The 60,948-nt window shown below is 39.1% G+C and overlaps 1 protein-coding gene and 1 pseudogene across 3 annotated transcripts; one reads left to right on the forward strand and one right to left on the reverse strand.

Annotated features, from left to right (window-relative positions):
* Nucleotides 1-4,523: 4,523 nt before the first annotated feature.
* On the reverse strand, nucleotides 4,524-50,633 carry ANKRD46 (ankyrin repeat domain 46). 3 transcript variants are annotated; one of them, XM_036264445.1, is made up of 5 exons: nucleotides 50,542-50,633; nucleotides 14,859-14,954; nucleotides 10,775-11,105; nucleotides 8,876-9,034; nucleotides 4,524-5,117 (listed from the first exon to the last, which is right to left on the reverse strand). In XM_036264445.1, the coding sequence occupies exons 3-5, from the start codon at nucleotides 11,083-11,085 to the stop codon at nucleotides 4,901-4,903; spliced, it is 687 nt and encodes a 228-aa protein (XP_036120338.1). In that variant the 5' UTR covers nucleotides 11,086-11,105; nucleotides 14,859-14,954; nucleotides 50,542-50,633; the 3' UTR covers nucleotides 4,524-4,900. The 3 variants fall into 3 exon arrangements, with proteins under 3 accessions (XP_036120338.1, XP_036120339.1, XP_036120340.1); XM_036264446.1 differs by lacking the exon at nucleotides 50,542-50,633 and adding an exon at nucleotides 25,802-25,877; XM_036264447.1 differs by lacking the exon at nucleotides 50,542-50,633 and adding an exon at nucleotides 19,788-19,881.
* LOC118631930 lies at nucleotides 12,275-12,366 on the forward strand (annotated as a pseudogene).
* Nucleotides 50,634-60,948: the final 10,315 nt, after the last annotated feature.

Raw genomic sequence — 60,948 nt, forward strand, 5'->3', positions numbered from 1 at the left:
AAAGCCCAAGGTAGATTTTTGAACACTGCTGTCCAAAAGCACTTTCTACAGAAATGAAAATGTTGTATATCTGTGCTGTTGAACACTAGAAATGTGGCTAGTTTTGTTTTAGAATGTAAAATGGAGTTGGGTTTCAGGCTCAGATAACTGTGCTAATGAAGAACTAAATTTCTAATATGATTAACTTAAATAGCTACAAGTGACAAGTGGCTACCACACTGGACAGCCCAATGGAAAAATTTTCCATCGTTGTAGGAAGTTTGATTGGACAGTGCTGATCTAAAACATCTTCCAAGGAACACTCTAAATACTGTTATCAGGTAAACTTCTGATGAACATCAGAAGTTTAGGCAACAAGGAACTCCAGACTATATTCCTTGACTGAGTGTGGCCAAACCTATCTCTGGGTGAGTGGAGACCCACATACCTTGGGCTGTGGAGCTGTCCATTGTGATGTGCAAAGTTCAAGGATGAGTGACTGAACAGAATGCTGACCTTTCCTGTGCTTTGAAGGGTGACAATGAGGGGCCCATGGCAGGGCCAAGATCCTCTTTTAAAAAATGGTTTTGAATCTACCTCAGAGCACTAGGCAATGGGCTTGATTCCAAAGTCCTACTTCATCTAGCACAGCCGGAACTGTTTTGGCCTGAACAATTTTGTAGGGTGGTTTAACCAGATGCTGGTCTCTCTCCCCCGGTTCACACTGAGAAGTGCTACTTCCAGGTATCTCCCAAGGTAAACTATTTGGAAAGGTACAACAAGATGACTCAATATGAGTTCCAGACAAAAGTAACAACTGCTGAAATCGGTAAAATAATTTCATATAAATCATATAATATAAAGGCAAATAAAGGGGATGTGATTGGTAATAAAATGTGTACTACAGTCTGTTAATGCTCAGACAGCCACACTAGAAGAAACAATGATGTCATCATAGAATTATGTAGGTTACCATATTATTAATAATACTCAGCTGTCATCAGTAGCACTCTGTCAATAACAAGATTTTTTGAAACAGGTACAATTTCTGGTCAAGTTTTGAACAAATTAAAGTGGAATCTTCCCTCAATTATCTCATGGTTGTACTGTTGGAAAATTCAGTGTATATTAGAACTGTAAAAAAACACTTTGTTTTAAAATGTAAAATAAAGTTGGGTTTTAGGTTTAATAAGTTTTTTTTAAACCCATATGAATGTTTAGCAGAACATTCAAGAATGATGTAGAATGTGGAAGAATTCTTTGTTGTGCTTTGTTGTACTGTCCCACATGCTGTGACATACAACATCTATGGCTGCTGCCCACTGTCAGCCTCCCATCATTTCTAAACCGCTGGTCCAAGCCAATCATATTGACCCTATCAACCCCACTGCCAACAACTGGTGGATCAATCCAGGCCTAATCAACCAGTGCACGACGTGGGCTGGTTTGAGAACAGGTACACAATGTAATGTTGGCCAAGGAAAGAGAAAGGAAGTCTGCTGGGAGCTCTGGAGGAAAGTTTCCTAGGAGAGACCCACAGAAAAGATGGTCTCTTCTCCACGTGGTTACAAATGGAAGTGTGGCCTGATAATCCTGAACTCATCTCAAAACCAGCTGAAGGATGAAGCCAACAAAACAGGAGGGAAGAGCCGAAAGCACAGGGAACCGAGCTGCACTGGCATTATGTCACCCGCGGGGTCTACTCCCCCTTTGGACTTCCAGCGACATAAATCAATAAACTTCCTATGGTTTAAGCCACTTTGAATTTGGATCTGGGTTTCTTGCAGCTGAGAGCACTTTGATACACACATACTTTCACAAGTCAAAGACTGAGGCCTGGCTAAAACAACAACAACAGGGGAATACTGTTCCCGGACTTCTGTGCTAAGTGGTGAAAAAGGCAGTGTGCTGGTCTAAAGCCTCGTGCTCTCATGTAAAGGAGCTACACAGCACAAGACTATGTATCTCTTCAATCAAGTGGCAGGCATATTGTGGAAGAACGACGAGCACAGTTCACACATGCAGCATGCTGAAGGAAACATGTGAAAGGTAAAAGCTATTTAATCTGAGAAGAAAAAAATAAAGCTGCAGGTGACAAAGCAATGGACTTGAGCATGAGAAGGTCTATAGGATGCACTGTGGACAGGGTAGTAAAACTTGACCAAGTTCCTTTTCTCATGAACTTACAATTAAAGAGACAAATGAAAAACAAAATACATGCTTACTGAGGATGGTAAATGATAAGGAAATGGTAGGTAGAGAAGTGGGCAGTCAGATATGGTGAGGTATGGAAGCTTTTCTGATCATGCCAGGGGTTTGAGCTTGAATTTTAAAGGAAACACTGGTAGGATGTGGGAAAATGGTACCTTCATTATAGAAAGAGGAAAATATAAGTATTTAGGAACAGTAGTGGAAATTTTAGTAACATGCTGCTGAGACAGCAGCAGGCAAGGTTCTAGATGGTTCCACCACCAGATTCGTAACAGGCAGTGGGGGGATAAGAAAAAGAAAACTTATAGTTGGAAACAGAGCCTCAATCTGGAAAACCTGTTCCACCACATGTCCAGCTTTGACCTTGGACAAGCTACTTATCCCTCCCTGTATCAGTTCCCTTATCTTATAAAAAGGAGGAACACAGTGGGGTATGGGAACATAAGGATGAAACAAAATGAGGCATGTTCAGTGACCTGTATAATTGGGAGGTGGTCAATCATTGCAGTTATCACATTTCATTTGTTTGTTTATCCTCACCAGGGGATATTTTTCCATTGATTTTTTTTAGATAGAGTGAGTGGAATGGGGGCGGGGGAAACATCAATGTGAGAGAGACAATAATTGTCGGGCCGGGCCGGGAATAGAACCTGCAAACCAGGTGCGTGCCCCGGACAGGAAATCAAACCCGCAACCTTTCAGTCCGTGGGTGACACTCTAACCACTGAGCCAAACTGGCCAGAGCAGTTATCACTTTTAAATCCACAAGCAATTCACCCAAATTAGTTTCAGGGCAATTATAAGGCAAACATATATAAACTTGATATACTTATTAAACCAGGTTAAAAAAAAACAGGCTGTTTTTTAAACAGCCAATTGCAATTCATCTTTTTAAACCTTAAATTAAAAGAAAAATTATGATACACTAAGAACATGGATTGTGATTAAGAGATTATAAATACATTTATTAGTGGTGTCACTGAATTCTGAATACAGAGAATAGAATACAAAGAAATCAAAACTTAAAAGAAAACATAAAAAAATGCAACATATGTACATATATATTTAACGAATTTTGCATATCTGTTTAGATTTACAAACAAATGTAAAGCTAATTCCACAGTGTACTCATTATGACTTCTAGTGTTCTCCATTCTAAAATCCACTGTTTTTACTGTATTTACATCAAATAAGATTTATTTTGTTATGTATCTAACCTAAAAGCAAGACTCTGTGAGCTGATACTGAAGCAGCCAGGTGAATCAAGAATTTTAAAACAGCTCTTTAAGAGAGGATAAAGCCACATGAACGAGAGGACAAAATCACCTCAACCCTAGATATGTAAATAAAAAAGAGAGAATAACAAGAAGCGCAGAAATACCAATTCTATTCTAAACTATAAGTTCTAATTCTAGATACAATTCAATTAGCAGTAGCTTACTTATTGTTCTAAAAAGTAAAACCATTAGTTCTTTCATTAGTTTTCAGACTATAGCCAATGAATAATTATCAAGTCTTCATATTCTTTTTTAATAATCCAAGAATGTGATTTATATGTAACAGAATCATTAACAAAAGAGGCCTTCAAATATGCTGCTGAATGCTGCAATATACTTTGGGAGCCAGATTTCAATTTACATAATATTACCATTCATAAAGCATTTATGACACCCAGTACAATCATGGTCAGAGATGTTAACTCAGAAATATCCCATCCATTCTTGCCATCAGAGAATTATTGACATGGATGAAATTGTTACAACAATTCTACAGGGCCTCTAAATAGGACTGCACTTAAAATGAAATAATTATGAATTATGATACAATTGTGACAACACAGCAAGCTTATAGAACTGAATTTTTCACTGTAATAACAGCACTGCAAAGCTACAGTAACCGTTAAATATCAGAATTATTTTTCCCTGCTACTGGCTAGAAAAAGTTTTCTCACTATATTTTTGATGAACAGACCATCTTTAAAATAAACACTAGGGAAAATTGAAAAGTGAACAAAATGAACTGAAGTTCACTTTTCACAGATATTAACAGAAGCAAAGTAGTTTACAAAAAAAATTATCCTAAGATCAAATAAATATAAGATGAAATCAATCATTTTTGAAGAAAATAGAACTTTCAAAAGTTCTATTTGGTTTGTGAGCAGACTTGAACGTATTAAAATAAACCAAACAGATTCCAACAATACTGACTTACTAGGCAGGATTTGAAAAAAGCACCTAAAGTTTTAAGCTGAATATTTCATTCTCTCTTTTATTCCTGGAGACTGTACATAAAGAGAGAAAAGAGGCTTTTGCAAAAATAAAAACAAAACAAAACCAACAACCAAAACGAATCATATAAGGAAGCCTTTTTCTTTTTAAACACTTCAGTTTAGTTGGTCCTATATCGAGGTAAGGTTTCTATAGCAAGGACTTCACTTACCTTTCTTTAGTCATTTTCATGTTTTTACCAAACAAGGCTGTGTGTTCCTAAGTTAGGTTGAATCAGAGGTAGCTTTAGGATGCAGTATACTTGACTACAGTATGTAGTTAGTTTAAATGAACATGTCATTCTAAAAGTATCACAATACATAAAAATGCACAAAGAAAAAAATGTACAGCCCTCACTGCCTTGCACTAAGAGAACAATTTTGAGAAACTGGGAAACACTAGAAGCCAGGAAACAGGCATGTGCCCATCTTCCAGGAGCTCCTTCAATGCACCAGTTCAGGCTGGTTTTCCACGAAGGGTAGCACCCCACTCACATAGTAAGCAATACCAAGAGACAGCAAAGCAATGACAAAGATCAAGAGCAAAACCCTCCAGAAGCCCAGATCCTCTACAAACTCCTGCCACGTGGTTCGGAAACTGGACAGGACTCCTTCACCTTGCTGTAAGTTGGGATTGAGGAGAGAATGGCTTTCCATGGCACTGTGAAAGACACAAGGAGAACATGAACGGGTATGAAACAACACATCTCACCCATTTCAAAAACATAAAACAACAGAAACTATTATTTAGAAAAGAGCAACTTTATGACACAAGTACTCACGAGAAGAAAACTGACATATGTGCATGTATATCTCACACACTTATGTACTGATTTATGTATCTGAACAAGCTACCTTACACTGTAAATTGCTAGCCATAATGATTATTATTCTTGGTTTTATATCTAGCAGAGTCAGTTAAAAAAAGTCCTTTTCTAATAAAAAAGTCTCAAGCAGGCATCTTAAAGTAGGTCAAATGAGATGTTTCCATCAGATACTAAATCAAAACACATCTGGTTATTTTAAATTTAGAAGACTTCAAAATGAAGATTCAACCTTCCCTGATGGTCTAGTGGTTAGGATTCGGTGATCTCTCTCTCAAAATGAACATTCATAATTTGAGAATTTGTGTTAATGAAAATAAAGACAGACAAATCTAAAAACTAATTTAATAAAGTATGTGAATCTTAAAAGGGGATTTTTAGTTTAATAATCTGAACAATGAAGGAATTCCTTCTTTTATCTGTAATTCTCTAATCATAAAAGTCTACTCCGCAGTCTTTTATACATTTGAACATGTCTACTTATTAGGAATTCTTTTTTTTTTTTTATCCTCACCAGAGGACATTTTTGCATTTATCTTCTGATAGAGCAGGAGGGAGAGAGGCGGGAAGAGAGAGAGAGAAACATTGATGTGAGAGAGACACATCGACTGGTTGCCACCCACACAACCCCAAGAGGGATCAGGGACAAACTGCAACCGAGGTATGTGCCCTGAGTGGGAACTGAACTGGGGACTCTCTGGTCCATGGGCTAAAGCTCTAACCACTGAGAAAAACCAGCCAGGGCAGAAATTCTTTTTAATAGTTTCCTCACACTGGGTTTAGTTCTAGTTTGTACAATAATACAGAGTATGTAGGAAAGGCTAATTTCTACACAGCTATGCCATAATGCCATGTACAAGCCAATTCCCTTAAGCTTTTTCTCACTTTTTAATTAAAATACAATTCTGATACCATAAAATTCATCTTCTTACTGTGCACAATTCAGTGGTTTTTAGTATATTCATAAAGTTGTACAACCATCTCCACCTAGTTCCAAAACATTTTTATCATTTCTGCAAGTAACTCCATACCCATTAGCAGTCACTACTTCCCACAGCTCCTGGCAACCACTTATCGCTTTCTACTAATCAATTCTAGACATTTCATATAAATGGTATCATATAATATATGACCTTTTGTGACTGACTTCTCTCATGTAGCAAGTTTTCAAGGTTTTTCCATGCTGTAGCTTGTATCAGCATTTCATTACTTTTTTTTTTTTTTTTTTTTTTTTTTTTTTTTTTTTTTATCCTCACCCGAGGACATTTTTCCATTTTTTGTTCAGATAGAGCGGGATGGAGAGAGAGGAAAAGAGAGAGAGAAACATCAATGTGAAGGGACACATCGAGTGGCTGCCACCCGCACGACCAACCAGGGCCGGGGACAAAGTGCAACTGAGGTACATGCCCTTAGCGGGAACCGAACCCGGGTCTCTCTGTACCGCAGGCCGACGCTCTAACCGCTGAGCCAAACCGGCCAGGGCAGCATTTCATTACTTTTTATGGTAGGATAATATTCCAATGATGGATAGATAACATCCTGTTATCTATTTATCAGTTAATGGACTTCTGGGTGGTTTCCACCTTTTAGCTGTTATGAATAATAGCTGCTATGAACATTAGTGCACAAGTTTTTGTGTGAACATGGTTTCAGTTTTTTTCAGTATGCACCTAGAAGTGAAACTGTTGGACTATATGGTAACACTGGGTAACTTTTTAATGAACTGCCAGACTGTTTTACATTCCTACCAGCAATGCATGAGGGTTCTAATTTCTCCACATCCTCACCAACAGTTGTTATTGACCATCTTTTTGCGTATAGCCATCCTACTAGGTATGAAGTGGTATTTCACTGTGGTTTTGATTTGCATTTCCCTAATGACCAATGATGTTGCCTTTAAACTTTTAAATTTAAGCTTCAACCACTGCATTTCTATCACGATGCTGAGGGGCAGAAATAAGACAGGACTACCAGGTACTAGAAATATTAATAATTCAATTTCTGAAGAGCTGGCTTTACACAATGCTGTAAATAAGACAGATTCTCATATGGAAATGACATGGAGGGTATATTAAAGAAGCAAAAATAAATATTTCGTACCGATCTGCTCAGGAGACAAATTACTTCTTAAATAATCACAACTAAGGCAAAACGAGTTAAAAATCAATTTCTGAAAGAGAGGTGCCAAGAAACTCGCTATTAACTAAATATACCAACCAAGGTCTCAAAAATATACTTAGCAAAAACAAAAGCACATTTTTAGAAATGTCTCATGGTAAAAAAACTTCAAATAATTTACTACTATTTTTTAGAAAGATGAAAATGAATTTCAGTTGTTTTGGAAGAACATAATCTATAACAAATAATAGATAACAATGTTATTAAGTTGCTTATGCCGTTCTGACAGTTGATCCAAAATACACAGGTGAGGTGAGAAAGAGGGCTTGCAAATGCATCTTTGGCCTCCTGCTTATTTTATCTACTTATCGGCTTTCGGTGATAACTCCTGAGAAGCATGCACTGTTCTAGAAGTAAAACTCTTAATTTCTTTGGACAGTAATATATATTTGAAAGTACTAAACAAAACAGTTCTAAGTTTGAGAGTGGAATTAATGGTCCCCAATGAATATATCAGCCAGCACATGAAAGAAGGTGGAAAGCAATTATGAGTACAAAGGAATTGCAGGGTGAACTATGGAAAATAGAAAGGATTTCATTTAGAACTAAAAAAAAACAACACAATCCTGATGGTCTAGATGGTCTACATGATCCTAAATCTAAATCTGATCAATCAGCTATTAGGTGAACAGCTGATGAGGGCCCTTGAAATATATTCCATTGAAAATTGTGGGGGGAGACTATAATAAACTCATGGGCCTTCTTACCTGGTATAATCCGGAAGGTTAAGCACCATGGCAGCCAATGAAACTACATGCTAGCACAACAAAGTCTGGCCAGGAGAAAAAATGGTTTGTCACCTTTTCTGAGCTCCCTGAACTGTGGTCTAACCTGCTTCTAGATGAGAAATGATGAATTTAAGACCTGGTCAGTCACTGCCTCTTAGCTTCAGTTATTTACAGAACAAATTTCATTTGTTCCAACTCATGACAAAGTCACTTTCACTTTCACATCACTGAACTGTGCATGTGTTCAATTTTGTCTTACTTTCTCTCCTCCCATTTTACTTTTCCTCAGCAGTCCGTTTCCTTACCCTTGAAACTACCTTTTTGGTCTTTTCTAATATTGTCCAAGTTCCTAGCCTTACTATCTTTTGACATTCCATTCCTTCTGTGACCTGCACTAAAATTCTCAAACTCCTGTCTCCTTCCCTCATATTCAGTTCTTAACCACCTCTTCTCCCTTGCACTGATAATGCAGCAGGTTTCTTGCACAGAGCATTATGTGAAAAGGGGTATGCAGTACTTTCCATTAATAGCTCTCAATTATAACCTAGAGCCAGAGGAACCTATATAAAGTTCAAAGAAAGTATCAAAGCCCTGTACTTGAAAGCAAATAAATATAAAACTCACAAAGTTGTCATAAAAAATCCAGGACTTAAAGTGACTTGCCCATTAAAAAATTATATCTTAAGTACCTTTCACTCTCAGCTGTCTGCATGGTCTCCAGTTTTGAGTGGGTTCCTCTGTTAAATCCTTTTACCTCCTGTTCTTCCAAAGATTCCAGCAATCGGATGACATCTTTATTCACTCCCCTGCGCTTTGCCAGGACTAAGGGTGTAGCACCTTGATGATTGCTAAAAAAACAAAGAGGTCATCATAATAGTTGTAGTACATTGTTAGTACCTACTTGTGTAGATAGTGAAGAAGGTCTAGGCCCTAATTAAGTCAAAATTAAAACCCAGAGCAGAACTGAAGGTCAAGCTGAAACCTGAATTTTGAGTTAATCTATTTTCTTTTCCTTATAGGGAAAAAGAAAAAGGAATGAATGTATAGACAAAAAAGTGAATGAGAATAAACAAAAAAAAAAGAGGGCATCCTCCCAGAAATTAACAGGAAAGTCTAATTCTAGATTCATTTTCATTTGATATTTTTATATTTTATGGGAAAAATGTCTATTTTTTTTTGAAGTCTAAGAATTAAAAAATAAAAAAAATTCCCAAAGCAACGAAATAAGCTGCTTTGGTTTACCTAGCTATGTTACACTAATAACAGGACAGAGCCCTAATAACATTGAATCCTGCAGTCAATTCCCACTACATACTGTCTGTATAGTAGCAGAACCACTTACTATCATATTCAGAGTTAGGAACATTAACACACCAATATATTAGGGCAACATGTAACTGTAGTTTAAAGGTCCAGCTCAACTTTAAAGGTGGCCTGACATCTTTCCCACTCAAGAGAGAAAGTATCTCTAAAACAAATACAGAAAACCACTTCTTCAAATTGTTCAGTATAAAAAGGACTCTGAGCCCTGGCCGGTTTGGCTCAGCAGTTAGAGCATCGGCCTGTGGTCCTGAGAGACCCAGGTTCGGTTCCCGCTAAGGGTGCGTACCTCAGTTGCAGTTTGTAATTTGTCGTCCCTGGCCCTGGTTGGTCATGCGGTGGCAGCCACTCGATGTGTCCCTTTCACGTCAATGTTTCTCTCTCTCTCTCTCTCCCCCCCCCCCCACTCTACCTGAACAAAAAATGGAAAAATGTCCTCAGGTGAGGATTAAAAAAAAAGGACTCTGAGCCCCAGAGATTATGAAGCTAGCATAGAATATTATATGATAGAAGGCAAAAAGCTTTGGAATCAGGTGGAACTAGGTTCAAATTCTGGCTGAGACCTTTGTTAAGTCATTTAACTCTTTTTATCTCAACTATTTATTTTTGTTGTTGTTAATTCTCACCAGAGGATATTTTTCCATTGATTTTTAGAGAGTGGAAGGAAGAAAGGGAGGGGAGGGGGGAGAGAGAGAGAGAGAGAGAGAGAGAGAGACACACTGATGTGAGAGCGACACATTGATTGGCTGCCTCCCACACAACCCTGACCAGGGCCAGGATCAAACCTTCAACCCAGGTACGTGCCTTCGACTGGAAATTTAACCCGCAACCCTTTGTTCCAAAGGTCGATGCTCTAACTGCTAAGCCAAATGGGCCAGGGCTTATCGCAACTATTTCATCTGTACAATGAAGATAACACCTACTGCAAGAGCTATCCATTCTGAGCTAACATAAGTAAACACAGTGCCCAACCCATAATAGATTTTCAACAAATTTTAGTTCTTCTTTTTCCCTCATCTTACAATATACAATTAGTAGCAGAATCTAGTCATTATTTTCATAGAACTTATACTGCTTTAGCAAAATCTAGAGGTCAGCCCCTTGTTTCCTCACTCCCCTACCAAGGTTCCACTGTTCTCAATGCCTTTCTGAATGTGTCACTACAGTTGATCAATGAGGAAGCAAAATCAATAGACTCTAAGATTAGCCCACTGGTTGGAGACTAATGGGAAGAAATGACTAGACTTTCAAAACCACAGAGAACTTACCAAATATCAATTTTAAGTCCATTGGAAACTAAGAACTGAATAGTATCCACATGACCACAGAGATGAAGAGCTGTGTTCCCTTGATAATCTGTGGCCAGAAGATCAGCACCAAATTTATGTAACAACTGGCAGATGTCTACATTCCCACGGGCTGCTGCAAGGTGAAGGCCTGTTCTGCCCCTGTTGTCGCGAATATTTGGGTCAAAGCCACTTTCCAAAAGCCGCTTGGAATAGTTAAAGTCTCCATCAATACAGGCTTGTAGCAAGGGCACATTAGTCTGAGAAGAATCATTTACAAAAACGTAGGACATTGCTCTGATGTGGTGGATGCCTGTAATGAAATACAAGGTGAGGGAAACTTAGTGAAGCCAAACTAAATCACGACAATGAAATCATTTAGAAAAGCACTCTTTGTTATCCTCCTTGGCCTCCTGATGCTAATAAATTACTTCACCAAACAGAAACAATAAAATTATCAATTACATTTTATTTTTCCATTAAAATGTCTTATTTCCTTTATATCTGCTGGATCAAAATTGCAATTAAATTACTATAAAGCTCTATTTTGCTTTTCTTCATGTAAAAAATTAAGATATTTTTAAAGTTAAATAAGATATAACTGCTTAGATTTAAGTTTTTTGCACTGTCAGAAAACATAAATACATAAATCTTGGACTTCAAAGAACTACATACCTACACACGTGCGCACGCGCGCACACACACACACACTGCTGATATTCTTATTTAAAACAATGTAATTCCCCTCATATATTTTTCCTTCTTATTGTATTTAAAATATTCTATATGGTAAATAGAACTATCCGCTCAAAAGTTAAATCAGCATAAAAACAGCAAAATCAACCCTCAATAACTAGAACAAACTTCAATTTTAATAGAAAGAGAAAACTAAGGAAAGCAACAAACTCAATTTAAAAATTAGAAATATCATTAATCATTCAGATTGTCCATCTTTTTCACAGTATTGATCCTTTTCTCCTCTGTTCTATGGTTAACTGAGTATCTATCTGACTTTAGCCCTGGACGGTGTGGCTCAGTTGGCTGGGTATCATCCCAAGCACTGAAAAGTAGCTGGTTTGATTCCCAATCAGGGTACATGATGAAGTTGCAGGTTTGATCACTGGTAAGGGGTGTGCAGAAGGCAGCTGATAGATGTTTTGCTCTCATGTTGATGTCTCTGTCTCTCTCTTTCTCTCTCACCCTTCCTCTTCCCCTCTCTTTCTAAATATCAAAATAAAAATCTTTTTTTAAAATTTCTTTTCTTTATTGATCTTTTTTAGAGAGAGAGGAAGGCAAAGGGAGAGAAAGAGAAACATCAATGCGAGAGAACATCCATCAGCTGCCTCCTGCATGCTCCCCACTGAGGACCTGGGTATGTGCCCTGACTGGGAATTGAACTGGCAACCTCTTGGTGCATGGGTAGACGTTCAACTGCTGTGCCACACCAGCCGGACTAAAAAATCTTTAAAAATTTTGATAAATATCGCTTCTTGGCCTTTTGGCTAAGATCAAGTGTAGTATCTGTTCTTATCAGTTTAAAAACTTGATAAATATCTGACTTTACCAAACTCCCATTGTCTGAAGACTGAGAAATGAGGAAAACCAGGTCTGTCTAGGCATAGAGAGGTGGGACAAAGGCAGAAATCCCAGGTGTCCACTCTAGTTATTTCCTCTACCTGAGTAACGTAGTTTTACCAGTTAATTTGTCTATACCTCTGATACTTCCCTGCCCCAGTGGTCTCTCTGTCTCTGTCTCTGTCTCTCTCTCTCAGTGTCTCTCTCTATATCTCCCTCTCTCTCTTAGGGTCTCTCTCTCTTTCTTGGTGTCTCTCTCTCCCTTAGTGCCTCTTAGTGTCTCTCTCTGTGTCTCCCTCTCTCTCTTAGTGTCTCTCTGTTGTCTGTCTCTCTCTGTCTTTCTCTGTTACTCCCATCTTGGATTATGTAAGAATAAGTTAAAGCCTGACAAATCTAAGAAACTGAAAAGAAAACAAGAAATCACAAAGGTAGAGACTGATGTGTTTATTATAGAGATGATGCCCACTCTAAGATTACAAAAGCTTAGTCAGAGATGAGCCTGGCTTGTCAGCCAAAGTCTTTTTTTCTGGACCACTAATGGAATTGGATGCAAGACCAATCCATTCTTGTGCCTAACCTCAGGGTGTCAGGAAAGCATGGCTGTGGAGCTTGATGAGATTCTTGGCCTCTACTCCTTTTAGCCTGGTTTCCCAGCACAGCCACTCTCCCCTAGTCCTGGCTTCCTTACACTGGAGCTCTGCTGCTGCCGTGGGTTCTCTGTGCAAAGGGAAAGCATTAACAGACACTGAAGGCCCGTGCTGAGCCAGGCACTGCACTGGAGCTTCTTACTGAATTTTATGTAATCTTCCTAACAGCTCCGTGATATGGTTTATTGTACCTGAATTTTAGTGGAGTCATTGAAGGATGTTAAGCCAAAAAAATGGCATAGTTTCATTACATTAGTTTTTCAGAAAGATTACTTTGTTGGCAATATGGAGAGGTTACATTGGAGGGTGTCAAGATTGGAGACAGGGAGATCAATCAGTAGGTCATTGTAGAAATTCAAGCAAGAAATAATGACAGCCTGATCCAAGGCAATAGCAGAGACAATGGGGCATAGGAAAGGAATACATAAGGTACAATTAGCACAATTTAATGACCCATTAGATATAAAGAGTGTGAAGGAGATGTTAAGGATAATTCCAAATAAGGGAAAAATCTGCTTATGATTAAGAATTACAGAGATCAGCCTGACTCGTGAGGCTCAGTAGTTGAGCATCGACCCATGCACCAGGTCACCGGTTTGATTCCCAGTCAGGGCACATGCACAAGTGGGGGCCTGATCCCCAGTGGGGGCATGCAGGAGGTGGCCAATTGATGCTTCTCTCTCATCAATGTTTCTATCCCTCTCTCCATCTTCCCTCCTATCTAAAATCAATAAAGAAAAAATATATATATTTTTTTAATCCTCACCCGAGGATATTTTTCCATTTTTTGTACAGAGAATGGGAGGGAGAGAGAGGAAGGGAGAGAGAGAGAAACATCGACGTGAAAGGGACACATCGAGTGGCTGCCACCCACACGACCGACCAGGGCCGGGGACAAACTGCAACCGAAGTACGTGCCCTTAGCGGGAACCTAACCCGGGTCTCTCCGGACCACAGGCCGACGCTCCGACGCTCTCACCGCTGAGCCAAACTGGCCAGGGCAAGAAAAAATATTTTTTAAAAAGGAATTACAGCCCTGGCCGGTTTGGCTCAGTGGTTAGAGCGTCGGCCTGCGGTCCTGAGAGACCCGGGTTCGGTTCCCGCTAAGGGCGCGTACTTCGGTTGCAGTTTGTCCCCAGTCCTGGTTGGGTCGTGCAGGTGGCAGCCACTTGATGTGTCCCTTTCACGTCGATGTTTCTCTCTCTCTCTGTTCCTCTCTCTCCCTCCCACTCTACCTGAACAAAAAATGGAAAGGTGTCCTTGGGTGAGGATAAGAAAAAAAAAAAAAAAGGAATTACAGAGAACAAGATAAAATAAACAAATAAACTTCAGATTATGACATTATATAATGCTTTTAAAAGAAATTAGCCTAAATGAGAAAAAACATTACTCAATAAAATTAAGAATTTTCTTTTGAGGGTGTAATCTCCCTATTTCCCCCTACAGCTTTCATTGAATTGGATCATTAAAAAGGACAATGCTATCAAATTTTTAGAAAAATAAAATACAGCCTAAGTGCTTTCCAAGATGCAATGTGTTTTGGTTGAACCGTGTATGAATAGATTCTGAAAAACAATTTACTTGGTGTTTTTGGTTCAAACACAGTAAGAATTCTTGTGGTTTGCAGACTGGGATTCTTTTGAGTCTGGCTCAGTTTTTTTTAAAAAGCCTTTCTTGTCTATTTTTTAAGAATAAGTGTGGTGTATTTTGTGAGTTCCTTTGTGCCCCTGAGAAACTGGTAACCTTACCCCCAAATTTAATAAGCTCAATGATAGATAACATTTTTCATTTTGATCTCAGAACTGAATCTGTCTTAAAGCAAGACCACAATAGAAAATACTCACGTAAGCCTTAAGATTAGATCTTTTTCAGTGGTCACCTGGCAGTTTCTTTGAATTCTTAAGGTTCAACAGGATATCCAGAAATGTACCGGCAAGGATCTACAGTAAATAGAAAATTCAGTTATACCAAAGGTGTGGTGTGAAAAAGGACTTGCTGTTCTATTAAACACAGACAAGCTAGCGCAGCCTGTGTATCTTCCCCAGAAAATGTATGGGTAAGGCTTCTACTTATGAGGCTAGTAAAGTAACTGACAAGTTAATAAAGTAGTGAAAAGGAAGACCAAAGGGGCTTAATAAAGTGTCTCTGTTGCCCACAAATAAGAAAGAATGGTCAGAAAGATAAAAGAGAAAGAATCAAATTATGTGTCATCAGCAGAGAAAAAACTGGGCTCTGAAAATTCACTCTAAGTCACTGGAATTCAGAATGCATACTTTTCATGTCAATGGTGGCTAGATCTCCTAAGATTGTCCCCTCTCCTTTCTTTTCAGTGTGAAAGAAAAACTGGCTCAAATCTAACAGCGATCTTTTCCACATGGCTGACCTCACTCCTCCTAAACTGGTGCTGCTCCACCTTCACGCTTTCGCTGGGACCCAGTCAGGTGTCCCCTCTGCGCACTGACAGATTTTGAGAGTACTCTCTCTCCCACTACGCTGGTCTCTTGAGGGACTATGGCAGAGGGGGTCGTGGACAGGCAGTATGGACCAACATTTACTGTGTGCCTGAAATGTGCCAATACATGCTAAGTGGTAGAGTATTAAGTCTAAATCTCACATTTACAGCTTTGGCTGAAATTCAGGATAACAGTTTGTTTAACTGTTCATGTTCATTGTTATCAAATCCCTTTAAATAAACTTATACAGAGAAATAACTAATGATACTTTACAGAGCTCCATTTACAATATGTGAGTCAGATTGTATCATAAGGGCTATCAGTGCTGGGTTGGAAGTGAAGACCAGGACTGACAGACTGTATGTGAGGTCCAGTCCAACCATAGTGTCAACAAATAACACACAAAACATCCGCCCTCCTCAACTGTTCCTACAGGGCTCTGCCATTTTCTTTTGATATGACAAGGCCCCATAAGAAAATAAACTTGATCAAATTACAGACTCATTTATGTGATTTCAAACAATATTATACAAATGCATTATATCTAATTCCTAGAAATCTGTTAAGAAAATGTCTAAGACCCCAATTAGATCTTAATCACTAGAAATCTGTTCATAGCTTCCTCAATAAGTTATGGAAGTGAATAAAAGTCAGGACACATATTAACTACTATCTAAGAGATGAAGAGGACTAAAGATTTTAAAAATTATTCTGAGATAGAGATTCACATGCAGTTGTAATACAAAGATCCTGTGTGCTTTTTACCCAGTTTCCCCCAACAGTATCATGCAAAACTATGTCACAACAATGTCACAACCAGGATATTGACATTGATATAGTCAATATACAGAACATTTCTACCACCATGAAGGTCTCGCATATTACCCTTTTATAGTCACACCTATTTCCCTCCTGCCTCCACCCCTTTTTATCCCCTGGAAACCACTACTCTGTGTTCCATTTTAATAATACTTTCCTTTCAAAAATATTACATAACTAGAACTATACAGTATGTAATTTTGGGGGGTTGCTTTTTATTTTGTCACGCGATATAATTCTCTTGAGATTCATCCAGGTTGTTCGTATCAATAATTTGTTTCTTTTTTACTGCTGAGTAGGTAGGTATTCCATGGTAAAGATGTACTCAGTTTAACTGTTCAGCTACTGAAGGACATCTGGTTGTCTCCAGTTTTTGGTAATGTTAAGCTTCTAAATATCCAGGTACATATTTTTATGTGTATGTAAGTCTTCATTTCTCTGGGACAAATAACCAGGACTGCAACTGCTGGGTTTATGGAAGCTTAAAGATTATGATAAAAAGACTGTTGAGTCTGAAGGTGCCTACATTGACCATACAAAAAAAGGAAGAATGTAAGATCTTCTTTGGGATCATATGTCTGGATGCCTCAGGGAACCAGGAGAGTGAAAGGTTATTTATGGACGAGTTCACAGGACCAAGCATTTGGAAAGGGCTCCGGCAGATGCCCTGGTATTTACCAAAGGAAGTAATAAAAACCATTCCACAAGCAGAGTTAGAGGCACCAATGTGTGAATGTGAATGATGAAGTAGTATCTTTCAAGATTCACAGATGGGATTCTGTTCCCCTGTGAGTCGATGTGAAAGCTAAGCACACAGAAGGTAGGGAATGCAAGAGGGAGAGAGACGTATACAATCTGACTCTCCTGAGAGGGGCTACTTTTAGGAGTGTATGTACAGTGCTCTATAAAGACTATTAAAAGAGTCTGAATGAATCTGGAGCTGGAGAGCCTGGGTTTGAAATCCACTTCAGCTACTTACTAATTGTTTGACTTAAGCACCCCAAAAATAACAATTACTACCCTCCCCAAACTGGACAAAGCTCTAGGGGACAAGTCCTCTACTGTACTGAAGTCAGTCTACACAGAACATTGATCCACTAATAACAGCAGCTTCCCTCTAGTGGGTAGTCAAGACCTCCAGGGAAGACAAAGAGAACAGGTTCCTGGCAGAGGAAAAACCACAGAACAGTCAATAATAGGAATCAGCAAGCCCCAGAAAGTCCTCTGCATGTTCATTATGGCCTGGTTCCTAAGGGACAGTGTCCACTGACTGTTTCAAAGGCCGACTCCCTGGGATTATTAAAAGTAGGACTTTGGTGGTCAGGTCTTGGAAGGCTGGCACAGCCCAGCATTTAAAACTCTAACCCCATGCTCTGTGGCACTGCCTAAGAAACTTCATGAGGATCAAGTCACTCATCCTTTGTGAGAGGCAGTCACTCAGGACTGTTACAAGAGCTCCTAACACTAAATAGTACTTGTCTCAATTCAAATAACAAAACAATAGGAGACTTTGATGGAAGCTTGTGAGTCACTGACTTGATGGAAAGTTCTTGTTAATATTCTTTTTCTTTTATGTTAACCTTAGGCCGATCTGTACAACTTTAAGATAGTATTCTTGATGGTTAAGAACTAATGGAGAAAACATGTTCTATTTTAACATATATTTATTATACTATCACTTTAAATTGGTCTTCTATATCCAATATCAGCAACCACATATCATGTATTGATTAATTTTTCATTTTGAAAGTCACTGGGAAAAGCAAGACTAAGCTCTACATTCCTGGTTCAAATGGACTAACTACGTTATGTCTACACAGCAACTTTAATCAGAGATCTGAACACCAGACACTTAGCAAAATGCAAGAAACATGGCGTATCTGGAGCGACACATTATCATACCTGTCCCCTACATTTTCTAATGTCAAAGAAAAGTACTAAAACTGAAAATGATATACAGTAAAAACGGAACCCCCAAATTTGGATACTCTATACTTCACTTGGTTAAGTCTTACCCTTTTATTTTTTTTTTAAATTTTATTCTTTTCATTCATTTTTTAAAATTAATTTATTTTTGTTACACACGTTTTTCCTTTTTTCCCCAATGACACCCTCCTCCTGTCTCCCGCCCCCAGCATTGTTGTCTATGTCCAGTGGTTATGCTTATATGCATAAGTTCTTTGGTTAGGGTTCAGATTGACAAGCTTCAGTGGAAGTGGTACGGGGGAGGGAAGAGATAAGTCTCACTCTTTTAAAATATAAAATAACCTCAGAGAACCATAAAACAAATTAATTTGTTCCGGAAAGCTGTTTGAGAAGCAATTTGTATGAAAACTGAAACCTTTTTTTTTCCATTAGAAATAATGTAAATTGAATTAATCCATTCCAGACCCACAAATGATTCTGTTTTAACCTTTCCTATTACAGAGATCTGAACTCACTGACATTTTAAGCCCATTAAAATGGAGTCAAAGAGAATTTTAAAATAATATTTTTGGTCCAAATTTGAGTATCATAATGGGTTCTAGACAGTGTATTTAAAAGATGTGACACACGTGTGTCTGACTATAATGTATGGCTGTGGAACCAGTCTCACTTCTTTATGGGTGAATCATTTTACTGTGACAGCAATCTTAATGCAATGTTTGCTTTGCTCACTAGAAAACTTCCAAGATTCTCTCTTGGCTGGTATGGATCAGCTGGTTGGGCGTCCTCCTGTGCACCGAAAAGTTGCTAGTTTGATTCCCGGTCAGGGCGCATGCCCGGCTTTGGCTTTGGGGCTTGATCCCTGTTTGGGGGGCATGCAGGAGGTGGCTGATAGATGTTTCCCTCTCACATCGTTGTTTCTCTCTCTCCCCTCGCTTCCTTTCTCTCTAAAAATTAATTTAAAAATATATATATTTTTTTAAACTTCCAAGATTCTAGTTTACGGTTCATCTTAAACTAAACTAAGCTGGATTTAGGATCTTTATATACTTTTCAAAAGACTGTCTTAGAAGGGCCTGGGAAATAAATTCTCATAGATCATATGACTAGAATTCCAATTTTTTTAAAAATATGTTTTCATTTATTTTTTATTTTATTTATTTTTTAATCCTCACCCAAGGTTATTTTTCCATTTATCTTTAGATAGAGCAGGAGGAAGGGAGAGGGAGAGGGAGAGGGGGAGGGGGAGGGGGTGGGGGAGGGGGGAGGGAGGGGGGGAGGGGGAGGGGGGAGAGAGAGAGAGAGAGAGAGAGAGAGAGAGAGAGAGAAAGAAACATCAATGTGAGAGAGACACATCGACTGGTTGCTTCCCACACAACCCCAACCAGGGCTGGGGACGAACCAAAATCTAGGTATGTGCCCTTGGCCAGAATCGAACCTGAGATTCTTTGGTCTGTGGAATGACGCTCTAACCACTGAGCAAAACTGGCCAGGGTTTATTGATTTTTTAGAGAAAGAGGAAGGGGGAGAGGGAGACAGAAACATCAATGTGAGAGAGAAACATCAAATGGTCACCTTCTGCATGCCTGGGGATCGAGCCCGCAACCTGGGCACGTGCCCCGACCAGGAATTGAACCAGGACCTCTCAGTCCATGGTACAACGATCAATCCACTGAGATACACTTGCTGGTTTGAATTCCAATTTTTAACCTTTGCGTTATCTATCCAAAAAAGACAAAATATGTAAATATTTACTTACTTTGAGTTCTTAACATAGGGAAAAGGTAGGCCTCTTTCTGAAAGCATGGTAGTAAGTAAATTTAAAAAGGAATTCTGAGCCTGGCTGGTGTGGCTCAGTGTACTGAGCATCATCCCATGGACTAAGAGGTCCCAATTGCGAATACTATCATTTCAGGATATACCCATAGTATGAAGAACATTTGAAGAAGGAAGTTTATAAGCAGAACCTTCCAAATTTTACTTATAAGTTTTCAAAAATAATTACTAGATGTTTATAATTTTTAGATAGATCTGGATCCACCATGGACAGATACATTTTTACCTTATTTCTAAATCTGTGGAGAATTCACATTTTGTCTTATTTCCATTTAGTCTAATCTGACAAGGTCTAAAATTTTTAACTTTAGGATTTCTTCAGTGCCAATGTTATCAATACAGTAAAAGTGAGGTTAATGTAAAATGTGTGAATTACAGAATGCTACTTTAAGGAAGGCTAGTTCATTATGTTTAAGTTCATACATTAATTAAACATAGGCTAATCACGTATTACTTAGTAAAGGTTCTTAGGGATCAAAGCATCATGAAAAGGGAAAAAATGATTTGTTTGTATATCTGCTATTACTATACAAACAACTGTTTAGCAACATCTGAAATACATAATATTTAACATTTATTAAGTTATTATACTCCAGGCACTATTTAAGTGTTTTTCCTGTAATCATTAGTTTAAACCTCATAAAAACTCTGTAAGGGTAAGTACTATCATTACCCTCTTTTTATGGGCAAAAAAATTAAGTCACTAACTTTGTTTTTATAAGATTATTTTTTATATGATAAATGTTTAGCCAATATTTATATTGTATTTTTTATATATTTTATATAATAAATGTTTAGTCTTAAATGTTCCATCAAAGAATACATAAAGGGAAATATTAGTTCTAGCCCACAAACTCTGAATTAGCTCCTTACAATCATTTTACTGAAAATAAACATTTTTTTAACTGTGAAAAAATAATAAATATCTGGAAAGCTTTCTTACTTTACAGGAAACATAAGTTCAGCTCATATATTCAAAATTTACATGAAGTAAATTTTTTAAAGTGTGAGAAAACAACAATAAAACATACGGAAATGTTTTCTACTTTAGAGGAAGTGACTAAATTCCTGGACTCATTATTCTCAAGTATTTCTTACTCATTGAAGTAGTGAGAAAACACTTGTCTAAAATTTTCTTTTTTCATCAGGAAATAAAATTTTAAAAAACACCAAAAAAGGATTTCTGATATGTATTTCCTTCAATACTTATATTACTTTGTTTGCATTATTATAAACTTCGTTACAATTCAAGTTTTAGAAAGATATTGGTTTAAAATAAATCAAAATTAATTATTTAAAAAGGGAATATTAGTCATCTTGGATATTTTATTTTACTCTAATACCTTTTATTATTTTCCAAAATCTTTACTGTGTAATTTTACCACATTTAAAATTCTTAGCAAGGGACTTCCTCCCACTAGAGGTTTCGTTTATAACTTGTAATTATATAATAAAGACATTAACTTAAGCACTGGGAGGTCAAGCTGAGGTCTTTCATGCACATATAGTACTTCTGTAAAAAGTTTTTTTATTTTTTCTTAAAAAGTAAGTTTTTTCTCGTTACAGCAACATTTTATTTATATTGCCTAATGGTGCCACCTTGTGGTCTACCTGGGCTTCAAGGGCAACTGTAGCATCTAGTACAGGTATAAAGCAAGAGGAGCATTACTAAAGTTTCTCTTTAATTTCAGTTACTTATCATTATAATTCTCACTAATTCTGAATTTTTGAAAATTCAGAGTTGAGATGAAGTTAAATTTTCCTTTAAAAAAGTTTACCAAGCAAATTAATAGCATAAATATGATTTCAGGCCTATTCTGAAATCTAAACCTCACTAACCCCTTAGCAGATTTCATTTACACAGAATTAAAGTGCTACAAAAATAGCATTCTTGCTTATTCATTTATTTGGTGTTATCTAAAAATACAGAAACTACAACTTTTGTAAATTAGTCCTTATTTTCTAAATAGTCCACAAAATTTAAACCAGACTTCACTTGAAGTAGTTTGAAGGCACACAAGATTGTGCTCTTAGGAGAAACTTAAATATTTCCATGAAATTTTAGAGCTGCAACAGTCATCTAGTATCATCTAACCTGATCTCCTTATTTTACTGATAAGGATACTAAGTACCGGAAAGGCTATATCTTTTTTTTTTTTTAAATTCCCACCCAAGGATATAGTTACTGATTTTGAGAGAGAGGAAAGTGGGAGAGAAACATTGATATGAGAGAGAAACATCGATCGGTTGCCTCCCGTACATGCCCTACTGGGGATCAAATCTGCAACCTAGGTATGTGCCCTGACCTGGAATCGAACTCACAACCTTTTGGTGCATGAGACAACAGTCCAACCAATTCAGCCACCTGGCCAAGGCAAGGCTGTAACTTTATGTGCTACTTTACACACCATCCCTTACCCCCGAAGTTGTAGCCATATTCATGATTCACGGTAGAAAAATAAAGTTCATCATCAATATAACAGTTTATTTTTCACAATTCTATTGTAAGCTATTCCCTTCCACACTCTAAATCATGTTAGATTGAGCGTTAGCATCCTTCGTGCAAACATCCATTCTAGTGACTTAGGGTAGACAAGGGCCCTCCCTATACAACCCCATAGAAGATCCAAAAGACTTCTTTGAGATGTGGTCTGATTTCATGTGGAGCTATGGAAATCACTCTAGTCTAGAGCTCCATGATATTTACATTCATGGCCTAGGTAGACTCTTAAAATTCAAGACTCCTTATACATTGTTATTAGACTCACATACTACTCTACTCATTCCAACCTCAGGAGGCCCTGGTAAATAAAGACACACAAAATAAACAAAACAACAACAAAACTGACTGAAGATAGGACTAAGGAACCAATTTAGCCAATTGCCTTTAAAAATAGCATGTTAATGTACAGTCACAAAAGGACCACCATATAAAGTGCTAGAAATGTGCTCTTTCTCCCCAGCGGAAGTAAGAATTAAGGATGAGACCTTTGGTAGGAAGCGAGGAAAGAGTCTAAGAGAGCTGAGGAGTGTGAGGCTTTAAAGCAGAGGTGGGGAACGTCCAGGCCCAAGAGCCCTATAAGGCCCAGAAAATCAATACCAGCTAACATCGCATTCCTCACCAAATTAGCCTGACCAAATATAGCAGGCTAATTTTTAAGTTGATAATTCTATATAGCCCTCGAATGATGTTATAAATATCCGAATGGCCACTGGCAGAAAAAAGTTCCCCACCCCTGCTTTAAAAGGAGGAGCCTGTGGTCTTTTCCTGCTGTCCCTTCTTTAAACTGGGATAACCTATTTTGGGGAGGCATCTTTTGATACCAGGAAAAAGAAACTAGGGAGTTATATGTTTAATGGCTCCAGGTTCAAGAAAGAGAAATAAGGACGTTTTTCCCTCTAGGTTTTCTAGCCCAGTTTAGGGGGATAAGTAGCGGATTACAGGCAGAAGTATTTTTTGGCTAGAGCTTTCCTCAGCCGATACTTAGGAGCCTAAGATGTAGGGCAAGAAGTGGGAAATGCCAATACTCTTAAAGCACAGCTGAATTAGCAATCCTGATAGCTTCAGTATAATAATTCTGAGGGGAGGGGCAATGAATTACAAGAATCTTCTTTCTGACTGAGGCATGGTCCCGACACAGACTCTCCTATTAAAATGGCAGATCTGTAAGCTGGCTCAGTTTGTATCTGTGTACTGGGAATTTTAGGGGATCACTCAGAAATGGGAATAGGGGCTGGCAAATTCCTAATGAAACTATTTTTACTAACTGCCCAGAGACCTGCCAGGTCATTGTAGCCAACAAAGAAAAGAGTGGTTAGTGACTAAAGAGCTTAAATTTTAATAACTATATGGCTCTCTCAGATTTACTGTTTGCCAGGAAATGGTTTCTCAACAGTTTTTTTCCTCTCTCTTTTTTAATCCTCACCCAAGGATATTTTTCTCTTTATCTTCAGATAGAGTCGGAGGGAGAGAAAGAGAAAGACAGAGAAACATCAACGTGAGAGGGACACATCGACTGGCTGCCTCCTGCATAACCCCGATCAGGGCCGGGGCCAAACTGCAACTGAGGTAAGTGCCCTTGGCCAGAATCAAACCCGCAACTCATTGGTCGACGCTGTTAACCACTGAACCAAACTGACCAAGGCAACAGTTTTTTTTCTTAACAAGTCAATGAAAATTGATCACAAAACCTCATTTTCCTTCTGATCCTTATTTTCACTCTCTCAGAACTATTTAATACAGCCATGTGCCACTTAATAACGGGGGATATGTTCTGAGAAATGCATTAAACAATTTCAGCATCGTGCAAACAGCATAGAGTGCACCTATACAAACCTAGATGGTATGGCCCACTACACACCTGGGCTATATGGTATAGTCTACTGTTCCTAGGTTACAAGCCTGTATAGCATATACAACATGAGATTAAATCAAACACAAGAGAAAATGATGAAACCAAGAGATATAAAAACCAAATGTATGAGGTTGCTGCCAGAGTAACTTTTACAGCAAACTTTTATAAGTATACTGTAAAATAACAATAAACAGTAACGACATAAACCAGAAATAGTCATTTACTATCATTATCAACCATTATGTACTGCACATAATTGTATGTGGTGTACTTTTATATGACTGGCAGTGCAGTAGGTTTACATCAACATCATCTCAACAAACATGTGAACAACGCGTTGTACTATGATGTTACAGCAGCTAGCTATGATAACACTAGGCAACAGAAATTTTTCAGCTTGACCACAATGTCATGTGACCACTGTCATACATGTAGTTTGTTGTTGACCTAAATGTTGTTATGCGGTACATGCATGTATTTTGTCATTTGTTCTATGACAAATACCAAGGAGACTGGGAATAATATAGTAAATGTCTAAAAATAAAAAAAATTTTATTCTAGATGACCTGTCAATAGGGGCATGATGTACTATAAAACTGATAGGAAGAATGTTGTTTTTTAAGTCTGAGTAACTGCTACTTTGAACTTCTGTCCTTGTTCTCAAGAAAACCACCATACTGTCAAGCAAAAATAACTGTGTAAGAAAACTGTTCTTTAAAATACTATCAAAAGGTAATGACTTCACTGACTTCAAACAATAGATGGGAGAATAAATTTCTTATATTTGGATAAATGAAACAAATTACATTATCAGAATTCACAAGGTTTGGATTGGGGAAAATGACTGAGGATTATGAAATGTGTAGCATCTTAAATGGCAGAGAAGTATAGGAACAAACACAAAAACAAATTAGACAAACTTTTAAGTACAAAGTAACTATTAAATTTAACAATGATATTTTAGCACATCTTCCCCAGTGATACTAATGCAAATAAATCTAAAATATTCTTACCAAATACACTGCTTTTTCATACCACTTCCCTTCTATTTTCTCTGGCCCAAATTTTAGGTTTTCATTATATGTTACTGGATGGTTTTAAGTATATAACTTAACACTTAAAAAAAAAAAGGTTAACCCAAGAGTTCCTCAAATTTCTCATTGTCAAATACCTTTATCTCCACTTCATTTCAGTTACATTTATTTGGACTTTGTCCTCTGGAATTTGTTTTCACCACCTAGTCTTAACCCATACTCCCCATTCTGATAGCTACCTCTGGGTCTTCCACCTTTCCCACTCCCTCACACCTTACAAAATGTCTCCATTTACAGCTCTCAACCTCTCCTTTAGCTTCTTCTGGCTACATCAAGCAGGAAGAAACCTATCCACACAACTTACCCTAACTCTCTCCAGCCAGCTTCTGGTTCCTTCCAATGCTTAAGGTAGATCACTCCCACTTCCACCAAGGAAGAAAATGCCTTCCCTATCCGGAGGACCAGAAAGTATAAAAGCAAGGACAATGAGCATAAGTATACCATCAGAAAGGAAGGCCTGAGAGGACTAAGAATTAGAGAAGAGACTAAAAACTTCTAGAACTGAGAACTAGATCAAATCTCAGTGTCAAGGTTCTGCTAATCCAAGGTACTATTTTCCCCTCAATCTAGACAAGGTTGAAGCTAGAAAAATAATAATCATAAACTGTAAACTGTAAGTGAAAGAAGGCTTGAATCAAGAGATCTGTGCTCTGTGAATTTATCAGGAATTATTCTTTAGGATAAGCACTGAGGACTAGATACCAAGGTGCACTGAGGACTAGATACCAAGGCACACTGAGGCCAGATGCTGCTTGTTTGAGACATTTTAGGAAAAAGTGGAAGCATGAGCCAAGACAGACTATTCGTACAGAAAAACCACTAGAAAAACTTGGGTGAGGCTAAAAGTTTTGTTTGATGGGGCCTCAGGGAATCACCAGGGTGGGGCAAGCAGTGTGAGCTAAATTGATGGAGTGCCAGATATGGCACTCTGTGGGGGGAGGTCTCATCAAAGCAATAGCTTCTGCCAGCATCTCTGCCTGGGAGAAAGTTGCCCACTCCCAGCTCTCACTCTGATGCTAGACAATTCAGTTCTTCCATGTATGTCTCAAGCTGTTGCCCTAGTGCTGGAGCTCAGAGATAATGAGTCTGAGTAAGTTCATGCGTGGACACTTTAAGATAGCAGTTCTCAACCTGTGGGTCGTGACCCCTCTGGGGGTCAAACAACCCTTTCACAGGGGTTGCCTAAGACCATCGGAAAACACATATTTCTGATGGTTTTAGGAACCGAGACACCGCTCCTCTATCTGTCTCCAGGCGGGTCCACCCACATGCAGATTCTCCCACATACGAGTACCTGGCATAATGACATCATCGTGCCAACCCCATCACATACACCCTGTACAAATACAGGTGTATGTGACAGGGTTGGCGCCATAATGTACTTATGCAGACCAGTCACACATGTGTAGAGAGCAGCTACTGTGTTGAAAGCAGCAGTATTGCAGGTAAAATGACACTTCATGAACTATAATTACTAGGTAAATGTAAAATCATGTACTGTAAAATCATCAACTACTGCAAAAAAAAAAAAATATCCGTACCATGAGAACTTAATCTGGATGCTGATCGGTCTTTTTATATTCGGCTGTGGTTGATGTGAATACTGCCCCCTTGTGATAGTAACAGGTATGTAAAAACAACAACACAGAGAATGGTAAATCATAGAAAACTTTAACGAACTGTATTGACTAAACTACGCCATGTATCATCTTTTGTATTATTAAAGCTATTGTTATATATTATTTTCATTAGCAAACCATCCCATGACAATGGTGTAAGGAATCGGGGGCGCCGCCGAATAAAACAGAGAAGAGACTGGAGAGCCAATCAGCCGAATAAACAGGGATCAGGCTTTATTGGGTGCACTCCGGGCGGGTTCACAGACTCCGGGGGTCGAGTCCTAGAAGCCGCGCTCAATGTAGGGGCTTGTGTCTTTTATATCTGCCTGTTGCAGCTGGAATTTGTCCCTTAGGGTTTGGCCCTGCGGGGGTTATGCATGGAGCCTCTGGAATATGAATAGATAAGATGGGAGTTAATCTATAGCCTAGAGGCAGGCCGTTCAGGGTGGGAGACAAGGCTGACCAAGGAGACAATGGTCGAGCACTTTGCCTGGTGCCAGTCCCCAGGCCATGGGACAAATGGATTGTGTAAAGAACGTTAAGAAAATATATAGTGATGATTTTTTACAGTATGGTTTTACCTCAATAATTATAGCAGAAATTAAGGAACCGCAATGTGTTATCTGTTGTGAAGTTCTATCAGCTGAATCTATGAAGTGGAATGAACCTAAAACGCCATTTTGATAGCAAGTATCCGAGCTTTGGCGGCAAGGATACCAACTATTTTAGAAGCAAAGCTGATGGGCTCAAGAAAGCCAGACTTAACACTGGTGGCAAGTACCACAAACAAAATGTAGCAGCCGTTGAAGCTTCATATTTGGTAGCACTCAGAATCGCCAGAGCTATGAAATCTCACACCATTGTTGAGGATTTACTGTTGCCAGCAGCCGAAGACACTGTTCGAGTTATGATCGGAGACGAATTTGTTACAAAATTGAGTGCAATTTCTTTATCTAACGACACTGTCCACAGAAGAATAGATGACGTCTGCTGATATTCTTGATCAGGTAATCCAGGAAATTAAATCTGCTCCACTTCCAATACTTAGCATCCAGCTTCATGAATCTACAGACATTGCAAACTGTTCACAGTTACTGGTTTACCTGAGGAATATTAATGATGGTGACTTTAAAGATGAGTTTCGTTTTTTCCAAACCTCATGAAACGACAACTACTGCATGTGATGTATTTGACACCGTTGGTTCATTTCTGAAAGAGCATAAGATCTCGAGAAAAGGTTTGTGGTGCTTGCACAGATGGTGCCCCAGCTATGCTAGGATGTCAATCTGGATTTCAGCGTTTGGTGCTGAATGAGTCACCAAAAGTTGTTGGAACTCACTGTATGATTCATCGGCAAATATTAGCAACGAAGACGCTGCCACAAGAGTTACAAGAAGTAATGAAAAGCATCATAAGTTCTGTCAATTTTGTAAAGGTGAGCACTCTAAAAAGCTGACTGTTTTCGCAACTGTGTAATGAGTTGGATGCAATAAACAATGCTCTGCTATTTCACACTGAAGTGAGATGGTTGTAGACAGGAAAAGTTTTAAAATGTGTTTTTGAGCTTCATGATAAACTCAAAACGTTTTTTAATCAGAAAGCAAGATAGCAGTTCGAAGTACTTTTCAGCGATAAAAGCGAACTGTCGAAAATAACTTACTTGGTTGACATCTTTGCCATCTTGAATGAATTAAATCTATCACTGCAAGGTCCAAATGCAACCAACATTCCTTGATTTGTCTGAAAAGATCCGATCATTCCAAATAAATGAAATTTATTTCAGCTTTGGCAAAAAAAAATTGGATGAAAATAAAATTTACATGTTGTCTACCTTATCTGCTTTCTTTGAAGAACATGACATTGAACCAGACGAAAGATTATGATGATAATATTGGTTGCTTTTTTAAATTCAGAATTCATGTTTTAACAAGTAAAATTTAATGTTCAATACACCTCCAGTAAAATATTAGTAAGCTCTGGCTGCTGTGGCTCTGTTGGTTGAGCATCGTCTCGTGTACCTAGAGATCACAGGTCAGTTCCTGGTCAGGACACATGCCTGGGTTGTGGGCTCAATCCCCAGTGGGAGGGCATGCAGGAGGCAACTGATCGGTATTTCCTCTCTCTCACTGATTTCCCCCCCTCCCTTCCTCTCTCTCTAAAATCAATAAAACATATTTTTAAAAAATTAGTAACATTTCAGAACATCAAATAAAAACATAAACTAATAAAAATGTGTTAAGCATACACTGTCATTCTAATATAAATTGGTAGGAAAATAAAACAAAATATTATATAAAAATTGAAATTTGAAGTAAGCACAAAAAATAAAAAATGAATCTGTTTTGGGAAAGCATTGCAAATGAGTTGTTAGCATATTTTTGGTAAATTTTCCAGACACTGAAAAAAATCTCTCTATATTAACTAGAAATGTAATTACCAACTCCATCTTCAAATTGTTTCATCTCTTCTTTGAGATCTCTATCCTTTTAATTATTTATTTTTACAGAAACTAAAACCTTATTGATAATGAGCTAGGTTGTGTCAAAGAAAACATTTCTAATTTGTCATCTCTTAATTTCATCAGGGACACCAAATCAATTTTAATACTGTCAATTTCATATTTTGCTTCTTTTTGTTAACAGAAATTTGCTTTGACAATTTTCTTCTTCCTTTTGAGATTATGGAAGTACAAAATATTTTTTGTTTGTTTGTTTTAATCCTCACCCAAGGACATGCTTATTGATTTTGGAGGGAGAGCGAGGGAGGGAGGAAGAGAAGGAGAGAACCCACAACCTTTTGATGTACGGGACAATGCTCCAATCAACTGAGCCACCTGGTCAGGGCTAGAACACCTTTTTAAAATACTATATGCACTATTCACTTAGTTTGAAAGTTGTAACAGAACAAATTGCAATGTCCCAAGACATAAATATCTAAGGTTTTAAAAAAAACAGGCAAACATTCCACAATGATATATCAAAAATACTTTAAAACAGCATTAAATATTAGAACACCATAATGCTGAGAACCAATATTGCAGTTATTAACACTAGGCATCTTACATTTAAAATTTAAATAGTTGTATGTGATTACAGCCACTGTACTAGACAAATAACAACTATCTGTTTATGTCCGTCTGTTTCTGGCTTTCTGTTGTGTTCTGGTAATCCATGGGATTTGCATGTGCCAATACCATACTGTCTTAATTACAAGGCTTTACAATAGTACTTGATATTTTATATGGCAAATCTTTCAATCTTGTTATTCAAAATCACTGTAAAAATTACTTGTCATTTTCTATCCCATCTGAATGTTAGGATTACTCTGTCGTGTATCACAGAAACCTTTCTGAAATTTTTGTTTATTACACTGAATTACCCCATTCTTGAACATGGTATATCTGGGTATTCTTTGTTATCTTTTAATAAATTTGTATAATTTTTTTCCATGTAGGTGTTGTATATCTTTTATAAGTTTTATTTTTAAATAACTTAATGTTTAAAAAAAAATTTTTTTTTTATCCTCACCCAAGGACATTTTTCGATATTTTGTTCAGATAGAGTGGGAGGGAGAGAGAGAGAAAGAGAGAGAGAGAAACATCGACGTAAAAGGGACACATCGAGTGGCCGCCACCCACACGACCCAAAAGAGCCGGGGACAAATTGCAACCGAAATACATGCCCTTAGCGGAAACCAAACCCAGGTCTCTCTGGACTGCAGGCCAACGCTCTAACCACTGAGTCAAAATGGCCAAGGCCAGCTAGCTATTTTTAATTTTTTACATACATGTTAATAATATTTGTTAAAATCTAAGATTATTCAGAAATTTTATTCTGAACAAAATGACCAGAACATGCTATAACCAACATAGAAAACACTCCATTTCATGATTGTCTAGAGTTTTAACTTTACCTTAAAAAAACAAAAAACAAAATAAAATCCTAAAACTTTAAAAAAAAAAAAAAAGTACTATATTTATCAACCTTTTATCAATTAGATCACTCTTTAAAAAAAAAATCCTATGCCTCCCTTCTGGATATGCTCCTCTGAAGTTTAGCCGTTAAGTGCTTTCAATGAGGATCTGTGAGTAAGAAACTCTTTGTCTTTCCAAATTTGAAACTGGCTTTGTTTTGACTTTATTCTTTTATTTTATGGGCAAAATTAATATTTATCTCATTAGAAAGAATTCAATTTTTTTATTAATTTATTTTTGTTACAGATGTTTCTCCTATTTCCCCCATTGACACCATCCTCCTCTCCCCCCTACCCTGACCCGTCCCCAGCTTTGTTGTCCACATCCATTGGTTATGCATACATGCATATGTTCTGTGGTTTATCTCCCCCACACCCAGGATTGTCACTCTGTACCCTACTTCTATGTCTCTGGGTCTATTTTGCTCATCAGTTTGTTTTATTCATTATATTCCACAAATAAATGAGATCATGTGATATTTGTCTTTCTCTGCTTGGCTTGTTTCACTTAGGATAATACTTTCCAGGTCCCTCCAAGTTGTCTTAAAGGATAAGAGATCTTTCTTTCTTACAGCTGCAGAGTACTCCATTGTGTATATGTACCACCGCTTTTTTTTTTTTTTTTTTATCCTCACCCGAGGACATTTTTTGATATTTTGTTCAGACAGAGTAGGAGAGAGAGAGAGACAGAGAGACAGAGAGAGAAACATCGATGTGAAAGGGACACATGGAGTGGTTGCCACCCACACGACCCAACCAGGGCTGGGGACAAACTGCAACCGAGGTACGTGCCCTTAGCGGGAACAGAACCCGCGTCTCTCCAGACCGCAGGCCAATGCTCCAACCGCTGAGCCAAACCAGCCAGGGCTGTACCACTGCTTTTTTATCCATTCGTCTACTGATAAACATTTGGGCTGTTTCCAGATCTTAGCTATTGTAAATAGTTCTTCTGTGAACATAGGGGTACATATATTCTTTCTGATTCGTGTTTCAGGCTTCTTAGGGTATAGTCCTAGAAGTGGGATCACTGGGTCAAATGGCAGTTCAATTTTTTATTTTTTTGAGGTAACACCATATTGTTTTCCATAGTGGCTGCACCAGTCTGCATTCCCATCAGCAGTGTACTAGAGTCCTCTTTTCTCCACACCCTTGCCAGCACTTGTTGATTGATGATTTGTTGATGGCAGCCATTCTGACAGGTGTGAAGTGATACCACACTGTTGTTTTAATTTGCATCTCTCTGATGATTAGTGACGTTGAGCATTTCTTTATATGTATCTTGGCCATTTGTATGTCCTGTTTGGAAAGGTGTCTCTAGCTCCTCTGCCCATTTTTTAATTGGGTTCTTTGTCTTTCTTTTATTGAGTTGTATGAGTATTCTATATGCTTTGGATAATAACCCCTAATCTGATGTATCATTGGCAATTATGCTCTCCCATATAGTGGGTTACCTTTCAATTTTTTTTTAATCTTCACCTGAGGACATTTTTCCATTTTTTGTTCAGATAGAGTGGGAGGGAGGGAGAGAGAGAAAGGAAGAGAGAGAGAGAGCGAGAGAGAGAGAGAGAGAGAGAGAGAAACATCGACGTGAAAGGGACACATCGAGTGGCTGCCACCCAACCAGGGCCGGGGACAAACTGCAACCGAGGTACGCACCCTTAGCAGGAACCGAACCCAGGTCTCACTGGACCTCAGGCTGACGCTCTAACCACTGAGTAAAACTGGCCAGGGCTCCCTTTCCATTTTGATGGCTGTTTCTTTTGCTGTGCAGAAGCTTTTTAGTTTGATGTAGTCCCATATGTTCCATTTTTTCCTTTGTTTCTGTTGCCTTAGGTGATGTATCAATGAAAGTTCTGTTGCATATGACGTCTGAAATTTTGTTGCCTGCATTTTCTTCTAGGATTTTTATGAATTCACGGGTCTCATTTAAGTCTTTTATCCATTTTAAGTTTATTCTTGTGTATGGTATAAGTTGGTGGTCTAGCTTCATTTTTTTTTGCATGTAGATGTCCAATTTTCCCAACACCATTTATTAAAGAGGCTGTCTTTTTTTTTTTTTTTTTTCCATTTTTTGCACAGATAGAGTGGGAGGGAGAGAGAGGAAGAGAGAGAGAGAGAAACATCGACGTGAAAGGGACACACCGAGTGGCTGCCACCCGCACAACCAACCAGGGCCGGGGACAAACTGCAACCGAAGTACATGCCCTTAGTGGGAACCGAACCTGGGTCTCTCCGGACCGCAGGCCGATGCTCTAACCGCTGAGCCAAACCGGCCAGGGCAAAGAGGCTGTCTTGACTCCACTGTATGCTCTTCCCACCTTTGTCAAATATTAATAGAACATACTGTCTTGGGTCAATTTCTGGGTTCTCTGTTCTGTTCCATTGATCTATTTGCCTGTTCTTATGCCAGTACCAGGCTGTTTTGATTACAGTGGCTTTGTAGTGTAACCTGATATCTGGTATTGTAATTCCTCCTACTTTGTTCTTCTTTTTCAAGATTGCTGTGGCTATTCAGGGTTTTTTTTGGTTCCATATAAACTTTTGGAGTATTTGTTCTAGTTCTGTGAAGTATATTATTGATATTTTGATGGGGATTGCATTGAATCTATAGATTGCTTTGGGTAGTATGGACATTTTAATGATGTTAATTCTTCCAATCTTTGAACATGATATATATGTACTTCCACTTTTTTATATCTTCCTCTATTTCTTTTTTCAATGACCAATAGTTTTTTTGTGAAGAGATATATTCCAAAAAATCCAAGAAGACGAAAGACTTCCAAACTCATTTTATGAGGCCAGAATAATCCTAATTCCAAAACTGGATAAAGACACTACAAAGAAAGAAAACTACAGACCAATATCCCTGATGAACACAGATGTCAAAATCCTTAACAAAATATTAGCAAATCGGATCCAGCAATAAATATATCAAAAAAAATTATTCACCATGACCAAGTAGGATTCATTCCAGAGAGGCAAGGATGGTACAATATTCACAAATCAAGAAATGTGATACACCACATAAACAAAATGAAAGATAGAAACCATATTATCTAATCAATAGATGCTGAAAAAGCATTTGACAAAATCCACCATCTACTTTTGATAAAAATGCTTAGCAATGTGGGAATAGAGAGATCGTATCTCAACATAATAAAGGCCATATATGAAAAACCCACTGCCAACATAATACTCAATGGGCAAAAACTAAAAGCATTTCCCTTAAAAACAGGAACAAGACAAGGATGCCCACTTTTGCCACTCTTATTTAACATAGTACTGGAAGTCTTAGCCATAGCAATCAGACATGAAAAAAATAAATAAATGAAAAAATAAAAAAATAAAAAATAAATGAAATAAATTAATTGGAAAGGAGGAAGTGAAACTTGTCATTTGCAGATGACATAATATTGTACATAGAAAACCCTAAAGACTCCATCAAAAATCTACTAGACTTAATAAATGAATGTGGCAAAGTAGCAGGATACAAAATTAAAATAAAAAAATTGAGGGCATTCTTATACACCAACAATGAACTCACAGAAAGAGAAACTAAAAAAACAATCCCATTTACTATCGCAGCAAAAAAATTAAGACACCTAGGAATAAACTTAACCATATAAGTAAAGGATCTCTTCACAGAAGACTTTACTCTTGAATAATAGTTCAGGTGATTATAAGGTTGTAGTTGCCAGGAGATGTCTGCTTCAGTTTAATTGTTATTCTTGTGTAAGGGAAGTCTTTTATCTTTTTCTCTGTTTGGTTTCACAGTTTTCTATTTATTTGTTTTATAGTTTTACTGAGATCTATTTAGGAGGGTTTATTCACTCTGCTTGGAATTCAGAGTGTATTTGTAATCTGAACATTCATGTCTTTCTTGAATTCTGGACAGTTCTCACTTATCTCTTCAAATAATGCTGTTCAATGATATCTTCCTATTAGATATATGCTGGAAACTTAATTATTAATTTGTTCTTTTCTTTTAAAAAATGCCTTTTTGTGTTACATTCTAGGTGCAGTTTTCACCACTATCTTCTAATTTACTTATCCTTTCTGCCTGGATTGAGTCTAAAAGTTTATTATACTTGTTTTTTCAAATCTCAACCTCTGTACTTTTCATTTCTAAGAGTTCTAATTGGTTCTTCATATCTACCTGTTTTTGTTACTTTTTGTTTCATAATTTACAGTTCATTTTTAATAAATGTGAGTTCTTTTTCTCTTTGGGCACAGACACTCGTTAAAAGTCTTTGCTGGATGGTTTCTTAAAATTATTTACATCAGGATTGAATCTGTGTTCTAATGTTAATATTATTGGATGAGTTTTTCTTGGCATTAGATCTTTTTCATTCATTTTAGAATTTCTGCAGCAAGCTTATTTGGAGAGACAGGATTATTTGTTTTTGTTCTCCATTCCTCTTCCCACTATACTTACTTCCTAATACAGTTCCTCTGCCTTGCCATCTGGGAATGCAGTTCAGAACTAGGTCTTATAAAGGGTAAGTTTGAGTTCTTGTCTCCAAGCGATAATGTGGCTATTACAAACCTAGTCACTGAGCCAAAGTGTGGTTCAGTTTCTGATTGTGAGACTGTCTGTATGCTCCTACCTTGGTAGGTCCAGCTTCTTTAAGCCATTAAATTCCAGCAGCAGTCAAGAACAGTACTATTCCGACTTCCTTTCATGACTTTAGTCATAACCTTACTCCAGTCTTCTGTTTTGTGTGGAGCACTTTTAATTTTAATTACCCAGCAGCAGTCAAATTCTTGGCAGCCACTGCCCACTTCCAGAACAGTTACAGCTCCACTCATCCATTTGTGCTACTACTGAATAGAGATGTTTCACTTATTTATTGTTCTGACTACATACTTTCGGTTTCTCTTTTTATATTTTATCAATTATTGCCATGTGCTACAACATGAACCTAATGTACATTTTGATCTAAAACTAACTGTATTTTTCATTTCCACAGATGCCCTGTGCCACTGTAATAAACATTACTGGTTGCCTACCTAGAAGCCATTCCTATGTTTTTCTGTCCTATTAGTAACCAATACTACTACTCTTTAGTGCCCATATGCTTTGAAGGGGTCAGCTCTGATTATTTTAAGCCATGTAATATATTACATTCCTCTAGCTGTAGTGGTTTATTTAGAGGTGGACATGTGACTAGTCCAATAAGACTTTGGAATGCCAGAGCAACACATTATTTTCTTTCCTTTTTCTGAAAATGAAGTGTAAACATGACATCTAAAGTTGACTTAGTCATATTGAGATGTATTTCTCATAGACACATGCATGTATGCACACTGACACACACATGTATACACACACACACACACACACACACAACGCTGGACTATTCAAATACCGTCATCAATAAAGTCCCTTTTATTAAGACAGTTTAAATTAGGCTTTCTGTTACTCAGAGCCAAATACTTAAATGACACAGAACCTAAAGTGGTCATTACTACTCGATACCTGTTATTTCTAAAAAGAAAAAGAATATTGCTTGTGTTACATGTTTCAGCAAAAGACAAAGGTCAAAGTGGGTGGGTTGCAATGAGATCTAACCCTTCAAGCAGGAGTCTAATTAAGGCCTAAGAAATTTCACATTTGAATGTGACAAATAGCACAGGAGATTGGACTTGACTGAGAGCTGGGTAAATTCTAGGAACTGACCAAGGAGATAACCTAATAAACAAGCTGAAAGGATACTCTGAGTCAGATAAAAACAAATGAGACAAAAACAAGCATACTGTGGGGGGAAAAACCCTTTTACAGTCAGTACCAGTTTTTGTTTTTAAGAAAAATCAGCGTAATAGTCAACAGGCAAAATATAGCCAAAAGATGGGGAAGAGGCAGAGAGACATTTAAATGGAAGAGGCAGTACCACTGGCAATAGAGAAAACTGACTGCTTAGTACTAAAAGTGCAAAAATAAATAAATAAATAAAATGCCTAGATGAACTGTTCTAACAATGTCACACTCAGGATTTTTTTTTCTTTTTCTTTAAAACTATATGGTATACAACATTATTAATTCAATATCTGTATACTCTAAAAGTGATCACCCCTGAAAGTCTATTTACTATCCATTCACCATCAATTTGTTAAAGGAGAATTTCATGAATTGCCTTTCTCTGTTGCTAGTGAGAGTAGGGTTCTTACAGTATCTCAAGAAAAAGAATTTTCTGAGACTCCCACGTGAGGATGAATGGCTTTTATTATATCCCTTGGTTTGCAAAGTCCCACTTTCCTTAAACCAGTCCTAGAAGAGGGGTAGCTGGGAATTCAGCAGAGCTAGGAGCAAAGCAAGTGTACAAAGTTTCTGTTCCATGGTGGAGTTAAGTCCAGTGTAGCATCAGGCTAATCATAGTTCATTAGTCCACAGGAGCATGAAAGCCAGCCCTGCAAGCCAAGAGTCAGGCAAGAGCAGCAAAAGAGCAAGAAAAAATGGAGAATTCCCTTTGTTCAGGAGCTTAAGTATCTCAGATTTCACACCCTACTCTGGTCAATTACCTGTTCTCAGGAGTGACTGACAGGTAAGCATCTTCCCAGGTCACCCAGACCTTACTAGGCATGCATCTTAACTGCCTTTGTCCAGTCCCTTCTCCCATCGATCTGTGGGGAACAGACCTAGAGAGTGTTTAACTGCAGCTTTCTGGCAAAACTGTATAAATGGGGTGCTTATATTATCTGTCCTTCCTCTGCTCCTTTCCTGCTAATTAATAACCAGGTTATTACAACAATATCAAATTGACCTCCTTCACCCCTTTAACCCACCTCCCAACCCCATTCTCCTCTGGTCACCATCCATATGTTCTCTGTATCTATAACAAAAATTTAGCTAGACTAACAAAGAATAAAAGAGGACTCAAATAAAATAAAAAATGAAAGAGAACTTACACTGATACCACAGAAATACTAAGAATCATAAGAGACTATTACGAAGAATTATATGCTAACAAACAAGACAACCTAAAAGAAATAGATAAGTCAGAGGTTAAATTATTTAAGGTTTCTAAAACACTGCTTTAGAGGAAGTGCTAACAATCCTAGAGAACAAAGACAAGCTTCAGAAAAACTGAACAGTAATTTGAAAAAAAGAACAAGTTTCTCCTTCCAGGTATACATTCAAAAGAAATAAAATCACTACCTCAGAGATTTCTGCATGCTTGTTGCACTATTATTCAAAATACTAGTAAAGATATGGAAACAACCTAAATTTTTTTAAAATAAATTGTGTGTGTAAATATATATATATATAATTTATATATGTAAATATATATAATATATATTATTTATATATATTTTCACACACAATAGAATATTATTCAGCCATAAAAAGAATAAAATCCTATTATTTCCAACAACATGGATGAACCTGGAGGACATTATGCTAAGTGAAATAAGCCAGACACAGAAAAACAAATACAACAAGACCTCACTTGTGTGTGGAATCTAAGAAGTCTAACTTACAGAACCAGAGAATAAAATAGTAGTTACCAGGGACTGAAGGGTAAAAGAAATGGAAAGATGTTGGCCAAAGTATACAAACTTTCCATTATAAGATGAATAAGCTCTGAGGATCTAATATACAGTATGATATTGGAATTAATAACACTCTATTGAATACTTGAAATTTGCTGAGTAGATAAGCATCCCCCCCACCACACACACACACACACACACACAAAGGTAACTATGTGAGGTTCTGGGTGGGTGAATTACCTTGATTGTGGAAATCATTTCCCAATCATCTTGTACATGTTTTTAAAATCCACGTTGTAAAACCTAAATATATACAATTTTATTTGTTAATAATACCTCGATAAAGCTAGAAAAAAGAAAAAGAAACAGCATCTATTTAATTTGGAAATTAGCCACTTCTTTGTCATTGATTTTATTTTTATATATACAGTTTAAGTTGAGCATTTTTATGTCTATTTACTGGTTTGAAAAAAAGGATTTAATTACAAAGCTATAACCATAAACTTAAGTTCTAATAATACTGAAGATAATTTTAAATAGGCAAATCTTTTAGAAACACCACAATAAGAGATTCCAAATGGCAGCAGAATGAATGGAAGCTACACAGACCATCTCCCAGGACCAAACTGGAATTACAACTAAAATAAACACAAATCATTGGGAAAAAGCAACAGAAAATCAGCTTGCGAGGACCATATAACCAGGGACACTGAATTAATCCTGGTGCAAGAGGGGGGCTGGGAGCCCACAGACAGCAGCAGTCTTAGCTGTCAGCAGCACCCTAGGGGTTAAAATCCCAAGCCGGTTCCACACCGCAGAGGGCCGGGAGAGAGCACTAAATTAGCCATAGCCACTCACCTTAGGCTGGCAGAGGGAGGGCGGACTGGACTGAAACTGTGTGGGGATACTTGGGATTTAGAGGACGCTCAGAGCTTTTGCTGAATTGTGTCTACACAGGACAGTGGCCATCTTACTCCTTCCCAGGGCTCTGGGGAGAGGTGGCGGTCCCTCCCTCCGAGATTCAACCCCAACCAGGTGGCCCAGGGAAAAGCAAACTGAGGCTCAATAACACCAGCATCTGCCCCATCCTCAGAAAATCCTCTTACGCTGAACACAAGGGGGAGTTTTTCATTCAACTGAGAACCCAAGGCTCTTCAAGTAACCGAGACTAATAGCCTCCAGGCAAAAAGCTAGAGGATAACTGAATGGTTCCTGGGCTTGCAAATCTACCCAGGAAAGTAAGTCTTGACAGTGGTGTTTACTGTGGGTCCTCCCACGCTCACCCAAACCCAGTAGAGGGAGCCACAAACAGCAGAACACCAACAACCACAGGGAAAATTTGGCAGGCTCCAAAATCCACAGAGATAGCCAAAATGGTGAAACAAAGAAACAAATCCCAAATGAAAGAACAAGAAAACTCTATCAAAGATCAGATAAATGAAATGCAGTTAAGCAAGTTATCAGAGGTAGAGTTCGGAGCCATGATCTTGAGGAGGCTCAACAGCATGAGTAAGGACCTCAACACCATGAGTAAAGATATACAAGCACTGAAAACCAATCAAGTGGAAATGAAGAATGACACAGCAGAAATAAAGAACACACTGGAAGGACTAAACAGCAGAGCAGAGGAAGCTGAAGACTGGATCAGTGAATTAGAAGACAGGATAGAAAAATCAACCAATCAGAAAACCCAAAAGAAAAAACAATTAAAAAACAGAAAGACAGCTTAAAGAACTGTGGAACAACTGGAAATGTAATAATATTCACTTAATAGGAGTCCCAGAAGAAGAAAAAAATGAGTAAGGGTTAGAGAATATATTTGAAGAAATAGTGACAGAAAACTTCCCTAATTTGGTTTAGGAAGAAGGCATTCAAGTTCAAGAAGCACAGAAGGCCCCAAGTGAGAACTCAAACAGGCCCACACCAAGACACATAGTAATTAAAATGCCAAAAATTAAAGAAAAGAGAGAATTCTAAAGGCAGCAAGAGATAAGCAACAGGTAACCTACAAAGAAACCCCCATAAGCCTATCAGCTGACTTCTCAACAGAAACTGCAGGTCAGGAGTGAATGGCATGAAGTAATCAAGGTCATGAAAAACAAGAACCTGAATCCAAAACTACTCTATCCAGCAAGGCTATCATTAAAAATAGAAGGTCAAATAAAGAGCTTCCCAGACAAAAAAGGCTAGGGAATATATTAAAACCAAACCAGCACTGCAAGATATGCTAAAAGGGCTGCTGTAATTAGTAGAAGAAATAGGAAGAAAAATATAACCACACTAAACAAAAATGGCAATAAGTAAGTACATATCAATAAATCACCTTAAATGTAATTGGATTGAATGCTCCGATAAAAAGACACAAAGTAGCTGATTGGATAAGAAAGCATGACTCATATATATGTTGGTTCCAAGAGACCCACCTCACAACAAAAGACTCACATAGGTTGAAAGCAAAGGGATGAGAAAAACCTTCCAAGCAAACAGAAAGAAAAAAAAAGCTGGGTAGCAATACTCATATCTGATAAAATAGATTTCAAAATGAAGGCTGTAACTGGAGACAAAGAAGGTCACTACATAATATTGAAAGGATCTATCCAACAGAAAGATATAACCTTGGTAAACATATATGCACCCAATATAGGAGCATCAAAATATATTAAAAACCTTCTGGAGGATGTCAAAGGAGAAATCGACAGCAATACAATCATAGCAGTGGACTTCAATACCCCGCTACATCACTGGATAGATCCACTAGACAAAAAATTAGCAAGGAAACAGAGACTCTAAATGAAGTAGACCAAATGGATTTAATAAATATCTACAGAGAATAACACCCCAAAACTACAGAATTCACATTCTTCTAAAGTGCACATGGGACATTCTCAAAGACAGACCACACATTAGGACACAAACTAAGTCTCTATAAGTTCAAGAAAACTGCAATCATATCAAGTATCTTCTCAGATCACAATGGCATGAAACTGGCTATCAATTGCAACAAGAACATGCAAAGACATTTGACACATGGAGCCTAAATAGCATGTTATTAAACAATGAATAGGTTACAGAGGGAATCAAGGAAGAAATTAAAAACTTCCTGGAAACCAATGAAAATGTACACACAACAACACAAAATCTATGGGATGCAGCAAAAGAAGTTCTGATAGGGAAGTTCACAGCACTACAGGCCTACCTCAAGAAACAAGAAAAATTTCTAACAGACTATCTAACCTCACAACTTAAAGAATTAGAAAGCAAACAAAAAGAAAGCCCCAGAGCAAGTAGAAGGAAGGACATAGTAAAGATCAGAGCAGAAATAAATGACATAGAGACCCCCCCATCCCCAAAAAAACAATTCAAAGCATCAATGAAACAAAGAGCTGGTTTTTCAAAAAGATAAACAAGATTGAAGGACCCTTAGCTAGACTCACCAAGAAACAAAGAAAAAAAACCCAAATACACAAAATCAGAAAAAAGAGAAGTAACAACTGACACCACAGAAATACAAAGGATCATTAACAAATACTATGAACAATTATATGGCAAAAATTCGAAAATCTAAGCGAAATGGACAAATTTCTAGAAACACACAGTCTGCCAAAACTGGAACGGGAAGAGATAGAAAACTTGAACAGACCTATAACAACTAAGAAAATTGGAAGAGGTAATCAGGACTCTCCCAGCAAACAAAAGCCCAGGCCTGAATGGCTTCACGGGGGAGTTTTACCAAACATTCAAAGAAGAAATAACACCCATTCTCCTCAAACTATTTCAAAAAATTCAAGAAGAAGGAAGACTTCCAAACTCGTTGTATGAGGCCAGCATAATTATAATTCCAAAACCAGAAAAAGACGTTACAAAGAAAGAAAACTACAGGCCAATATCCCTGATGAACATAGATCCCAAAATCCTGAACAAAATACTAGCAAATTAGATCCAGCAGTACATCAAAAAAAGTATTCACCATGACCAAGTGGGATTCATCCCAGAGATGCAAGGCTGGCACAATATTCACAAATCAATAAATGTGATACACCACATAAACAAAATGAAAGATAAAAACCACACAATCACATCAATAGATGCTAAAAAGCATTAGACAAAATCCAGCACCCATTTCTGATAAAAACACTCAGCATTATGGGAATAGAGGGATCATATCTCAACATAATAATGGCCATATATGAAAGACCTACTGCCAACATAATACTCAATGGCAAAAACTAAAAGCGTTTCCCTTAAGAACAGGAACAAGACAGGGATGCTCACTTTCACCACTCTTATTTAACATAGTACTAGAAGTCTTAACCACAGCAATCAGACATGAAAGAAAAATAAAAGGAATCTAAATTGGAAAGGAGAAAGTGAAACTCAATATTTGCAGATTACATGATATTATACATAGAAAACCCTAGAGACTCCATCAAAAATCTACTAGACTTAATAAATGAATTTGGCAAAGTAACAGGATACAAAATTAACGTCAAGAAATTGACGGCATTCTTATACACCAAAGATGAACTCACAGAAAGAGAAACTAAAAATGCAATCCCATTTACCATCATAGCAAAAAAATGAAGATACCTAGGAATAAACTTAACCAAAGAAGTAAAGGACTTATTTGCAGAAAACTACAGGACATTGAAAAAAGAAATAGAGGCAGATATAAAAAAGTGGAAGCACATACCTTGTTCATGGATTGAAATCATTAAATGTCCATACTACCCAAAGCAATCTATAGATTCAATGCAATCCCCATTAAAATAACAATCACATATTTCACAGAACTAGAACAAATACTTCAAAAGTTCATATGGAACCAATAAAGACCTCGAATAGCCACAGCAATCTTGAAGAAGAAGGACAAAGTAGGTGGGATCACAATACTGGATATCAGGTTATACTACAAAGCTACTGTAATCAAAACAGCCTGGTACTGGCACAAGAACAGGCATATAGATCATTGGAACAGAACAGAGAACCCGGAAATTGACCCAAGACACTATGTTCACTTAACCTGTTAACCGGGGAATTCCCTTGTTACTGTATGCAATGTTTGACGTTTACTGTATGCAATGTTTGACGTATTTATACGTCCTGCTTGGTTAACAGGTTAATATTTGACAAAGGTGGCAAGAGCATAGAGGCTGTTGGAGTAAAGACAGTCTCTTTAATAAATGGTGTTGGGAAAATTGGACAGCTACATGCAAAAAAATGAAACTAGACCATTAACTCACACCATACACAACAATAAACTCAAAATGGATAAAAGACTTAAATGTGACTCATGAATCCATAAAAATCCTAGAAGAAAATGTAGGCAACAAAATTTCAGATATCATATGCAGTAGAGTTTTCATTGATACATCACCTAAGGCAACAGAAACAAAGGAAAAAAATGAACATATGGGACTACATCAAACTAAAAAGCTTCTGCACAGCAAAAGAAACAACCATCAAAATGGAAAGGGAACCCGCTGTATAGGACAGCATAACTGCCAATGATATATCAGATAAGGGGTTAATTTCCAATACCTATAGAGTGCTCATATAACTCAATAAAAGGAAGACAAAGAACCCAATTAAAAAATGGGCAGAGGAGCTAAAGAGACACCTTTCCAAACAGGACATACAAATGGTCAAGAGACATAAAGAAATGCTCAACATCACTAATCATCAGAGAGATGCAAATTAAAACAACAATGAGGTATCACCTCACACCTGTCAGAATGGCTGCTATCAACAAATCATCAAACAACAAGTGTTGGTGAGGGTGTGGAGAAAAAGGTACTCTAGTACACTGCTGGTGGGAATGCAGACTGGTGCAGTCACTATAGAAAACACTATGGTGTTACCTCAAACAATTAAAAATTGAATTGCCATTTTACTCAGTGATCCCACTTCTAGGACTATACCCTAAGAAGCCTGAAACACGAATCAGAAAGAATATATGTACCCCCATTTTCGTAGCAGCACTATTTACAATAGCTAAGATCTGGAAACAGCCCAAGTGTCCATCAGTAGATGAATGGATAAAAAAGCTGTGGGCCCTGGCCAGTTTGGCTCAGCGGTTAAAGCGTCGGCCTGCGGTCCGGAGAGACCCGGGTTCGGTTCCCGCTAAGGGCACGTACTTCGGTTGCAGTTTGTCCCTGGCCCTGGTTGGTCGTGCGGGTGGCAGCCACTCGATGTGTCCCTTCACGTCGATGTTTCTCTCTCTTCCTCTCTCTCCCTCCCACTCTATCCGTACAAAAAATGGAAAAATATCCTCGGGTGAGGATTAAAAAAAAAAAAAAAGCTGTGGTACATATACACAGTGGAGTACTATGCAGCTGTAAGAAAGAAAGATCTCTTATCCTTTGAGACAACATGGAGGGACCTGGAGAGTATTATCCCAAGTGAAACAAGCCAAGCAGAGAAAGACAAGTATCATATGATCTCACTTATTTGTGGAATATAATGAACATAACAGTCTGAGGAACAGGATAGACCCAGAGACGTGGAAGTAGGGTATAGTCTGACAACCCTCAGAAGAGGGAGTGGGGCGGGGGCGGGGGGTAAACCACAGAACTTATATGCATGTACGTATAACTGATGGACACGGACAACAGAGCCAGGTATGGGGTAGGAGTAAGAGGAGGAGAGTGTCAATAGGGGAAAAAGGAGAAACTCTATTTAACAAAAATTAATTAATAAAATTAAAAAAATAAAGAAATACCACAATAGAATCCTTTATTGAATGCCTACACAAAATAATTATTTTGCTTGTATAAAGGCTAGAAAAAATTTTTAGTAGAAAGGTACTGAGCAAATTGGATATAAAAATTCAGTAGTACAGTTGACCCTTGAACAGCACAGGTTAGGGGTGCCACAAAGTCAAAATTCATGTATAACTTTTGCCCCAAAACGTTAACCCGGTCGGCCATTTACACCCGTTGTTTCAAACAAACACAGATGGAAAACAGTATTTTCAATCCATGGTTGGAAATTGTGGTTGGGAAACCCTAGTTGGGAATTCGAAAATACTGTTTTCCAAGATTCCAAATCTGCATATAAGGTGATCTACAGTTCAAACCCCTGTTATTCAAGGGTCAACTGTATAGTGACAGTCTCAAAAGTTCTTTCATTTTAAAAAGATGAATAACAAAAGTCAATATGGAGTCAATGAAAAAAGTTCTGCATTAGAACAGAGAAAAGGTTCATTAGCTATAGATGGAGAAAAAGTACACCACTAGAAATTATTTACAATAAAAAATTTTTTTTTAATTCAGAAAAAAATATATTCTGGGGAATATACAAAAACTCTACAACTCGGAGTGAGGGAGAAAATAGTATTAGCAGATTGAGCTAAAACTAGACTATGTTAAATAAAAACATAAAAGGAATTTAAAATCATCCAAATTATAAACAGTAAGAAACAGAACAAACATCTCTAAAAATCAAATCAGTGATGAAGAGGCCTAATTTCAGAAGCTATGCAAAAGATACAAGTTAAAAAAGACGTGAGACATGATCTCACTTGTATACGGAATATAATGAACATAACAGTCTGAGGAATACGGTAGACCCAGAAACATGGAAGTAGGGCACAGACTGACATCCCTCAGAAGAGGGGGTGGGGGGGTGGAAGAGATAAACCACAGAACTTATATGCATTTATGCATAATCAATGGACATGGACAACAAAGCCGGGGACGGGACGGGGGGTGGGGGGGGAGGGGGATGGGAGGGATGGGGAGGAGGGTGTCAATGGGGTAAAAAAGGAGAAACATCTGTAACAACAACAAAAAAAAGATATGAGAGATGATTATGAGAACTGGGGAACAGAGCCAAACCATGAAAAATTCTCAAAGGAAAAAAACAAGAAAACAAAAGGTATACACTTAAGAAAATAATTGCCTCAGCTGATAAAAAGATTTCAATCTAGTGGATAAAAAAGCTGTGGTATATATACACAATGGAACACTATGTAGCTATAAGAAAAAAAGATCTATCCTTTGAGATGACATGGAGGGACCTGGAAAGCATTATGCTAAGCGAAATAAACCAATCAGAGATAGACAAATACCACATGATCTCACTTATCTGTGGAATATAATGAACAAAATAAACTGATGAGACCCAGAGACATAGAAAGGAGTAAGGTTCAGACTGACAAACCTCAGAGGAGGGGGATAAACCAAAGAACTTATATCCATGTATGCATAACTAATAGACATAGACAACAATGCTGGGCAGGGGGTGCGGGAATCAGAAGTAGGGTGTCTAAGGGTGGAAAAGGAGAAATATCTGTAACAACAACAACTACAAAAAAGATTTCAATCTATAGATCGAAGGACTTTCCATATTCTGGATTTTAAAAAATCAACAGATAAACCCTTAACTTTGAAATATTTTATTTAATCACTTTAAATCCTTACAATGCAACCAAAGGCTATATTTGCTACAGAAAAAATATATGACAAAGACCAAGAAAAGAGTCTGTATCCACAGTCAGGATGGTGTGAATCCGGTATATACTGCACACCTTGTAGATTATTTTGTATTCACAGTCCATCTTATTTGACTTGTCAGATCAGCAGGAGGAGACACAATTGACTGCTTTCTCTACTTGACACCCTTTGTTCACTTGATTCTAGCACTCCACATTCCTACCTTCAAAGGCATCGCCTCCTCAGTCTCCTACGAGCTTCTTAATCTTTCCAATTTCTGAACACGAGAGGTAACAAAGCCGATTCTTCATTTCTTTAGACCAGATCTCACACAATCTGATGGCTTAAATACTCCCGAATTTCTATTGCAAGTTGGGACGTTTCCCTTGAAGTCCAGCCTCACATTAGCCCTAATTGAACAGGCATCTCAAACCTGACACATCTAAAACTAAATTATTAATTCTCACTCCACCCACCTCCCTGTATCTCTCTACCCTCAAGCCTTACCCAGTAAATAGCAGCTCCATTCTCCCGGCAACACAGGCCAAAGGCCTTGGAGCCATGCTTCACTCTTTACTCTCCACATTCAATCCATCAGCAAATCTTGTCAGCTATGTCTAGAATATGACTGCATCTTCCTACTGTACTGCTACCACCCAGTCTAAGCCCCCACTTGGATTACTAACCGCTTAACTGGTCTCCCTGTTTTTTCCTTGCCCCTACAATTGATTCTAAACACAGGAGCAAGAGTGAGCATTAAAAAACATGAAGTCGCCCTGGCCGGTTTGGCTCAGAGGTTAGAGCGTTGGCCTGCGGTCCTGAGAGACCGGGGTTCGGTTCCCGCTAAGGGCATGTACCTTGGTTGCAGTTTGTCCCCGGCCCTGGTTGGGTCGTGCGGGTGGCAGCCACTCGATGTGTCCCTTTCACGTCAATGTTTCTCTCTCTCTCCTTCCTACTCTATCTGAACAAAAAAATGAAAAAAATGTCCTCCAGTGAGGATAAAAAAAACAAACATGAAGTCAAATCCCCTAACTCCTTCTTCCTCACTGAAAGAAAAAGCCAAAGTCTTTACCAGGACCAAGTTAGTTCTCTGATCCCAAGCTTCCATCCCTTACTCGGCTCAAACCTACTGACCTCATTGCTGGGCTTCCCCTAAAACTGGTGGTTTCTGGACTTTTGCACTTGCCTAGTGTACTTTCCGCCTAGCTGCGCAGCTGTCCTGCACTCCCTCAGGTTTTGCTCAAGAGTCTTCTCCAAGACGATGTTCCTTATTTTATTTTACTTTTTAGTATGTTTTGATTGTTTTTTAGAGAGGGACAGAGAGATAGAAATATTGATGTGAAACAGAAACATCGCCTGGATGCCTCCTGCATGTCCCCCATTGGGGATCGAGCCCAAAACCTAGGCATTTACTCTGATGAGGAATCGAATCCAGACCTCTCAGTCCATGGAACAACACTCAATCCACTGAGCCACACCGGCTGGGCTGATGTTACTTATTTTAAAACAGCATTTGTTCCTTCCCTGCTGCTCCCTACCCAGCTTCACTGCTTTACTTTTCTTCTTAGCAATTGTTACCATCTGACTGATATATTTTTTAAAATAGTTTTTGTGCCCTGGCTGGGTGGCTCAGTTGGCTGGAGTGCTGTCCCATAAACCAAAAGTATGCTGTGGGTTTAATTCCCAGTCAGGGCACATACCTAGGTTTGGGTTCCTTCCCCAGTCAGGGTGTGTATGGGAGGCAACCTATTGATGTCTCTCTCTCTTCTTAAAAAACAAAAACAAAAACAAATCAATGAAAACATATCCTCAGGTGTGGATAAAAAAAATGTATTTTGTCTTCACCTCCACCTTCCTCCAGTGGAATGTTAGTTCCATGAAGACAGGATTTTGTTTTGTGTTGTTGTTCACTCTTGCATCCCCAGAACACAGAACAATGCTGGACAAAGGAAGGTATTCAACATACATTTGCTATATAGATGTTGAATATAAAAACTCTTAAAACGTAGTAAGACTAAGAGATTTGGGACACCATAATATACAACCTCTTTCCACAATGGGAAACACGATTTCTCTTCTGGCATTGATAGGAACTGAAAATTTTATCTCCCATGGTAACTAACTCAATTTGCTCTAAATAACATGCCCAAAATCTCTTCGTTCCTCTTTTCTTCCGTGTCTCTCCAATGCCTTTTCCTATAGCCTATAAAATATTCACTTACTGATGTCGAAAAAACCTCTCATTTCAGCACTACTGTCAAAATATTGCAAAGGCAAAGTGAAGTCACTAAAGTGGTGTCAAAACACAAATAATGTACAAAAGTAATGAAGCTTATTAACAACCAAATAAACCCCTCTCTATTGGAGTGGTGAGGGCCCGAGTCCAAGTTTAATTTCATTACCACGACATGAACAAATATTCTTCTCACTGAATTCCTTTTAAACTAAGAAGACGTTTGTATAGGGCTCTCCCATATAGCCATGAAAATTAAACCTGAGAGAAATCAGTTCAAGCTGCAGATCAAACTAATAAACAACAACAAAGTCTCATAGAACATGTCTGGATAGGTAACAAAAGCAGGGGACACGGGAGTAGAGGGAGAAGCCGCTCAACCTCCAGCTCACCCTTTGCAAGCTAACTTTGAACAAATTAATTTAGACTCTCTGTGCCTCAGTTTCCTTATCTGTAAAATGGAAATGGTACTTCATAGGACTGCTCCAAGGACTAAAGTTACTAGGTACTTGAAAGCACTCAGCACAATGTCTGACATGCCGCAAGCACTGAAGGTAACTATGACTACAGTTCCCGCACCACTGACATTACAGCTCTTTAAGGTAGGAGCTCCTTGGTATCCCCATTATTTTTTAAAGAATTAGAAATGTTATTCGGTGGTACATGATTTACCTCAGTATGTTCATATTCTGAACACTGTGGAACGTTTCAAAGACTAAATATATCCCTTTCTCGAGGCGGAGCACCCGTTGGACAAGCTGGGGGTGAACAGTCTGTTTCTCAGCATTGCATGTTCATTACAGGGCAAAAGCTTTTTAACACGGGCACCCCGGGGCCAGGTGCCATTCCCGACAATTCACTGACATCTCCACTGCCTCTGCTTACGCCTGGACCGCGGGCTCCGCATAACCGCCCACGTACCGTCTGGCCAATGCGGCAAAAGCCCAGCGTCGCCCAGGCCTGGAGGCCAGCGGCGCGCGGACCGCCCGGCTCACCGCGAGCGCGCCCCGCCGCGGCCGGCAGACCCGGCTGCCGCCCTCCCGCGGACCACAGCCTTCACCCGCAAACGCAAACACGCCGCCCTCGCAGCCCCCCAGCCCTCACGAGCGGCACGGCCACCCCCGACCACCCTCGGGCCCGCTAGGATCGGGCCGGCTCCCTCCAACCGCCGCGTAGGTGCGGGGAGCCCAGGCGGCCTCGCCCCTCGGGCCCCTCGGCCACCGGGCCGCGTCTCTCCGGTGCGTCAGGGCCGGCGGGGGAGGTGTCAGTGGCTTCCCACGAGCCCCCTCCCGGGTACCTCAGAGTCGGCGAGCAGAGGTAACAGCAGCGGCACCTTCCCGGCGGCGAAGGCGGTAACCGTCAGAGGTGAGAGGCCGGCCACCAAGCCAAGCAGAGCGCCGTCTGGGCCAGAGCGGCCTCACGCTACGGCGCCAGGCGCGCCCCCTAGAGGCGGACGGCCCGCACAGCGGCTCGGCTGGCTCTGCATCAGACCGTCTTCTCTGAATTAGGCAAAGTACCAGAACTGTGGCAGGGGAGAAGGGAAAGACCACCTAAAAGTGTTTTCTCCGATCTGAATCCGGGAGCATTTTGCAATTTTCACGTGCTTTTCTAAATATACACCCACCTTTTAAGCTAAATAAAGGCTCCAAAGGAAAGGACAGTTTTGTGAAGAGCTATAGGTATCAATTAATAATTGCTGACCGCTAGGTAAGTCTTCTCTGGAACTCAAATAGATATACTAGTAATAGCAACTGGTGACTGAGTGCTCTAACTCTAAAATATGACCCTGAGTTTTTATTTTTTCAAAAAATGTTTGAATATTTACATCCCACTTTTTAGGGTTCCCAGACTAAATGCAGCATACATGTATACAGCCCAAACTAAAAATGTAGGATGGTGGGGTGGTGGGACTTCATTTACTGAAAACAGTATTTTTTCTTTTAGTTTACCAACTCGGATCCTACTTTCGAGAAGACTTCTCTGCACAGTGATCATCCCTCTCCTGAATTCTGGCATACTTGCCCAACCAAGCCATCCACATGCCCATCCATTCAGTGGCCGTTACTCAGGCTTATGATTTATTCTTAGAAATGTCATGTAACTCTTTAGGATTATTATCAAATTTGAGAAAACCTCTATCGAATTTCTTTCATGTAATAATTATAAGATTTCAGGGCATTTTCTTGTACTGTGACTAATCACAAATATCAAATACTCTTCGAATTGATGACATTTATTAACCAATTTGTCATGTATGTCATCCTTTTGGTTGTGTGTTAAGTTTATAATATTTTCATTGATGCCCGTTAATTATGTCAAATCAGCCAAGAAATTCAACCTTTTCCCCAGCGTGTTCAAACTATTCCCTCTTCTTCATTAATTGGTTTATCAAACAATCTGAGAGCCTATTCATTACTTCTATTTAAATGTATCTCTCCTCTCCTTCTTCATGAATTACTGCTTTTGTTTGATCTGAAAAAATGTAGGGACTATGCAGAAAACTCTTTTTCTCTGGTGAGATTAAGGGAATGAATTGCCTGCTACTCATATTCTTTGACTCCTTCATGTGACCACACCTGGGGACTTTAGCACAGTGGGTGTAAGGAGTATTCATGGAAGCCACTTCCACATTCCAGCAATAATTTAGCACTGAATAGAAGTGACCAGGAACCACAGAACCTTATCCCTCTAAATGCAAACCAAAGTATCCCCAACTGCATTTATGCGTAGCCAGAGCCCCAAATGTCTGCAGCCACTCCATGCGACTCAGCCAAAGAAGAAGAGAGCCTTGGGAAGTCCGAGTGAAGAGACAGAAGTCTGAATCAATTGTAGTGAAAATATTTTAATTTTGTAAACTTTAGAGAAACAAACTCCCAGAGTCCCTTCCAGGCTCTTGGAAAGGGCTTGTACAAGGGGAGGCTGTATTAGTTCCCAACTGTGACCATAACAAATTACCACAAACTTAAAGAATTAACACCAATTAATTATCTTACAATTCAGGAGGTCAGAAGTCCAAAATTTGTTTCACTGGGATAAAATCAAAGTGTAGGCAGTGCTGCATTCCTTCCGGAGGCTCTAGGGAGAATCCACGTCCTTACCTTCTCCAGCTTCTAGAGGCTGCCCACACTCCTTGTGCGGGACCCCTTCCTCTATCTTCAAAACCAGAGGTCTCTCTGACCTCTGCTTCTGTCCTTGCATCTTCTCTAATTTTTACCCTCCTGCTTCCTTATAAGTACCCTTGGATTACAGTGGACCCACCTGGATAATCCAGAATATTCTCTCCATCGCAAGGTCTTCAACTTAATCACATCTGCAAAGTCCTTTTTACTGTGTAAGGTAACAGTCACTCTTTCTGGGGATTAGGACATAAACATCTTTGAGGGGATGTTATTCAGCCCACCACAAGGACCCTGAAGCTTAAACTCCATTTCCTTCAGGTAAATCTGCCTCATCTTCTTCATTACCAATGGGAAGGAATACCTGTAATTACAACTGGGATAAGTGCTATGAAGGAAAAGAGAAGAGATGCTATGAGGACAAACAGTGTCCCAAAACATGGGACCTAATTTAAATGGAAGGGCAGTGATGTCTTTGACTAAGGGAGATATGTGAGATGCAAAGGATGAGGAGTTAATTAAGCAGCAAACAAGGGGAGTGTTCGAGACAGAGGGGACAGCATGTGTGGCCTGGGAATGGTGATGTCAGAAGGTCAGAAGGTCAGGGCAGCTGAGTTGTATCCCTACCATTAAATCCTTAGTACTTACCCCAATAAATGGCACATAGTAGGTGATTAGTAATTCTCAACCCTTAAAGCACATTTCAGTCACCACAGGAGCTTAAAAATACCAACACTCAGACCCTAGTCAAGACCAAGCCAGAATTGTTTGAAAATACAACACAGCCGAGTATCCGTATTTTTCAAAGCTTCTCAGGGATTTCTAGTGTGCATCCAGGGTTGAGGACCACTGTATTAGATACAACTAAATGAGCGGGTGGGTGCATGGATGGACGGATGGTGACAGAAAACATTTGCTTGGGATAGGATTTTCTTTTAGGAGGTTCTCTTGTATTTAAGGAAAAGAAGGGTTTGGGCTATTTTGATTATATATTCAGAAAATGCAGACTTTCAAAAACATAATTGAAGCCTTATCAGAAGAGACTCAAAATGATCTAGCAGTTATCTCAGTGTGAATAGTTGTCTCTGTAGAAAAGAGATGTGTTGGAATGGGGAGGTGTTTAAAACATACCGTACCTGCAAAGGAAGAGGCATTTCTTCTTTTTTGTTTGTGTGTGTTTTTTTTTATCTTCACCCAAAAACATTTTTGCGTTTACTTTCAGATAGAGTGGAGGGGGGATGGGGAGAGAGAGAAACATCGATGTCAGAGAGACAAATGGAGTGGTTGCCACCTACAGGACCCCAACCGGGGCTGGGGACAAACTGCAACGGAGATATGTGCCCTTAGCGGGACCCGAACCCAAGTCTCTCTGGTCCATAGGCTGACCCTCTAACCGCTGAGCCAAACCGGCCAGGGCTCTTCTTGTTTTTGAGCTCTAGTTATATTCCAGAAGGTATTTTTTTTTAAATATGGTTTTATTGATTTTTTAGACAGAGAGTAAGGAAGAGAGAGACAGAAACATCAATGTAAGAGAGAAACACTGACCAGCTGCCTCCTGCACACCCCGCACTGGAAATCTTGCCCACAACCTAGGCATATGCTCTGACGGGGAACCAAACTGGGACCTCTCAGTCCATAGGACAACACTCAATCCACTGAGCCACACTGGCCTGGCAGAAGGCATTTTTTTGGTAGTACTCACGAATGACCATTAGAGGGAGATATGTCCCAGAAAGTGTTGTCCACAGGTGTCCCATCTCACACAGCACTAGAGTGAATCAGGTTTTTCTTAACAACACTGCAGGCTCTCAAGGCAGAACCATTAAATGAGTAAATCACAGAGTGTGAGATAAGTGGCATATAGTTTTTATGCCAGAGTTAGACATTCATTTCAGTTCTCCAACAGTTTAAACAATTAAGCCACCAGAGGGAAAAAATAAATGAAGTGTGTATGTGTGCCAGGCACTGTATTTGCAAAACTAAGGGAACAATTTGAAGACTTAGAAGATCATGTTTTCCTCCAGTAACCAACACAACTAGGAATTAAGTGTTCAAGCAAAACTCTCTTCCTTTGTTAATTGCAAAATAAGCATCTTAGATCACTTTGAATTTGTGGAGTTACCAGGATAACAGCTGGGCCCCTGGAAAGAAGCAAAGAGCTTGGCTCCTCACTGCAACACACGTTTGTTGTTTTTCTTTGCACTTAACCACCTATGCCAGAACCACACAGATTTCACACACATATTAGACGAAATAATGTAGTGATTAGCCCCAGTTAACCTTCCATTCCAAAAGTGAAGTAACAGATCATTAGTAAGGGAATACATTTTGCAAAGGTTGAAGCAAATACATTGCTTTGCAAAGCCTTCAGAGGTGACTGGTAGAGGCTTGCTTCAGCCAGGGAAGCAGAACAGCTGTGTTACAGCCTAACAGACTTATCATGGGCATTCCACCTCACACAACTGTGGGAGGAGTCCAGAAAGTGAAGGTTTGGAAGTGGGTGTTGGGATCAGATAAAAAGTCACAAACTAGTCTGCCTGAGAATTTCGGAAAGCCAAGCATGGCTTGGTACCACTGAAGAGGGCCACTAAGAAAGAGCTCTTAGACAGGTGTATGCAAGATATTGTCTGCGTGTCGCTAGTGCTTCTGTGAGTCCCCTGCCAAACATCTGGTGGTGAGCCCATGCCTCTGTTGGTTAGCAGGACCAGTAGGCAAGAAGAAGAGCTGAACATGGAGTGCAAGGGGGCAAGGACAAGCCAGAAACTGGGGGTACCTCGCATTTGCCTGTCACTATATCCTTCTGAAAGGACCTTCAGAAGGTAATGTCATTCCCTTGCTCTGTCACCCACTTCTCATGCAAGGTTCTCTTTGGGCTAATTCTAAACTGGAACCATACAGGTGAGGGGACTCTGAGTAACATAGTTTCAATTTAACCAAGTTGACCAAAAAAAGCCAGTACACATATGGGCTTTACAGCTAATTTTGCAGATGAGAAAACTAAGGGCCATATCGTTAGATAACTTGCTGAAACTCACATTGCTAACCAGAAGCAGGAGCAAGTTCAGAATTCATATTGGAGAAATCATCTTCCTCTCCACTGTCATGCATCTCATCCACTGTGGAACTTAAATGCTTTTGAGTATGTCAAGAGAATTGGAGAAAAATTTCATGCATCACTCCTGAGTTCCTTTCCTAGGCTAAGAGTCTATGAGCAGTCTACACACCATCACTACACATGAAAAAGACAACTTTCATTCCATAATCTCTGAGCACCTGGGTCACAGGGGCTCTTTAGTGAGAAGACATTCCTGTGATCTCAAAATCACTGAGCAACAAGATAGAAGCGATTACATGTGAAAGTAATATCTTGGGATGGGGCACTATGTGAGAGCTCGGGTTCCAAAGCACTCAAGAAATGATCTCCCAGTGAACACTGCTGCATATCATTGAAAAGATCAATAAAAACTCTCAGAGTGCATAAGAAATGATGATGTTCACATATGTGATCATTTATTTTATACTTCAAAACAAGCACCAGAAACTTGGGAAGTCATTAGGTTTATAAATTTTCACAGAAGCAGACAAGAAGAGGCAACAGGAGAGAATACGGGGAAGCTCACAGCCCAGGCTAGACTTGCCTTTTTTTTAATTCCTTTCCAGCTGTAAGTTTCCTTTCTAACCCTTTAATATTTCACTCCTTAGAGACCCTGCTAGTTAAGGGTTTGTTAAGTCTAGTCAAAAGAGAAGCTAAAGAGGGGCGTGCTGATCCCAAAAGGCCCTGGAGTGTCTGCTCGGTGCAGATAATGAGCAGCTTGGACAATTCCAACAATCTGTATTTTTTGTTTTAATCCTTACCTGAGGATATTTTTCCATTGATTTTTAGGTAAAGCGGAAAGGAGGGAGGGAGAGAAAGAAACATCGATGTGAGAGAGACACGTCAATTGGTTGCCTTCCGCACAACCCCCACCGGAGCCAGGGATGGAACCTGCAACCCAGGTACTTGCCCTTGACGGAGAATCAAACCTGAGACCCGATGGTCCATGAACCAATGCTCTAACCACTGAGCAAACCAGCAGGGCTCCAGAAATCTGTATTGTTAAAACGTGTGCTTCAACCCTAGAATGGCACGTTGCTCACCCCAGAGACTCAAACTGAACTGAAATTTTAGACTTAGAAGGATCTTAACTCTCGTGTCAGTCTCAAAACAAACTCCTGGTGATCATTCCGACAGAAGCAAAGCATGGCTCCTTCTCAGCCTTGAAATAATACTCCAGGAAGTGAACTTTATCAGAACTCGCCTCAATTCTGCTCTCCTCTCAAAACACTGATCTCGTGGCTTCATTTCCACTTTTGCAAAATTGTGATGCCTAAATCAGGATATAGCCCAAGGCTATTCCACTCTGACAACTATTTTCTGCAAATACAACTGAACTAATACAACTTTTAAACTTAACACTTCTGACCAAGGAGTACGGAAACTCCTGACATTTCTACAGGGGAAAAAAAGTGGGTAAGTAATGCAAATTGCTCTTATTTTACATTTGTTTTAAGGCTAACAGAATGCAAAAAGACTTACAAATGATCTTTTTTAAAAAAACGAAGACACTATACTTTACAGCCTATCTTCTAAGCTCACAAGGTTAAAAAAGAAAATAGAGTTTCTTTTGTGTTTTTGTTTTTTCAATAATCCAGTAGGGTTTTTTTTTTGTTCTGTTTTGTTTTTTCAAGTCCCAGGTAAGGGAGTTTGCAACAGGGCTGTAAGGTTTTAGAATTTTTCTACAGTTAATTCACTGAAGTCTCAGCCTATTTTTACTGAGATCCCCAGACTACATGTCACCAGTTTTAATTTTGACAAAGGAAAAAAAGGAGATGAGGTAATAAAAAAGGGGAAACAACCCATAGTTAATTGCAAAAAACTAACATTACTAATATACATAATTGGTAGAAATCCAGTTGCTTGTAAGAATCTTAGATTTAGCCCTGGCTGCTTAGAGCGTCAGCCTGCGGAACAGAGAGGCCCTGGTTCGGTTCCAGCTAAGGGCATGTACCTCAGTTGCAGTTTGTCTTCGGCCCCGGTTGGGGTCCTGTGGGTGGCAGCTACTTGATGTGTCTCTCTCATATAGATGTTTCTCTCTCTCTCTCTCTTCCTCCTTCTCTCCCTCCTGCTCTACCTGAAGATAAATGCAAAAAAAATCTCCTCGGGTGAGGATTAAAAAAAAAGAATCTTAGGTTTAACCACTGTGATGCATATTCAGTCGATACATGAAAATAAACTCTGAAATACAATCTTTCTATTTTCTTCCTTAACCTGGTGCTGTACAGGTGCTGGGCCATGGACCCACTTTCCCTCTGTGCACAGTAGGTGTAGTGCCTCTGGAAAGTACGATGTTCCCCCAGCTATTGTGAAGGGAAGTCTGGAAATCAACTCTAGAGTTTTGATTAGAACTTGTCTCCAAGTGGTTGCCTTTTGCAATGCATATGTTTAATAACTGCCATTTCACTCATCATTTTTGTTCTGCTGAAGACCAATTTCTGCACTTTCCTTGATTGGGACCTAGAAAAAGTAGGTTTACTTCATCTCTTTCTCTGCACACTAGACCGTATTACAAAGGATTGGAGTTCCCCAGAAATTCTACAGGGACCAGTTTTCAGTGAGAATCAGAGCACATGTGTGCACAGCAAAGCCAACTCACACGTACCATTTCAGCCTGCTGCTCCGAGCGTCTCCACCCCAGACAACTGCTGCACCACAGACCCCATCAAATACGTGCTCATGTGGACAGATGGAAAACCCATTAGGAAATACAGCCAACTCTGTGTTCCCACATTTCCAGGAGAGAAGCCACATTTGGTGCAGGAACAGTGCAAAAGCCCTAGGGTCATGGCCTTTAAATCAACTGAAAGTCTAACCTCTTCCAAGATATTACATAAGCAAAGCCCATGTGGTTAGCTACAGAAAAGGACATGGGCTAGGGCTAGACCAAAGACCTAAGTTCACCATGTACTTTTCCTAAAGCTCTAATTTTTCTTGTCTGAAAAACCATTATACAAATTACTTCTTAAGAATACAACAAATAGCTATTATAAAGCAACATATGCACCAAGTACAATTATACCTCAATAAAGGGGGTGGAGGGTGTACAACTATGAGGATTAAAAGCCATTTCATAAAAAGTTATTGGTTAGCTATATATACTTTTTGTGAGTTAACTCAGCACATCTTATTTTGGGATGATGAGAGCCAGAAAAATACACCTAACTTCTTGACATTTTATTTCTGGGATCACTAATGATAGAATTCAGACTGGTATAATAAAGGAGAGGAGTACTTTTCATTCCATCTCCCACCATCCTGAGTCCTCGGTGGCCTGCTGGACCACTGACCACACACTGCAGGAGGAGGGATAACCGAGAAGCATCCAGAAAAGCAGAGTGGTCTCCTTTGCTGAGCTTTCTTTTGTTTTGAATTTTAGGATCACTTTGGCCACTATTTTCTCATCGAGGCTTAGAACCTATCTGGTTTTCTACAAATTAAGATCACTTAGCTCTTCTCAAATTCACTTTGAGCCTTCGCTTGTGTGGCTCCGTTGGTTGAGCATCATCCTGTGCACTGAGAGGTTGCAGGCTTGCTTCTTAGTCAGGGCATATGCTCAGGCCGTGGGCTCAGTCCCCAGTAGGGGGTGTGCAGGAGGCAGCCGATCCATGTTTCGCTCTCTCTCTCTTTCCCTCTCCATTCCTCTCTCTCTCAAAATCAATAAAAATCATATTAAAAAATTTTCACTTTGAGCCCTGGCTGGTTTGGCTCAGCGGTTGGAGCGTTGGCCTGCGGTACAGAGAGACCCGGATTCGGTTCCCGCTAGGGGCACGTACCTCGGTTGCAGTTTGTCCCCGGCCCTGGTTGGTCATGCGGGTGGCAGCCACTCGATGTGTCCCTTCACATCGATGTTTCTCTCTCTCTCTCTTCCTCTCTCTCCCTCCCGCTCTATCTGAACAAAAAATGGAAAAATGTCCTCAGGTGAGGATAAAAAAAAAAAAAAAAAAAAAAAAATTTTTCACTTTGAGGGTGAAATTAAGGTGATTTCTAACTTAGATATTTAACATAAAATGTGCTTCCTCATTGTCCATGTGGGGATGTGTGCAAGCCATAAGCAGCTCACCACATACTGACCTAGACCGGGACCTGGCTTCGGCGGGCATGTCAGATCTTCAAAGCCTGCTTGTATTTCCCGCCATAGGACCCAAAGAGGCTCAGGCCTCAGGCCTAAGCACAATTTCATCAACTCTGCCCTTTATTCTCATTACAATTTTTGTGAAATTTTCACACTCAAGTGTGTTTGCCTATGGGCAGAGAGCTTATGCCAGTTATTTTAGGAGTATGAACAGCAGTAGAAACAAAGATGCATGTCTAGAAGAGGTGAGAGAAGTGATGCTGGTGAATGTAAATGTATCAGGAGAAACTCTGGCTGACTGGGAACCATTTTGCAGGTATATGTAGAGTAAATCTATAGACTAAAGGATGTGCTGGTAATTTCTCAAGCCATGCTGCCCCCTTAGATGTTACTTGAAGTATTCCAACAGTTGCTTACCTTCATAAAGGTCATGCACTGGCTGATGTCTTCTGTGCTGAGTGGCTGTGCTGTTGGGAAGGTCACCCCAGCAACACCACTTGAAGAGTGAGGTCATCACCGAGAGGAGTGACAGGGGTCTTCGCCCAGGCCCTGCAATGGGGAAGGCCACTCTGGCAGTTGGAGTTCAGACTTTTTACCCAATAATGATATGTTTTGATCCATAAATGATTCAAACCCTAAACTCCTTCTAGTTAAAGACACGCCCAGCAATCTTCTCTCACAGAACTGATAAGGAATGTGTCATTTTACAAAGTAAGTTTTGAATTTTGTTTTTTGTTATCCCAGTTCCTTTATTCTTCATGGAATATCCTGTGAATGCATTCATTACTTGTATTTTCTTCCCACATTCTGATATATATTGACGATAATCTCTATGTCTTAAAAAAAAAAATTAACAAATACAATGCTTCTGTTTTTTGCCATCCTTAAATAAGGGATAACCTGCTTGACTTACATTGATAAGGATGCTGCATTCGTGCATACATACTGATCCCTCTTCCTCCTGGCATTATCTCCTAACTGCTCCCTGAACCTAAAACTTTGCTAGCATGGAGTGGGCTCGCTGATTGTTTCCCAAACACTGTGCTCACCCTCCCATTGACGTCCATCTCTTCCTTTATGTGTATGCCCCCAACTCTGCCTCCAGTTGGCTCTTTCTTCAAAGTCCCTGTTCCCTTTGGGCTTCCTTGGCTGCCCGCCAAATTCCGTTCCTACACGGGTCCACACTACACATCGGATACCTACTACATGCTGTCTGGGATGGCTCACTCTTAGGTGTCAAGTTGAAACATAACAAATTGACAACATTCAACTATTTTTGACCTACGTATCAGCAAGTGCATATAGTTCAACCTAATATATGCATCTGTCTTCTCACCCCCAATACAAATTTTCATTGCATTCCTAGTGTCTACAATAGTCCCTTACACAGAGTAGGTGTTTGCTATTAAAAAGAAACAG

This window comes from Molossus molossus, unplaced genomic scaffold (assembly GCF_014108415.1).
Source record: "Molossus molossus isolate mMolMol1 unplaced genomic scaffold, mMolMol1.p scaffold_m16_p_16, whole genome shotgun sequence".
NCBI classification, from domain to species: domain Eukaryota; kingdom Metazoa; phylum Chordata; class Mammalia; order Chiroptera; family Molossidae; genus Molossus; species Molossus molossus.

Excerpts from the sequence above, each read along its gene's own strand:
- ANKRD46 (XM_036264445.1), bottom strand. The coding sequence starts at position 11,085 with ATGTCCTACGTTTTTGTAAATGATTCTTCTCAGACTAATGTGCCCTTG. Across the intron at positions 9,035-10,774 it reads GGACTTAAAATTGATATTTG|CAATCATCAAGGTGCTACAC; the intron begins GTAAGTTCTCTG and ends TTGTTTTTTTAG. Across the intron at positions 5,118-8,875 it reads CAGACAGCTGAGAGTGAAAG|TGCCATGGAAAGCCATTCTC; the intron begins GTACTTAAGATA and ends TGTCTTTCACAG.